Here is a 72,089-nt window from a genome sequence, read left to right as displayed (position 1 = left end):
CAGCTCAACAAACATGAATTGGCAATATGTTATACAGTAGGAATGATGGGGGTTTGAAACAATAAATACTTTCTACTCAGCTAGCTTTGCCAAGGGGTTCTAAAGGAGATGCAGAGGGAGGGCATAGCCCACACACTGTCAGTGTCTTCCTCTGTCATTACCATCTTCAAGAGAGGAGTCCCACTGAGTAGAAGACAGCAAAGAGCCACCAGGAGCAGCGGGGCCTGGATGTCAACCCACTGCATGGTTTGCAGGTGATGGGTTTACGAAGAAAGACATGCCTCACATAGGCATCAGATGGAAGAGAACTTGCTTACATAGAGAAGATACAGAACAAGATCAGCTTCCACAGTAAGCATCAGTCTCATGTGCCAGCAGGACTCATTCCATACCCAACACAAGGCAATGTTCCCTGTGCAACTCTTCTTATGCTACCAGTGAATTTATTTCCCAGCAATGGGTCTGACCTGGACATATGATGAATGTACTTTAAGAAGAACAAAGAAGTACACAGCAAACCTGGAACAGGGAAAGAGCCTCTCTAACATGTCAATAAGCCCAACACAGGGCATGAGATTCCTTATCTCCATAAAAGAAAGTGTTCTGGCACAAGGTACAAGGGTGCAAGGGTGGAGCATGCTGCCTACCTTGTCATCCTCCACACACCAAAGGATCATACTGAAAGTGTTACCAGGTAGTGTCTTTCTAAAAATGGCTTGTCAAATAGACGTACCAGGTTTTGTGGTATTTGCATCTCCTGGAGTTGGATTCCAAGTTCTTCTCATCTTGAACAAAGAATTGAACAAAATGAGCAAAAAGTGATGACAAAGTTTATTTTAAAAAGTAAAAGTGAAGAGTGAGGGAGAAACTGACTCTGCAAAGCTAGTTTAGGTCAAGTAAAAGAAGAAAAAGCAAAATAAAAGTATACCCTGGAGGACACAGAGCAGGTTATCATGAGGAAAGCCAGGATAGCAAGCTCTTCTTGGCATCTATGTCCTTTTATGTCATCTAAATCTCAAGGAAATCCTCAAGAACTACATATGGGTCCTGAGAGGCGGTGCTGGGATCCCACGCCTCAGGCTAACGTCAGGTCTAGGGCATCCTATGGAAAATTTGTTTGAGTTCTCTTGAGAAGTACACATGCAGGGCTTTGGGAACTGTTCTGTGCATGTTTCCGGGATCTTGTAATTGACAGGTCACACGTACTTTCCCAGCCAGCGTTGTCAAGCCCTAATCTCCTAGCTCAAAAGGAAGGGAGGGCCCTCAAGAGCCTAAGGACATCATATTCAGCACCTTTCTTTCTTTCTTTCTCTTTTCTTTCTTTTCTTTTCTTTCTTTCTTTCTTTTTCTTTCTTTCTTTCTTCTTTCTTCTTTCTCCTTCCTTCCTTCCCTTCCTCCCTCCCTCTTTCTTTCTTTCTTTTCTTTCTTTTCGTACCAGGGATTGAACTCTGAACTTTGCGCTTGCAAAGCAGGCGATGGAACCACTGAGCTAAATCCCTGGCTCAGCATCTATTTCTTTCCATCTTGTTATTTTCATTTTTTCTTTCTTTCTTTCTTTCTTTCTTTCTTTCTTTCTTTCTTTCTTTCTTTCTTTCTTTCTTTCTTTCTTTCTTTTCTTTCTTTTTGTACCAGGGATTGAACTCTGAATTTTGCGCTTGCAAGGGAGGCGATGGAACCACTGAGCTAAATCCCTGGCTCAGCACCTATTTCTTGCCATCTTGTTATTTTCATTTCACTAACATTTTGCATTGAGCTTGATTTGCTTAACCCAACAAACACAGGCTCAATAGGACCCCAAAGGGAAGGCACTGATCACAACCCTTATCCAGTTGAAACAGGAATAGAGTATAGCAAAAAGGAGCGCTCCCTCCTAAAAAATGATGTCAGTTGGCCAACTTATAATGCTGCTTATAATGCTGAAATCTCCACCCAGGGCAAAATACATTTTCTAGAAAACATGCAAACATGGTAAGCTCCACCCTTACTCCTCACTGCTAGAGTCTCCCTCCCCTGAATACCCCCAAACCCCATACAAGCCAACTCTTTGAGCTCTGCTTTTTGGGAACATATGGTTCTGAGACCAGGGAGTTTCTGATTTGTGCAACTCAATAAAATCCCTCTCTATTTGACTCAATCCCTGTCTGAGAGGTTGTATTGGCATGCATTCCAGATAAGGACCCATGGGCTAACAGTAGCTTGGAGGGAAAAGAAGCACATGAAAAATACCCACTGTTTTAATAATATGAAGAACAGAATGTGAAGATCAATGTAAACTTGTTAGCTGGTAATAATGTAAATAAAACATCATGATACACAAGAGGCATGGTATAACCACAGCTGGAAGGGAGATCATCTAGTGAGGGAATCTAATACATAAACACATCGGCATGTTAGGCAGAGTGAGATAAGTGCTGTAACTTGCCTTAAGGGAAAAAATGTGCAATTAAATATCAAAGAGTTGCCTTTTATTTTTTGTCTTATTTTATATTTTGGGGGGGTATTGGGGATTGAACTCAGAGTCTTTGCACTGAGCTACATCCCTAGCCCCTTTTAAATGTATTTTGAGACAAGGTTTCACTAAGTGGCTAAGTTTCCCAGGCCAATCTAGAACTTGCTATCCTTAGGCCGCAGTGTCCCAGACTGCTGAGATTATAGGCATGTGGTACCATACCTAATAGTAATTTTAATAAGTGTATCTTAGTCACTTTCTCATCACAGAAACACAATACTGAACACTTACAACTTAAAGGAGGTTTATTTTGGCTCATGGTTACAGTTCATGGTTGCTGGCTCCAAGGCAGAAAATGACATTGCAGAGGGCCATAGTGGAGGAAAAGCTGCTCACAGCATGGCAGCCAGGAAGAAGAAAGGGAAGGGAGGATCCAGGAGGAAGATATACCCTTCCAGGTCACACCCCCAGTGACCTGCCTCTTTCCATCAGATCCTACTTCCTAACAGAAAGTCAACTATGTTGCCCCCATGATTTAATCATATTCCAAAAGCTCTGCTTGTGAGTGCATGAAGCCTTTGGGAGAAATTCCTGATCTAAATCATAACAAAGTATAATACATGGAAAAAAGACAAAATATCTTTGAACTACAATTAAAATATATGTAATTCTGATGAGCTTCAAAGAATAACTAGGAATCCTCGTGTGTGTGTGTGTGTGTATGCTTTTTGTCATTTAGTGTAAATATCTGAAATCTCAAGTACTTTATCATTAGTATCAAATTTCTGAGGAACAATCTGAAAGAAAAGGGGAAAATGAGAAGAGAGCCAATATGTTTGTTGGTTTTTGTGCACACAGTTCTGCTCTCTGAGGTTTCCTTTTCATACATGATTTTAGTATTTTTCCCTTTGATTCTGTGAACTACCTCAGCATCCTTCCAACAAATTTTGGTTAGGGCTTAAGCTAATTTATGTTTCCCCCCCTTTCTTTTAAGCAAAAAATTCTTAATACCAGCATATCTTTGTAGATACACATTTTAATTCTGGTCTGGGAGTTAAACAAACAGTTTTGCTTCTCTTATTCTACTCCCCAGATAGAGAGTTTACGTTACCCAACAACTCTGACATTGTCTTTGGCTGAGGAGAAGTCGTCTTCATTTCTTACAAATCTAAATTCTAACCCTGAGGAAACCTACCCTACTTGTTCATTCAAGAAATTATGACATTCTATGATGGACCTTTGGAAGCCTAATTGTATACAAATGTTGTGGAGAAGAACTCCACACAGATGTTTAGGTCTCATGGCAGTTATGGTGGGACTCTTAGCCACTGGGGAGATCACTGTTTCTTGGGTGCCCAGGACAGCAGAGGACTCGCCCTGCATAGGAAGGCCCATGACATTGGCTCTGGTTCATGATTATTTTCTGATTGGATCAAAGGGAGTGGGGCTCAAGTTTCTTGATGGAGGGGGCAACAAGAAAATGGGAAAATAAAACAACTCTTTAGTGAAGCCTCATAAGTGAAAGCAAAGCTGCTGAGGAGGTAACCCTTTCCCAACACAGGTGATCTATATTGATGAAGTGAAGCCCCTGGTAATACCAAGCTCAATTCATCAGGCAGGGGTGGTAGGATTGTTAGAGAACCAAATAATCCTGGTTAAATACAATCTTTTCTCCCAACTGATTTCTGAACCAATCAAAACAAGACCAAGAATGAAAAACAGGGATGATCACCTTTATTTATGGTAATATTGATATTGGAGAATTCAAATTTCATCTGGAGGCAAGTGGAATTCCTAAAACTAAATTACAGAACTAGGAGACTTCTATGTTAAAATCTATTTGGGGGAAGTTGCTAGGGATCAAACACAGGGCCATTCACGTGCCAAGCAAGCACTCTGCCACTGAGTTGGACACACCCTCTCCCTAGTCTCCAAAACCTACTTTTATAATTCAGTTTTCCTTCCTTATCCTCTCTTGCTGTAGTCTGAGAAGGAAGGACTGTACCTTTTAAATTCTTTATTGTGAAAAATGTAAAATATATACAAGAGTAAGTAGAAGAGTATAATAAACACTCCACATAACCATCATCCAGCTTTAGCAATTACCAACATTTTGTCATTCTTTTTAAATTTACACTGCCAGACAGTTCTTACTCCAAATTAAATAATATGTTTTTTGCAGTTTCTTTAGAATATAATTTATATGTATTGAAATGCAAACATGTTTAAATCTTTGCAATTTTGACAGGATGCACCTATATGACCTACAGCCCCATCACAATCTGGGCCTCTCCTGTGTACTTCCTATGTCAATTCCTGACCTCCTCCAAATATGTCAAGTACTATGATTGTTCTTCTCTCTTCATATTAATTTATTTTGCCTGTTTTGGATTATTATACAATGGAATCATACGGTATGTACTCTTTCCTGATTGACTTGGCTCAAGAGAATATCTAAGGGAAGTCTTCATGATGTTGTATCAGTTCATTTCTTTTTATTGCCAAGTAGGATTTGATTGTGTGACTATAGCTCAATTTGTTTATCCATTCACTGTTCATAGACATTTATGTTTTATACTAATTGACTATTGTGAATTAAGATGCTAGTAACAAATCACTTTGAACATATATATTTCATGTCTCTAGGATAAACAGGAATATAATTGCTAAATTAAAGAGTAGGTATATATTTAACTATATATATGTGTATAGTAAGTGTTTATTTTAAATATATATATATATATATTTTTTTTTTCCAAATGGGAAGAGGAGGCTCTGGAGAGAGGAGGAGGGAAGGGAAGGGGATAAAAAATAAATTGATATTTGTTATGTACATGTACCAACTTCCCACAAGGAATGTAATCACTGTGTGTGGCAAATGTGTACTAATAATACATTAAAAATTTAAAAAACTAAATCAATGAAAAAAGAGGTTGATTTTATAGACAAAAAATGACAAAAGGAAGAAGAAACAAACATGAACATTGATCATTTCAAAGCTGCTTTCCTTGTAAGGCAAGAATAGGGAGATGAAAGAATAGAAAAATAACTGATTGGCTAAAAGCAAATTACTTTGGGTTACTTTTTTGTAAGAATTAAAGGATGTAAATACTAAAGCAGAAGGAATCTCACTATTCTGTTGATTGGAAAATTTGGTTTTCTCTCATCCTTTCCATTTCTTGGAAGGTCAAATAACAACTTAGTTTTGGTTCGGTTTTGGAATTTTATTTTGATATTTTTTCAGGTCTATTATGGCCCAGGGCAGAAGCTGAGTCCAAAACAATGGCCTTCTATGATTCTTATTTAACAGAGGATACCGATGAAAACATACATAGGGCACAGTTCTTAAAGATCTGGAGTTCAGGAGATCCTATCCACATGGACTTTCAGCATGCCAGCCTCCCTGCACATGAAAGTGTTCAGTAACTCAGAAGCTCTCTGAACCCTGTCCTTTTGGGTTCTCATAGAGGCTTCACTATGTAGGCATGACTGATTAAATCATTGACTGTTGGTGACCAGTTTAGTCTTCAGCTCCTCTCTCCTTCTTTGAAATGGAGCTGTGAGTGGACGGGTGGTGCAGAACTGAAAGTTCAACCCTTTAATCACAGGATTGCTTCCTCTGATAACCAGATCCCATTCTGAAGCTGTCCAAGAGTCCCCAGCTGGCATATTAGCATGTAAGAGGACACTTATCATTTGGAGATTCCAAAGGTTTTAGGAGTGATGTGACAGAAAACCAGGACAGACTAAATATATATATATAATATATATATAATATATATATATTTTATGTCACAAGATATTACCTCACATTTTCTATTGAAAGTATCATAGCGTTACTCATATTTAGATCTACTGACTACCTCAAATTAATTTTTATGTATGATACCAGGTATAGTCTGTTTATCATTTTTTCTATACAGATATTTAATTGTTCAGCACCATTTATTGAACAGATTTCCTTTCTCCCTGTGTTGAACAGCCTTTTTTCACCACTGAACATATTTGACATGTGTGTTTAAAGCCAATTGACTATATAAGTAAGGAATATCTATAAGTATTGGTCTCTTTGATGATCTGTTGCATTATTGGCCTGTTCCATTGATCTCTTTGTTTAGGGGGGGCATTACTGTAGTTTCATAGTAAATCTTAAAGTCCGGTAGAAGTTTTCCAGATTTATTTTTTTCTAAGATTACTTTGGCTATTCTAAGTCCTTTGCATTTCCATATATATTTCACAATGAACTTCTTACTCTCTATTTTTCTAATAGATTGCTAGGAATGCCACTGAGATTGCACTGGCTCCATAAATCAATATGAGAGCTGAGATCTTAATAGAATTGAGTCATCAGTTCCATGAAGATAGTATATCTCTCCATTTATTTAGATTTTTCTTAATTTCTCTAAGTAATGTTTTGCAGTTGTCCACAAAAATATTTTGTACATCTTATTTTATTTGTGATATTATTTTAAATGAATTAAATATTTTCCTTTTTTTCTATATTAACATGTAAAAATACAATTGATTTTTATATGTTGACATTGTATCCTAAAGCCTTGCTAAGCTTCTATTTTAGTTTTACACGTTTTTGCTTATTTGTTTCAATGCTTTAAATTTTTCTTTTCTTTTTTTTTGGTACCAGGGATCAAACTTGGGAGCTTGCACTTGTGAGGCAGGCAGTGGAACCACTGAGCTAAATCCCCGGCCCCCCCTTAAGATTTTTCTACATTTAAAAAATTATGTTGTCCACAAATAGAGAATGTTTACTTCTTTTTCATTCTTTATGCCTTCCATTCTTCTTGTCTTCTTTTGCACTGTTTAAGAGCTTTAGCACAATTCAGAGTAGAAGTGGTGAGAGCAGAAATTCTTGCCTTGTTCTCAATCTTTGTGGGAAAATATTTAGAGTTATTATCATACTGAGGACCTTTTCTTCTATTTCTAATTTTCTGAAAATTTTATCACAAATACTTGCTGAATTTTGCTGCTGATTTTTTTAATCCCCTGAAGTGATCATATTGTTTCTTAATTATTTTGTTTATATAATGAACTATTTTGATTTCAAATCTTAATCTAAATTTGTATCTAGAGAGTAAATCTGACTTTCTTACTCTTTTGTTTTATTCTGTTTTGAGACAGGTTTCACTATGTTGTGTAGTATGGTTTCAAGTTCTTGGGCTTAAGTGATGCTCTTACCTCAGCTTCCCAAGTGGCTGGGACAACATAGTGAGACCCTATATCAAAAAAAAATTTAAAAAAAAAGAAATGGGAATGTAGTTCAGTGCACAGGAACTGGGTTCAGTCCTTAGTAACACACATACACACACACACACACACACACACACACACACACACACACACACACGGAAGTCTGGCCTATAGTTTTCTATCCTTGTAATAAGGTCTACATTTTTATGAATAAGAAATATGGAAGTCACGCCCTACCGAGGTCTCCAGACGTGCAGAACACGCCGAATCAGCCCGCTGCAGGCAGGCAGGTCTGCGCACGCCCTACTGAGGTCCCGAGTTGCGCAGAACACGCCGAATCAGCCCATTGCAGGCAGGCAGGTAGGTCTGCGCAGCCCTACCGAGGTCCCAAGTCGCACAGAACACGCCAAATCATCCCGCACCCTGGCAACAATCCACTGAACACCCCCTCCCCCACTACACTGTACAGCCACCTGGTTCCACACTACAAAGACGCAGGGGACACTGGACCACCAGACCATGGTACTGAGTCCCGCTGCTCCCAACCTAGAGGTAGGGGCTTCTGAGCCACCATCCCACTGCTCCTGGTCCAGAGTAAGGGGCTTCCATGCCACCATCCCTCCCACTGCTCCCGGCCCAGAGAGAGGGGCTTCTGAGCTGCCATCCCACTGCTCCTGGACCAGAGAAAGGGGCTTCCCAGCCACCATCCCTCCCACTGCTCCCAGCCCACAGGAAAGGGCTTTTGGGTCACCATCCCTACCGCTGCTCCCGGCCCCTGTCCCACCTCTCCCAGCTCAGAGGAGGTAATCCGTGCAGGCGCCAACAGCGCCCCCCCCAGTCGAAATGAGAAAACACGTAAATAATTCTCAAAGCCAGACTTCCAGATCACCTTCAGCAACCCCAAAGGGAAATGAGATGGAACACTCTGATACTCAACCACATGGACCCACTGAACTGGCAACAAAACGGGATCTGGAGAAAATGAAATCAGAAATAATTACTCAGGTAACAGGAGAAATTGTGCCCCTAGTGCAAGACGTGATTAATAAATCTAGAGAGGAGCTCAGGAACATGATGGAATCCCAATATAGGAAACAAATGGAATCCATAAAACAGATGCAAATAGATTTCCAGGACATGAAGAACTCCATTGAAAGTCTACACAGCAGAATGAGCCAATGTGAGGACAGAATTTCAGATATAGAAGATAAGATTGCAATTAGTGACCAGGAAAAGAAAAATTGCTTCAAACTTTTAAGGGAACATGAGAAATCAATCCAGCAGCTGCTAGACGATGCAAAGAAGAATAACATAAGACTGATTGGAGTTGATGAAGAAACAGGAGAGAGTGGAGATAACATAAAAAAAATCTCTTCACAGAAATAATGGCAGGAAACTTCCCAAGCAGGGGAAAAGAGCTTGACATACAGATAAGTGAGGCATATAAGACTCCAGCTAGCCTTGATCAAAAAAAATCTACACATAGGCATATAATTGTTAAGATTCCAGAAACACAACAGAAGAACAAAGTTCTCCAAGCAGTCAGAGAAAAGAAACAAATCACATACAAAGGAAAGCCCATCAGAATCACAGCAGACTTCTCAACACAAACTATCAAGGCAAGAAGAGCTTGGAGTGACATATTCCAAGCCCTAAAAGAAAACAGCCTCCAACTCAGATTGATGTACCCTGCAAAACTGTCTTTCAAAATGGATGGAGAAATAAGATACTTTCATGACAAAGAGTACCTTAGGAACTTCGTGACTACCAAAACAGCACTCCAAAGAATTTTACACAATAGCCTAGGAACAGACATTGAGGATAATAACCCCAGGAAGCAAAGCAGAATGAACCCATCTGGCATGACAAGAAATTAAATGTAAAGGGGGAGAACCCAACAAAAAGAAAAAGTCATGGCAATGACAAGTCAATACGTTTCAGTTATAACCATCCATGTTAATGGTCTCAATTCACCAATCAAAAGAAATAGACTGGCAGAATGGGTCAAGAAGCAAAATCCAACAATATGCTGCATACAAGAAACACACTTAATTCAAAAGGAAACTCATAGACTGAAAGTTAAAGGGTGGAAAACAATACTCCATGTGACAGGAACTGAAAAAAAGCAGGAGTAGCTATCCTCTTGGCAGATCAAGTAGATTTCAAACCAACACTGATTAAGAGAGACGAAGAAGGACACTATATCCTTGTAAAGGGAACAATCCAAGAGGAATAGATGACAATCATAAATATCTATGCACCAAACACTAGCGCACCCAACTATATAAAACAAATACTAATGGACATGAAAAGTCATATATGCACTAATATAATTGTAGTGGGGGACCTCAACACCCCACTGTCACAAATAGATAGATCAACTAGACTAAAAATAAGTAATGAAATACTAGAACTCAATTGAACTCTTGAACAAATGAACTTAACAGATGTTTACAGAGTCTTCCACTCCACAAAATCAGAATACACATTCTTCTCAGCTGCACATGGGTCATTCTCAAAAATAGACCACATACTCACACATAGAACATGTTTAAGTAAGTGCAAAGGAATTGAAGTTATCCCCTGTATATTATCAGACCATAGTGCCATGAAATTGGAGATCCATAACAAAAGAAACTCAAAAAATTTCATAAACATGTGGAAATTGAACAACACATTTCTGAATAACCAATGGGTCACAGAGGAAATTAAAAAAGAAATCAGACAGTTCCTTCAATTAAATGACAATGACAATACAACATATCGGAATCTATGGGACACAATGAAAGCGGTCTTATGAGGGAAATTCATAGCAGTGAATACTCATATTAGGAAAACAGAATGAGGCCAATTAAAAAACCTGATACTGCACCTCAAGCTTCTAGAAAAAGAAGAGCAGGACAACCCCAAAGCTCATACAAGGGAGGAAATTATAGAGATCAGAGGAGCAATCAATGCAATGGAGGCTAACAGAACAATACCAAAAAAATCAATGAAGCCAAGAGTTGGTTCTTCAAAAGAATCAACAAAATTGACAAACCTTTAGCCAACCTTGTCAGAAAAAGGAAAGAAAAGGCCCAAATCCATGCAGTTAGGAATGAAAAGGGTGAAATTACAACAGACCCAGCAGAAATACAGAGGATCATCAAAACCTACTTCCAGAACCTATACACCAATAAGATGGACAACACAAAAGAAATAGACAGATTCCTAGATACATATTAATTACCAAAGTTGAATGAAGAAGACCTAAAAATTCTGAACAACCCAATATCAACCAATGAAATTGAAACCGTAATTAAAAACTTATCAACTAAGAAAAGCCCAGGCCCTGATGGCTTCACTGCTGAATTCTACAAGACATTTAGAGAGGAACTGCTGCCACTACTGTTTAAACTCTTCAATGAAATTGAAAGGGAAGCAATACTCCCAAATTCATTCCTGGAAGCAAGCATCACCTTGATCCCCAAAGCAGAGAAAGACTCAACTGAAAAGGAGAACTATAGGCCAATCTCACTAATGAACATAGATGCAAAAATCCTTAATAAGATACTTGCAAATAAAATGCAGAAGATCATCAAGAAGATCATACACCCTGATCAAGTGGGATTCATCCCAGGGATGCAGGGATGGTTCAACATACTCAAATCAATCAATGTAATACACTATATCAATAGAGCCAAGGACCAAAACCATACGATTATCTCCATAGACGCAGAAAAAGCATTTGACAAAATCCAACATGCATTTATGATAAAAACCCTACAAAAAATTGGAATAGATGGTCTCTACCTCAAACTGATAGAAGCCATCTATGAAAAACCAACAGCCAATATCATACTAAATGGTCAAAAACTGAAATCCCTCACACTCAAATCAGGAACAAGACAAGGATGTCCACTATCACCACTCTTGTTCAATATAGTTCTGGAAACATTAGCTATGGCAATTAGACAAGAGAAAGAAATAAAAGGAATAAAGATAGGTAATGAAGAAATCAAATTGTCATTATTTGCAGATGACATGATACTGTATATAGAAGACCCCAAGAACTCCACCAAAAGTCTTCTAGACTTAATAACCAAATTCAGTCAAGTAGCTGGTTACAAGGTCAACACACAAAAATCAATAGCTTTCCTCTACACAAATGACAGACTCACTGAGAGAGAAATAGGGCAAATAATTCCTTTCACAACAGCATCCAAGAAACTGAAATACCTAGGAATCAACCTAACAAAAGAAATCAAAGACCTCTTCTCTGAAAACTATGGCACTCTGAAAAGAGAGATTGAAGATGATATCAGAAAATGGACAGACATCCCCTGCTCCTGGGTAGGAAGGATTAATACAGTGAAAAGGGCCATACTTCCAAAACTGCTCTATAGATTTAATGCAATTCCAATTGAGATCCCAGCAGCATACTTCACGGACCTAGAGAAAACAATCCAAAAATTCATTTGGAACAAGAAGAGACCCAGAATAGCAAAAGCAATTCTAGGTAACAGAGACATGGCAGGGGGTATCACAATCCCCAACCTGCAACTATACTACAAAGCTACTGTGATAAAACAGCTTGGTACTGGCAAAGAAACAGACTTGAGGACCAGTGGAACAGATTAGAAGATGCAGAAACAATGCCAGACACACTCAGCCATCTCATCTTCGACAAAGGAGCCAAACACCCTCACTGGAGAAAAGATAACCTCTTTAATAAATGGTGCTGGAAAAATTGGGCTTCAACTTGCCAAAGATTAAAACTAGACCTGTATCTCTCACCATGCACTAAACTAAAGTCAAAATGGATTAAAGATCTAAATATTAAAATAGAAACTCTGAACCAGTTGGAACAGAGGTTAGGTAGAACCCTTGAAGACATCGGTGTAGGAAAAGATTTTATGAACAAAACCTCAGTTGCCCGTGAACTAGCACAAACAATCAACAAGTGGAATCTCTTCTTATTAAAAAGCTTCTGCACAGCAAGAGAAACCACCAGCAGTGTGAAGAGACAACCCACAATGTGGGAAAAAATCTTCACCTGCTCTTCCTCAGACAAAGGTCTACTATCTTGAATCTATAAAGAACTTAAAAAGATCAGACCTCCCAAATTTAAAGACCCAATCCAAAAATGGGCATCTGAAATGAACAGATATTTCTCAGACAAAGAAGTAGAAATAGCAAATAAATACATGAAAAAATGTTCACCATCACTGGTCATTCGAGAGATGCAAATGAAAACAATGCTGAGATTCCACTTCACTCCAGAAAGAATGGCTGCTATCATGAAATCAACCAATAACAAATGCTGTCGGGGCTGTGGGGAAAGAGGAACCCTGCTCCACTGCTGGTGGGAGTGTAGACTGGTGCAAGCACTGTGGAAATCAGTATGGAGATACCTCAAAGAGCTAGGAAATCCCATTTGAGCCCGCTATTCCACTGCTGGGGATCTTCCCCAAAGAATTAAAAGAATCATACCACAGTGATATATGTGGGCCAAGTTCATAGCAGCACAGTTTGTAATAGCTAAAACTTGGAAATAGCCCAAATGCCCATTAACTGGAGACTGGATAAAGAAAATGTGGGGTTTTTTTTTATAAAATGGAGTACTACTCAGCCATCAAAAATGAGAAATTAGAGACATTTATAGCTAAGTGGATATACATTGAGGCAATACTCTTAAGTAAAATAAATAGGACTCACATATATAAATATCAAATAGTTTCTCTGGTGTGAGAAACTGAAAGTGTAAATAAGGACTAAATGTATAATAGGTAATGCAAAATAGGAACAAAAGGGGCAAAGGGGAAGGAAGTGGGAGGGCTAGAGGAAAGGATAGAAGGGAATGGGATTAATATGAGAAAATGGAAAAATAGGAACAAAATCTTTGTAAATAGGGAGGACTGGAGGGGTTGAAGGGAGGGCTGGGCAAGAGTGAAAAATAAGAACCAAGAGAGATTATGTAAAGGTGCAAATTTCCAATGATGAATGTCATTATACTGTATACCTAAAATGTACCAATGATTAGAATGAATAATTGAAAATGTAAAATAGGAAGAAAAGGTCCAAAGGGGTAGGGGTACTGGGAGGGGCAGGGGAAAGGAAAGAAGGGAAAGGAAAAATGATGAGAAATTGAAAAAATGGAAATAAAGTCTCTGTAAATAGGGAAGGGTAGAGGGGGTGAAGGGCGGGCTAGGAATGGGAAAAAAACATAAGAACCAAGATGCATTTTGTAAAGGCACAATTCCCAATGAGAAATGCAATTGTGTTGTATACCTACAATGTACCAATAAAAGAATTTAATAAAAATGAAGTTCTAGGACTGCAGAAGACCTAAATCCTTCAAGGCTTCTATGGAGTTATGGCTCCAGAACTGACATGAATGATAAATCTGTACTGCATTTTCTTGGAAACCTGGAAAGACAGATGCTGGGATTAAGGATATATTAGGACCAGGGATTTAGCTCAGTGGTTCTGCTGCCTGCCTCACAAGCCCAAGGTCCCGAGTTCGATCCCCAGTACCAAAAGAGGTGGGGTATATGATTACTAAATCAGTTCACTGATTGGTTTGGCACCCACCCAAAGCCTGATAACCTAGATAGAAAATAAAAAGGGGCAGAAAGAAGCTGTTAAGGTCCCTTGCTTGCTTTGCTACTTTCTGCTTACCTTGTTTTGCCATGGACTATTTCTACTCTGTGATGGCCCTCTGCTCTGCCACCCTGCCTTGGAGCTAGCCAACTATGAACTGAAACCTCCATGAACTGTGAGCCAAATAAACCTTTCCTCGTTTAACTTTGGGTGTTGGGTATTTAGTTTCGGCAACAAGAAAAGTAGCTAAGGCAGAAGCTCACACTTATTGGTTGCTTTATCAGGAGAGTGACTAACTCTAGAAAACTGGTAAAATCCATTTTGTGGGTACCTAGAGCTAGGATCATAGTCTAGACCATTTTCATGTGACCCCATTAATATCTTCACCTTTGAAAGTCCTCCTATATGCAAAAGATATTTCTAGTTAGTGGGTGACATTAGTATTTTTTATTTTTCTCTAAAAATTTTCTGAAATTTTCCTCTGATATTTTAAAATTCAAAATTTTGCACAAGGACCCAAGTTCAATCCCTGGTACCAAAAAACAAAATTCAAAATTTTTATGCTGTTATCTTTTGCCAATCTTGCATTATTTTTGAAAGGTACTTCAAAACTGACCTTGAGAGAAAGAAAATGATCAGCAATGAACCCACTAGGGACAGATCCACGAGAAGAGAAATAATCAGAAAGTATAGCTAAGAAATTCTCCATAAGCAATGACAAAAATACACATAATATTTCAAAGCTAATAACCCAGGAGGGTAACTGGAAGAATATCTTCATGCAAACCTTAATGAGAATAAAGAAGTACCAGGAGTGTTGAATGGAAGGTGGCTACAAGCAAAAATGTAAGCTGAAGACATCAGCAAATAATTGGCTACACTACTGGGGTGGGGCTAGAAGGTCATTATAGTTGGGCATTTTGATAAACAGAATAATGATACTCTGTGTGACCCAAGGGAACTGCCTAGTAAAGAAAGATGGTTTCTACAACCAATCAATTAAAAGTTAGAAGTGAGTGTAATTATAGCTGTTGAGTTTATACTCAAATATGCAATCTGTAGCATGCATCCAAATCAGCTGGCGGGTCCCTTAAAACATACATTACTGAGCTCCACCCTCAGAGTTTCAGATTCAGTAGGTGTGGTATGAGGCCTGAACTTTGCATCTCTAACAAGTTCCTAAATGCTGCTGATCTCAGACCACTTGTTCAGAATTACAGATTATGAAAAATAACAAAAAAGGTTTTTAACACCTCAGTTCTTGACTTACCCTCTCACCCTATGCCAAGTGATGGCATTTTCATTTTCCATACATATATCAGAGGATTAAAAATTATATTACACAACCTGAAATAGAATGTTTTTTTCCAATTGTAACTTACAAGTGGTAAATTTCTCTTTATGATAGTAAAAGAAGAAGTAATTCAAAGTAGAAAACAAGGATGAGTGGTATTATATAAAAACGTAAAACTGTAGAATAACAAAATTCCACAAAACCAAGTAAAAGGTATAAGAGAATAAGAAAAAGTGCTTGTTAAAATATGGCTGCATACTTAAAATTTAATATCTAAAATATATTAAGTTCATTCAAAGCAGCTTCCCAGTGGGACCAGGACACACACAGACAGTTTCATATGCCAGGAATGCCGACATGAAGCCAGCATTGGAAACGCTAAATCTCAAAAGTTAATTAAAGAAATTCAAATGCAAACAATTATAAGGGACCATTTAACACACATCAGATAAACAAGTATAAGGATAAATGATAAAATTCAGCACTAGTGAGTCAGTTGGGAAATCATTGCTAGTGAAAGTATAAATTGGGTTTTTTTTGGAGTAAGAGGCACAGAAATGATCATGCCAGAAAATGCATCCTATATAACTAATTCATAAGAAGAAAAAAAACTATAATTAAGAAAAGGTTTACATCAGAATTATTTATAATGGCTTAAAATGAAATTATGAAAATAACAGTAGGGAAATAATAAAACCAATAATGCTATATAAACTAATATTTTTTCATTAGAAATAAGAATGCATGAAGATTCTACAAGCAAAGAGAAGTGTATGTTAGGAGAAATACTAGGGGGAAAAGCACTGAATTTGGATCCAGGCGACCTGAAATTGAGCGACCTTTCACTAAGAATTAACCTCTGAACTGTGTCCATTTTCTAACAAAGTAGTTTTCTTTTAACCCAGTACTTTTCAAATGTTGTGACCAATGCCAAAATCTAAAATCTTTTTGTATGGTTTTGTTTTTTCCCTTCTGCGGTAAGAGCACTGAACACACCTGGCCTCTCAGCAAAAGTTTAAGTACACAATGCAGTAGGGGTAATCATGAACCCTGTGTTGCACAGTAGATTACAGAACTTACATATCTTACAAAACTGAAGCTTTGTACACTCTGACCAACACCTCCCCATTCCCTTTTCTCCTGCCTCTGACAAAACTCATTTTGCTATCTGCTTCTATGAGTTTTACTATTTTAGATTTCACATATAAGTGAGAACTATCATATCTCAATAAATTGATTAAGATAGAAAAGGGATTTTGCATTCTGACCCACTATAAACAGGTGCACACACACCCACACATACTAACAGCAATAATACATGTTATTCTTATCGATTTTCTATTTCATTCCTTACCACTCCAGTTAAAAGTGCTTGTCACTAAATCTATTTCAAACCCACTAATATATCACAGCCAGCCAGCCATACAACAGTGAGCTAATTTATAAGAGAGTTCTAAGCTTAATGTTTCCCCTTCTCCAATCTCTCTCCAACCCCATACCTCATATATTCAGTTCAGCCACAAAGTTCTAATTAAAGGCCATGGCCAAAATGGAGCCATAGAAGGCAGTGATTGCAATAGGCCTGGAATGTTTATACCCTACCACATACAGAGAATATGTATTGGAAAGAGTAAAGTGATTGTTAATATAACTAGGTTAATTTGTTTCTTAGATAATAGCTTTCTTGATCTTCTCTTAGGCTATATCTTCCTTCTATCTTCTCTTTTATGCATCAAAATTCCAGAAATCGTATGAGACACTTAAAAAGACACCTGGACAAGCTCATCTATTTACTGGTTTGGCTGTGGTAGGACAGGCATGAAATGGCTGAATATGGCTAAAGACATAAAAGTGTCCCCTGTTGAGGCAAGTTGGCTTCCCACCTGCGTCTACTCTTGACAAAGTCAGTGGTGTCTATCCCAGCTCAGAAGCCCTGATTGGTGGAGCTGTGCATTTGCTTGTGTGTCTTCTATGACTTCAACTCTCTAACAAAGTGGGTCTCAAAGATCACTTGGTTATTTGTTAAAATTGCCTGTGCATGTCTTATCATTTAAGAGTCTGATTCAGTGATATGGTAGGGCCCAGGAGATTACATTTTTAACAATGTTCCAAGTACATTCTCCAAATTTGGAGAAAGCCTCCTATGGGTCTTGCATCCAAGGCAGAAGGGTGACTGGGATTTGGGTATTTCTTGTCTTGACCACTGCTGTATTCCATCTTTCATGTCCAACAAATCTTAGTTTTCTCTTCTCCAAAATAAAGGGGATAAACTAGATCTGCAGATTTCTTGTTCTCCTCTTGTATAATGTGCTACAAATGATTTTAAATGGAAGGACAAAGAAGCCTTCTACATATTGTTTCCAAGTCTTTTCAAGAAAAATGGCTAAAGGGACTTCCAATCCTAGTTCTTCTTCTTTATTTTTGGTACCGGAGATCGAACTTAGGAACTTGCGCTTGCGAGGCAGGTGGCAGCACCACTGAGTTAAATCTCCAGCCCCCTAGTTCTTTGATGTATCTCCATACTGAAAGAACTAGGATTGGAAGTCCCATTTAACCTAGCTATTCCCCTGCTAGGTATCTTCCCAAAAGAATTAAAAGAATCATACCACAGCGATATATGTGCACCCATGTTCACAGCAGCACAGTTTGTAAAAGCTAAAACTTGAAAACAGCCCAATTGCCCATTAACTGGAGACTGGACAAAGAAAATGTGGTTTTTTAAAAAATAAAATGGAGTATTACTCAGCCATAAAGAGTGAGAAATTAGAGACATTTATAGCTAAATGGATGCACACTGAGGCCATACTAAGTGAAATAAATAGGACACATGTGTAAATACTGAATAGTTTCTCCGGAGTGAGAAACTGAAAGTGTAAATAAGAACTAAAAGGTATAACAGATAAGGTGAAATAGGAAGAAAAGAGGCAAAGGGGAAGGGGAAGTGGGAGGGGTAGGGGAGAGGAAAGAAGGGAATGTTATTAATATGAGAAAATGAAAAAATGGTAAAGGTGCAAATTTCCATTAATGAATGTCATTATATTGTATACCTAAAATGTACCAATAAAATAAAATTTTGAAAAAATGAAAATGAAAAAATGGAAACAAAGATTGTAAATAAGGAGAGGTGGAGGGGTTGAAGGGAGGGAGGGGAATGGGGAAAAAATAAGAACTAAGATAGATTATGTAAAGGTACAAATTTCCAATGATGAATGTCATTATATTGTATACCTCAAATGTACCAATAAAATTAATTAAAAAAAGAAAACGACTAAAGACTAGAAGAAATAAAAAAATATACAGTTGCATTGTGGTAAAGTTGCAGACATAGTTTTTATTTTTTTCATAGTTTTTAAAATAAGCTATTGAAATATTCAGTAATTTTGTTTTGAAAAAATTGTGAACAAGGACAGGAACATGGAGGAAGATAAAAATTACATCAGGATAAATCTTTGAATTTGGATGCAGTGATTATGATGCCATTGGTTCTATTAGAGAGCAATTTAGTGGACTCATCAATATAAGAATGATTCTGGAGCTAATGAATAAGTAGATAAATAGTCAAGGGAAGGGAAAAAAAACAATGAATGTAGCCAAAGGAAAATGGCAGAAGTAAGACATGATTTCTTTTCAACTAGAAGAGCCCTTTGTAGATAAACTGAAGTCCAAAGAAATGCTGAAATTCAAAGCACATCTTAAAGAAATAGAACAAGAAATGTTTCTGATCTAAGAGGAAGGAAGAGAAGATGCTTATTCCTTCAAGTTGTGAATATCAATCAACTTCTGAGCAGTATGTCATGACATAGTCTATTCAAATTACATCTGAGAGGAGAAATCTCCCAACTACCAATTAAAATTCTGATGTCTGGAATGGGATGCTCCTTACTGAACTGACATTTATGCAAGGCATTTCCCAGGAGAGCACGTCACTCCTTAATGTCAATAAGGAAGCTAATACTAACTTACATTTGTGCTCTATTTTAACTTTTAAATACTTTCAAACATATAATTTCATTTCCTCTCTGCAACTCAGCAGGGTATTAGAAGAGCAGAAGCCTTGGTATTTATTTCTACCTTCTCCTCTCCCCTTTTCATCTCTAAGTCTTCACCTGGGTTTCTGCCCAAAGAGCCCATTCACAAAGATCAATAGCCAACTGGGAGAGTACTAACTTGTCAAAGTGAGGGCTCCTGTTTCCAATCCCATATCTAAATTTGGTTGTTGTTGTGTTTTGTTTGGTACTGAGGATCGAACTCGAGTCCTTGCACTTTCGGGGCAGGCAGCGGAAACACTGAGCTAAATCCCCAGCCCCCCATATCTAAATTTGGAAGCTATGCTTTCAGGGATAGCCATGGCATCAGAATTGAGCAAAGCCCAAAAGGAGCTCAGGTTTGGTTTGTCAGTTTCACCAAAAGAAGTGATGGGAGAGAGTATGTAGGTGTGTCAAGGCAGACCCTGCCTACCCACAGGAATGGGAAAGGAAGAAGAGCCAGAGGTTGAGCTCCCATGAGTGTTGTTCTTCAACATGTCCTACTCAACCTTCCCTTCTAGGGTGACTCTATCAGAAATGTGGCTGACTTGGCAAACTGTAATTCTTTCTTTGTATGGGAAAAACCAGTAAGGGGAAACAGGGGGACTGGAAGTCTGAGGGTGGAAGTACCCATCAGTATGAGCCAAGACTAAAAACATGAGATAAATAATAGAAACATTCCCTCTTTTATTTTTAACACAAATCAACAAGGAGGTTATTACTATCCCATTATTCCCATTTTACAGATGAAGGAAAAAAGAACAGAAAACCTGGTTATTGGTCTAGAGGTTTCTCTTTCATAGTTAGTGGTACAAATATTATGAAGATGGCCAGCATTGGAACTTCCAATTCCTATAATACCACCTATTACTGCTGCTGCTGCACAGGATTCCTAAAGCTTGCACAAACTAAGAATTCTGACTAGAGGACACCATCTGCTACTAGCTAGGGTTTTTGCAAACCTTGTCTCCTCACTGGGTAAACTGGGGCAAGAGGGCAGGCATGTGAGCCTGTTATGGTTCGAATTGAAATGTCCCTCAAAACTCATATGCTAAATGCTTGGTTGCCAACTAATGGGCTTGTTGGGAAATGTTTGGATCACGAGGGCGCTAACTTCATCAGGTGGGTTAATTCCCTGAAGAGATCAGACTTTGATGGCACTACTGGGAAGTGATGGAAATGGAGATGGGGTCTAGTTGAAGGTGAGCTACTTTGCTTCACCACATGATTCCTGCCATAATCTTCTGCCCCTCTGGGGGCCCAAAGACAACAGAACCAAGTGACCACAGACTGAAACCACTGAAACTATGAGTCAAACAAACCTTTACTTCTTTAAATTGTTTTGCTCTGCTCTTTGGTCACAGCAACAAAAAAGTTGACGAACAGAACTTTTTGTCCCCTCAACCCTAGCACTAACTAGACTGGAGACTGGTTTACTCCTCTTCCCGTTGTGATCCACCCACATCGTTCAGTCCTAGACCAGAGAAAGTAAAGCATAAACATTTCTCTCCTGACGAAGTATGCCATTTTGGAGTGCCTGCAGTCCAGTTCCTGATTTAGTGCCTTCTTCTATCTGGGTATCCACCTCTCGGCCACCCACCCACTCAGCCTGTGGGGGCAGGGACGCTGACTTCACATTCAGTTCCAAGGATGGGTGGTCAATGCATGCCATCCTCCTCATGTCTTATGATAGTCGTATGACCCAAGGAGGGTCAAAGAGAAACACGCAATTTTGGGGGGATTCTGGAGAAAACTACTTTACACTTTAGAAACTACCGGAGAGACATACTCTATTCCAGATGTGAACAAAGACATACTTAGAGCTGAAAGCTACTGGCAGCCATCTTGTGGCCACTTCTGGAAGTACATATTGTGGAAGGCAGGAGAAATGAAGAGACTGGGTCTTTGGTGTTAGCTCTGAGTTGCTGAGTCAAGTCTTGACTGAAGTCCGGTATCTCTAAGCTTTTCAGGAATGTAATAAAAATAAATTTCCTTTAATGTTTAAGCCAATTTCAGTGACATTTTCAGTCATTTAACGTGTCCCGTAGCACATGAGCATATTAACTTAGGAAGCCTATTCCACTCTTTCCCCTAATCCTGCAAGGGTTTTCCAAAGACAAAGTGATAAAATAGGGGAAGTCAGGTTTTTCTGCATCAGGCACATGGGAGGGAAGAGAGGACTAAGCTTAAGAAAACAAAAAAGACTTTGATGTCATTCCTGCAGCACATACAGCCAAAAGATAAAAGTAAAGTGATGTATGTCATGATAAAACACTTATTTTATTATTATTATTATTAAAATAGACTTTTTTGTTTAGAGAAGTTTTAAGTTCATAGTAATCTTAATTTTATTTTATTTTACTTTTGAGACAGGCTCACACTATGAAATTCAGGCTAGTCTTGAACTCATTATGTAGCCCAGGCTGGCCTCAAACTCACAGTGATCATCCTGCGTCAGCCTCCCACGTGTTGAGATTAAAGGCACGCTCCACCATGCCCAGCTGTAATCTTAATTTTAAAGAACATATATTTCTCTTACACCTACTCCACACTTCAGGCTTCCCTGATTATCAGCATCATGCAGCAGAATAAACTAATGGGCCCACACTGACAAACCGTCACCACTCAAACTCTGTAATTTATGTTAGGGTTCTTGGTGTGGTACATTTTATGAATTTGTACAAAGCTTCTCCTAGGAAATCAGCAGCGTGCAATCTTCCCCTCCTGTTCTCCTTTTATGCTATTCTGGCAACAATCCTCACGTGGCTCTTCCATGCCCAGAACCTCACTGACTCGGTTCAGCTGGGCGTTCCCGCCCTAGATGACCATTAATTAATCCACCACAGAGTGTTACATTTTGTCAAATGCTTATTTGCTGTCTATTAATATGTTCATGTGATTTCTATTCTTTAGGTTGTTAACATGATAGATTACATTTATTAATTTTCAAGTGTTACCAGCCTTGCATACCTGGGATAAGTCCTACGTGGTTATGGTACATTTTCATTTTTATGCATTATTTGGTTCTATTTGTTAAATTGAGGATTTGCATCTATGTTCCATGAGAAATATTTGTTTGCAGTTTTCTGTTCTCATGTCTTTTTCTCGTTTTGGTCTTAAGGTGATGATGGCTTCAAAGAATGAGGTAGAAGTATTTCCTCTGCTTCTAACTTATAAAAGAGATTGTGGAAAAGTACTAAGAGTTTTTCCTTAAATATTTGGTAGAATTCACCACTGAACACATGTGGCCCTGGTGTGTTCTGTTTTGAAAAGTAAATTTTCAATTTCTTTAATAGATATGAGCCTATTCTGAGTGTTTATTGGAAGAGTTTTGATAGATTGTGTCTGTAAAAGACTTGTCAACCATTTTCTTTAGGTGATCAAATTTGTGAGCCCTGAAATGTTCATAGTATTCCTTTATTAACCTTTTCTTTTTTTGGTACCAGGGATCGAACTTGGGTCCTTGCGCTTGTGAGGCAGGTGGCAGAACCACTGAGCTGAATCCTCGGCCCCTTACTATCTTTGTGCTATTCATAGGTTCTGCAATAACGTCCCTTCTTTGACTTATGATGTTACTGACTTGTGTCCTCCCTTTTCTCTTAGTTACTCTCACCAGAGGCTTCACAATTTTGTTGATCTTTTCAAAGAACCAGCTTTTGGTTTTATTGACTTTCTCTACAGCTTTCCTGTTTTCCTTTGTATTGATTTCTGCTCTAATTTTTATTTATGCATTTTCTTCTGCTTGCTTTCAATGTGATTTGCCCTTCTGTTTCTGGTTTCCTAAGGTGAATGCCTAGAGGTGATAGTTTTCAGATCTTTCTTATTTTCTAATATATGCATTCAGTGGTATGTTTCCTTCTTAGTACTGCTCTGCTACATCCCACAATTTTTAATATGTTGTTTTCATTTTTATTTAGTTCAGTTTATATTTTTAGATTTCATGAGATTTCTTCTTTGAAGTTTGTATTATTTAAAAGTTTAATTTACAGATATTTTGGGATTTTCCAGATATTTCTTTTATTGATTTCTAATTTAAATTCATTGTGGTCTAATAGCATACATAGTATGATTTATATTTTCCATATATATTTTTCATATTTGAACTGATTTTTGAGTTCAGTTAACTTCTTACTGATTTTCTGCAGAATCTGTCCATTTTTGATAGAAGGATGTTGAAATCTCTAACTATAATGATGGATTCATCTGTTTCTCTTTTGAGTTCTCTCAGTTTTTATCTTATATAATTTGGTGTTTTATAGTTAGGTGCACACACATTAAGTATTGTTATATCTTCCCTGGAGACGTGACCCTTTTACCATTATGCAATGTCCTTCATTGATCGTAATAACTTTCCTTGGTCTGAAGTCTGCTCTGTCTGAACTTAATACAGCTTCTTCCACTTTCTTTTTATTAGTTTTAGCATAGTATATCTTTCTCCATTCATCTACTTTTAATCTGTATGTGACTATATTTAAAGTGGGTTCTTTTTTCACTTTTCATTAGTGCTGTCCATGTTTGTATTATATAATGATTACATTCATTGTGGAGAGTTGATACATGTACATAAAAGATCTCAATTATTTTTTATCCCCTTTCTTTTGCCTCTCTTCCCACTCCATCTCCAGATCATCTTCTAATTTAAAAAGATCTCTCTACATCCTATTATTATATTTTATTTTTCTCTTCAGTTATACTTTTTGTTTCTCATAAAGAGAAACTATGTGAAGTTTAAGCTTGTTTGTCTGATTTATTTCACTTAATATTATGGTCTCAGGATGCATCCATTTCCCTACAAATGACTCAAGCTTATTCTTCTTTATTGCCGACTGGTGCTCCTTTGTGTGTAATACCACATTTTCTTTTTTTTCCCATTTAGTTTATTGGTGCATTTTAGGTATACAATACAGTTACATGCGTTATTGGGATCTTGTACCTTTACATGATGCATCTTGGTTCTTATTTTTTCCCCATTCCCCTGCCCTCCCTTCACCCCCTCCACCCTTCCCTATTTACAAAGACTTTGTTTCCATGTTTTTCCTTTTCTCATAATACCACATTTTCTTTACCCATTCATCTGTTGATGGGCTATAGGCTATTTATAAGACTTAGCTATTATGAATTGTGCTGCTGTAAACATGGGTATACATGTGCCACTGTAATGTGATATTAAAGTGGATTTCTTGCAGACAGCACATCATTGGATCATGTTTCTTGATCCACTCCCATAGTCTCTTTTAATTGGTACATTTAGACCACTGACATTTAGAGTGAATATCAGTACGGTTACAATAACATCTATGGTATTTGTCATTGTTTTCTATTTACTTCCTTTGTTCTTTGTTCCAATTTTTTTCTCAACTCTTGTTCTGCCTTTCGTGGTTTTAATTGAACATTTTATGATTCCACTTTTTCTTCTTTTTTAGGGTAGCAGTTATATTTTTCTAAAACTTTTTTGTGGTTACTTAGAGTTTGAAATATACATTTACAACTAATCCAAGTCCACATTCAAATAATACTGTGCTACTAAATGGACACTGCAAGTAGCTTATATCAACAAAATAATTCTAATTCTTCCCCCTTCCCTGTACCGCTGATGTCATTCATTTCAATTACATAAGCATCCATAATCAAATATGTTGCTGCTATTATTATTTTGAGTGGTTATCTATTAGATCAACTAAGAATTTTTTAAACTTTTCATCACTTTTTGGCCTTTTGGCTAAGATCAAGTGTAGAATTTTTTAAACTTTTCATTTCACCTTCCTATTTTTTCTTTGATATTTTCCTTTCTTTATGTAGATCTGAGTTTCTGGCCTATAGTTTTTCTCTTCTAAAGAACTTCTTTTAACATTTCTTGAAGGCAGAGTTACTGGTAACAAATTCTCTCAAATTTTGTATATCTGAGAATGTCCTTATTTTTCCTTTATTATTAAAGGATAATTTTGCTATGTACAGAATTTTTGTAAGTTGATGGGTTTTGTTCTTTTAATACTTTAATCTGTCACTTCACTCTCTTCTTATTTCCATGGTTTCTAAGGAGCAGCAAGATGTAATTCTTACCTCTGCTCTTCTACAGGCAAGGTGATTTTTTCTCCTGGCTTCTTTCAAGATATTTTACTCTTCTTTGATTTTCTGTATTTGAACAGGATCTACCAAGGTGTAGTAGTGGTTTGTTTTATTTTGGCATTTATTCTGCTTGGTATTCTCTGAGCTTTCTGGATTTGTGGTTTGATATCTGCCATTAATTTTGGTAAATTCTCAGTCATTATTGTTTCAGATATTTCCCCTGTTTGTTTTCTTCTTCTGGCGTTCCCATCACATGCATGTTATATCTTTCATGGTTGTCTCACAGTGCCTGGATATTCTTTTATTCCCCCTTCCCATCCACACCCACACAGTTTTTTCAACTTTTGCAATTTCTATTGAGGTATCTCCAGCTCAGAGATTCTTTCCTTAGCTGGGTCCAATCTATTAGTAAGCTCATCAAAGGGATTCTTCATTTCTGTTACAATTTTTTTTAAGCGCTAACATTTCTTTCTTTCTTAGAATTGCCATCTCTCTGCTTACATTACCGATCTGTTCTTTTGCGCTGTCTGCTCTATTCATTAGTGGTCTTAGCATCTTAGTCATACTTCTGTTAGATTCCCAGTCTGATCATTCCAACATCCCTGCCATATCTGAGTCCAGTTCTAATGCTTGCTCTGTCTCTTCAAACTGTTTTCTGACTCTTAGTATGCCTTGTAATTTTTTCTTGGTTGCCAAACAGGATGTGCTAGGTGAAAGCAACTGCTGTAAACAGGCCTTTAGTGATGTGGTGGTGACACGTTGTGGGAGACAAAGCCTGCCATCTGTTGTTCTGTGATAGTGCTCGGTCTTTAATGACCCAGTACCTCTGGAGTGTGAACATCACAGGCGTTCCTTGGTTCTCCACCCCCACTTGCCAAAGTGGAACAGGATGGCTATGCTGTGCTGGAATCGGCTATGTCCCATCCCCGATCAGTTAGGTCAGCTCTGGTAGAAGCCCAGCAGATCAGGCTCTGGTTAAAAAGTTTCTCAGACTTTGATAAGAAAGAGAGAATGTTGTGGTATATTTCAAAATGACTCCTTTCTCCCTTCCACATGGCTCCAGCATGAAAGAATTTTTTTTTGCTTAAATTCTTTTATTGGTACATTTTAGATATACAATACGTTTACATTTATCATTGGGTGCTTGTACCTGTACATGATGTATCTTGGTTCTTATTTTTTCCCCATTACCTGTGCACCCTTCACCCCTCCACCCTTCCCTATATACATAGACTTTGTTTCTTTTCTTTTCTCATAATTTTTCCTTTCCCTTCTTTCCTTTCCCCTTCCCCTCCCTTCACCCCTACCTCTTTGGACCTTTTTTCCTATTTCAAATTATCAATTATTCATTTTAATCATTTTAACCCTTATTTACACTTTCAGTTTCTCACACTAAAACTATTCAGTATTTACCCATGTGTGTCCTATTTATTTCACTTAAGAGTATGGCCACAATATGCATCCATTTAGCTATAAATGACTCTAGTTTCTCATTCTTTATGGCTGAGTAGTACTCCATTTTATTAAAAAACCCCACATCTTCTTTATCCAGTTTCCAGTTGATGGGCACTTGGGCTGTTTCCAAGCTTTAGCTATTACAAACTGTGCCACTATAAACATGGATGCACATGTATCACTGTGGTATGATTCTTTTAATTCTTTGGGGAAAATACTCAGCAGGGGAATAGCTGGGTCAAATGGGACCTCCAGCCCTAGTTCTTTGAGGTATCTCCACACTGATTTCCATAGTGGTCGCACCAGTCTGCACTCCCACCAACAATGGAGAAGGGTTCCTTTCTCTCCACACACCCGCCAGCATTTGTTATTGGTTGATTTCATGATAGCAGCCACTCTTTCTGGGGTGAGGTGGAATCTCAGTGTTGTTTTCATCTGCACCTCTTGAATGACCAGTGATGTTGAACATTTTTTCATATGTTTATTTGCTGCTTTTACTTCTTTGTCTGAGAAATATCTGTTCATTCCAGATGCCCATTTTTGAATTGGGTCTTTGAATTTGGGGGGTCTGATTTTTTTCAATTCTTTACATATTCTAGATAATAGTCCTTTGTCTGAGTTACAGCTGCTAAAATTTTTTCCCACATTGTAAGTTGTCTCTTAGCTCTGTTGGTGGTTTCTCTTGGAGTGCAGAAGCTTTTCAATAAGATGAAATCCCAGTTGGTGATTCTAGCATGAAAGAATTTTTCTCCAATATCCCCTGTCAGAACTAAGTCAAGCTCTGGGGGGAGGGGATGTCACAAAATGGGGGCCTTCTATGACTAGGCCTCCTGGAAATTTTTAATTATCAGAGTTATCTGTATTGAGTCTCCAGAAATCCATCATTTTGTTTGTTTGTTTGTTTCTTTCTTTCTTTCTTTCTTTCTTTCTTTCTTTCTTTCTTTCCTCCTTCCTTCCTTCCTTCCTTTCCACTAGTACTGGAGATTGAACCCAAGACCTTCACACTGAGCTATATCCCCAGCCCTTTTTAATATTTATTACTTTGAGAGAGGCCCTCACTATGTCACTAAATTGCCCAAGCCAAGCTTAAGCTTGTGATGCCCCTGCCTCAGCCTCTCAGAGTGCTGAGCTTACCGGCATGCACCATGGGACCTATCTCATTATTCTGTTCAAGGTTTCCTACTCTACCTACCCTTGGTTCCTGCAGTTTCTACTCCAGTAAGTTATGATTCTCTGTATTTGCTTGTTTGTTCAATTTTGGGGAGAAGTTAGCCCTGTGACCTCACTTATGGATCTAAGAAAATTTGTTGATTTTTCAGGTTTTACTTTTTCTTAGGATAGAATAATGACTTCCAAACTTCTTGCATGCTGGACCAAATATTATTACTTCTTTTACACCTGTCACTAAATAATGTTCCATCTCCTACTGTGAGGGTTCCCCTGTGTGTCTTGACAAATTCCATTTTAACCTAGTCACACTGCTCACGGGGAGGCAAAGCCTTCCATTACCCTCCTACTTTAGAAAACACTCGACTCTACCGATGCTATGGTTTTTTCTAGGACAAGGACAGTTTGCAGAAGAACAGAGCTCTGCCACACAGTACTTTGTATCATCTGAGAAACTGCTCATTTTCTGAATCTTTTAAAACGAAGCTAATGAGAGTATTTTTACACCAAGAATGTCCAAACTGTACACATAAAACCAAGGGGTATGGGAAACAGCCCAAGTGCCCATCAACTGGAAACTGGATAAAGAAGATGTGGTTTTTTAATAAAATGGAGTACTACTCAGCCATAAAGAATGAGAAACTAGAGTCACTTATAGCTAAATGGATATATATGGATGCCATACTCTTAAGTGAAATAAATAAGACACACACGTGTAAATACCGAATAGTTTCTCTAGTGTGAGAAACTGAAAGTGTGAATAAGGGTTAAAATGATTAAAATGAATAATTGATAATTTGAAATAGGAAAAAAGGTCCAAAGAGGTAGGGGTGAAGGGAGGGGAAGGGGAAAGGAAAGAAGGGAAAGGAAAAATTATGAGAAAAAAAAAAAAAAAAGAAACAAAGTCTGTGTACATAGGGAAGGGTGGAGGGGGTGAAAGGCGAACAGGTAATGGGGAAAAAATAAGAACCAAGATACATCATGTACAGGTACAAGCACCCAATGATAAATGTAAACATATTGTATACCTAAAATGTACCAATAAAAGAACATAAGAATAAACAAAACAAAACAAAATCAAGGGATATGACTCTTAAACTTGTATTGAAATGGAAGTAGCCACCGTAAGCTTTCCAGCTTTGGGGAAGAGGCAGTAGGAGTAGCAAAACATCTCAATGATGCTTTACAAAGAAGGTCTGAGGCCTCTCCCCTTTTAATCCGAGATTTTTCTTACTCTAATGAAATCCAGATGCTTCCAATAAAAAGAATGGCTGGTATTCAAGCCGTTTGCTAATTCTGCCTAGAGGTACAGGGAAAGGGAAAAAATTTTGTGCCTCACATCATTAATTTTAAATATCCTATTTTGTTTTATTTTCAGAATGAAATGGTATGGAACAGTGTAATGAGCAATAGAAATATGGAACCAAGAAGCAATTATATCTTCAAAAGAGCAAAATGAGAGCAAATAAAAGGCCTTGCACAAGCTAGCATACAAACAGGAAGATCAGAACCTCATTTATAGAGTCCAAATACATGCCTTTTGGTTATGTCTGTAAATTATCTTCCACAAAAATCATGTTATACTACTAGAGAATCATTTCTGGGCTACAATAAAAATTGGATTTCTCAAGAGGCCTTAAAACATATCAAATTTAATTTCTCCAATATTGAATACTTAGCCATCATGCTAGGTGCTGAGACAGCAAGATAAATAAAGAATAATGTCTACCTTCAAAGTGCTTACAGTCTAGTTAAGATAACAGAGCTATACACAAGTATCTCTAATGTGATGTGTTCTGGGTAACATAGATGATGGCATATTTATTCTTCTTGAAAAGCTAAGGAGGAAAAGAAGCCATGTAGCCCAAGAAAAGCTGGGACCAGCTGGAGGATCTGGAGGCCAGATCTTCAATTATTCTGTGAGAAAAGTACCCAAGAGCTCCTTTGGAGTAGATGGGATCCAAAATCCAGCTTCTGTCTGAATTCTGGGGCTACACCAAAGGTCCTCACAAGTGAACTGGTGCTAATTTAAATCCTCTTGTACAAAAATTGGAACTAGATCTATGCAGTGTTGTAAGTACATCATCCAAAACTGGCCTTATAACATGGAGAGAAATACCAAAGCCTTATATGAAGACTGGGTTCAGAGCTGTGCATCTCTGAGGATCAGGTTCAGGCAGTCCTGAAACCATCCCAGCAAGGAGAAGAAAGCAGGGGAGGTTTTATTATGCATGATGAGTTGTCATACAAGAATTATAAAGCACATGGCAATATCCATAATAATGAAAGCTGGTTGACAGGCCCAACAAATAGGACAAATTACATTTCAGAAAATAGAAATTATGAAGTACTTGCTAACATTACATCATTATTGTTTAGAATACTGACAGGTAAATGAAGAAAATTTTGTTTGGTTTGTTTTTGTGGTACTGGGAATTAAACCCAAGACTTTCAAACTGAGCTACATGTCCAGCTTATTTCTTTTTAATTTTGAGTCCGGGTCTTGCTAAGTCACCCAGGGTGGGCTTCAACTGTGATTCTCCTTCCTCAGCCTTCCAGAGTGTTGGGATTACAGGCATGTACGAACATGCCTGGCTGGAAATCACATTCTTAAATTGACGATAGGTTATTAAATTGGAAAAGGCATATATAAAAATGAACCAAGAGGGCAAGGGATTTAGCTCAGTGGTTTCGTTGCCTATTGTGCAAGCGCAATGTCCCAAGTTCGATCCTCGGTACCAAAAAAAAAACCAAGGGCCAGGGATTTAGCTCAGTAGCACCATGCCTGCCTCAAAAACACAAGGTCCTGAGTTCGATCCCTCGTACAAAAAAAAAAAAAAAAACCAAAAAGAATTGAAAGCAAAAAATTGAGCTGGGCATTGTGGCTCATGTCTATAATCCCAGCTACTCAGGAAGCAAAGGCAGGAGGAACCCAAGTACAAGTCCAGCATGGACAACTTAGTGAGATCTTGATTCAAAAATTTAAAAATAAAATTAAAATGCCTGGAGGTGTAGCTCAGCTCTAGAGCACTTACCTAGCATGCATAAGACCCTGGGTTCAATCCCTAGCACTAAAAAACAATTAAGTAAAAAACTTAGTAGATGTGATTAAATAGTAGCCCACACAAAGTAAAAGAGAATCTGAATATTGGACAATTGAACTAAATAAATATGGTGGAGGCTGGTTAAATACTCACCTATTACAATTCCTCTCTTTGGCATATGAGAAAATTATATTTCCTGGGTGCCTTGCCAGGAATGGGGCCATATGACTGGACTACGAATGAGAATAATGTGTATAACTTGTACGCCTGAGCAACCATCTCAGGTGGGCATGTCCTTCCTTGGAGAACATCACACCACGTGTAGATGGCAGGAAGTTCTATCTTTCAGTCATAGTTTGGAGAAGATTTGACAAGTGATCCCCAACCCATGGCAAACTCTAACAAGGGTTAACGATAAACTTTCATTTTCATTTTTTAGCTCATTTGTTGTGCAACATAGCATGGCTTATCTGGGATATATAGTAAATCACCCTGAATGCAATGAAACAAGATAAATACATAGAAAAATGAAACAGAGGATTAATCAAGAAATTTCAAAATACATATAATTGGTGTTTAAGATGGAGAAAATAAAGTGAAGGGAAGGAAATATAACAAGAAAATAGACTGAAAGTTTTCAAGAATTCAAAGAAGGCACAAATCCTTACACTAAAAAAAATTATGCAATGTATTGACTTATTTGCAGTAGTAAATTTCACTAAATGATTACCAAAAATAAATAAACAGAAAAAGAAAAATACACAAATAAATTGACCAAAGCTTAGATATACACTGCAATGTTCTGTAAACTCTTCATTCATTCTTTAATTTATTCATACCGGCAATATTTTTAAGATACCTTGATATGTCACATTCCTTCTTAGGAACTGGCAGTTTATTTACCACTGAATGGGAAATCAGATAAGTTGTTGGCAGAGCAGAGTACAGAGAAAGGAGGGATTGGATTGAAGGTGGCCTTACATGAAATGCCATAATACATTCAAAAAGATGTTAATAATGCCGGACATGATAGTAGATGCCTCTAATCCCAGCATTCTGAGATGTTGAGGCAAGGAGGATCACAAGTCAAGCCCAGCTGGGCAAGTGAGCAACCTAGCAAGAACATGTCTCCAAAAAATCAATGAAGCAATAAAGGGCTGCGAATGCAGCTCAATGAAAAGACCCTAGGTTCAATCTCTAGTACAAAAAGATTTGCTAAGAAGTAAATAAAGGTAGAATGAAAGAAACATGAACAGGAAACTAGGTAGAATACCAGAACAGTAGTTAGATACCATATTTTGAACTAACATATTTGAAAAATGGCTTGAAACGTTAGAAGCAATGCACTCACTGGAAGGTTGTAAGAATGGGAAAAGGTTTTCCTAAAAACAGATCCCTGCTCCACTCACCTACCTGCAATATCAGCTCAGCTTTAAGGACCCATAGATTCTGACTTGACAGAAGCTTTTGTGCCCTTCTCCCCAACAGACACACAAGAAAGGACGTGTTCTAGCCAGGTAGTACCGGGCTGTAATCTATTTGTTTACTTATGACACATTGCCTTCCTTTGGAGCTTTCTTTTCATCTTGTCACTACCAGGCTTTTATTGTGATGAGTGGGAACATTGGTAAAATGCAAAAGTGAAGAAGAAAAATCGGGCAGAAAAGGGCAGAATCTGGGGCAATGGAGGCAAGAATGTACAAAGGCAGATATAAGGGAGAGCAATAGGGTGGCAGGGCTGTGCAGGGTGAGAAACAGCCAAGTGTCTGAGGCAGAAACGTTTTGAGGAAAGAAGGAAGAACAGAGAAACATCTGTTGTCATGATGAATGGAACTGCAGAAAGAAAATAAGAGAACTTTTAGAAAGTCTTTCTCTAGCTCCTCGTGCAGTTGAGCAACTTGTCAGAGTCCTGACTTGAGATATCACAATGAAGACCGTGTTATGTGGCAATGCATATGTAGTCAGATTTCTTTTTCATTTTAAGGTAACACTGATGAAAGTGGGTCATAAAAGGGGCTGGTTTTATTTGGGTTCCACATTCATGCACTGTTTCCTAATAGTAGAAATCGCAAGGAAATCCCAGTACCCTTAGTTGTAAGAGGAACCTGCTGCTGTGGAGAAACAGAGAGGGAGAAATCAGTGGAAGCTTGGGAGCAGTAACCATCTAAAGAAGGAGGAGCAAGGACAGTAGGGGCTAATGGAGACATATTTCATCCCCTTTGTCATTTTGACCAAATCCATTCTCGTCTAAATGATCACAAGGCCTTGGCAAAATTAGATGAGACCTGACTGATATACATTATGGTCAAGAAAAAATTTGTTAAAGGTGAAACTGTTACCCACAGTGCTGGGGCTGTACTAAGACAGTCACTATCCTTGAAGCATTCTTACAGTGTGGGAGGAAGTGGAGGAACAGTCCTCAGAGAAGCGAAGAGACCTCAGAAATCCTGGGGGTGGGGAGGAGGTTGGAGCTTCCCAAAGATGCAGCCATCCAGCAATGGCAGGCAGGTGGGTCATCAGGGAAAAACCGTGTGGAACAGGGTCTTTATTCTTCCTACATGGGAGGATTGAGGCAAATGCCAAGCACTCCCCCTGGCAGAAAGAGAACTTGTGTATACGCAGCAGTGGTCCTTTCTCTGGAGATCCTGGCCATTCTGTGGCTGGAAAGGTCTGACAACTCACTCTGAAGTATGATCTCCCTTGAAATGTTCCCAAGTCTCCTTCCAGCCACAGACCTAAGCTGGCCCTCATGGTCTCTTGTGACCACTCAAAGGATTCAAATGGGGATTGTAAACAGCCCAGAATGTGAATGGTGACAGTATATTTTGAGAACTGACTTAGTTATATTCAGAGTCAGAGTATCTAGGCAACAAGCAGAGCTTCGATTCTCAGTTCTTCAGAAAGGGCAGGAGTTCTCTAAGGGCAGAAGAGTTGTGGAAATCCCTGTACCCAAGGTCATGTGCCTTTTTATCCTCATTCATTCCTAGAGCACACAGCAATTTCCTCTAGGTTCAGTAGCCTGTACACACTATCACCAGATTATGATAGATAACTCAATTGCAACAGCTTTGGCCTGGCCCAAGACCCCAGTCTGATTCCAGAAAGTATAGGGATTGGTCATTGAGATATCTTTTCTACAGAGTTTCTCTCATACCACATGTGATCTTCTAGCTCTTGGGTAGTTGAGACACAGCCTCATTTTTTCTAAAATAATGGATGCTGGTTGTGACTCAAAAAATCCTCGCACAGAAAGGTCTCAAGATTTTCTGGCTTGTGTCAGGCTTGTCACTTTATTACTGTTGTGTGTCCACAGACCCTGGTCTGCCTATTCCACCACCTTCAGACAAACAGTTCCTATTTGGATGATTCACTTGCCACAGTTTAATACAAATCTTCTTGTTTCACCCATAAGCAGAAAACCCTTCAACACAATAGGTTTGACCATGTATTTTTCTCACATCAATGTGAGACTTCCATCTTCGAAGACCACATATAGGAGCTGCTCCCATTGACTTTATCTTCCTAGAAGACACCCTTTCCAATTGCGCTGGCTGTCACTTTCTGAGGTCAATTTGATGGGTGTTCAAAAGTCTTATAGTTCCTTTCTAGATATTCCTCTAAAAGTGCTAAAATTCACAGGCAGGATAGCAGAATAATTAAGCATGTGTGTCATGGCTTGTGTCTTGGTGTTTCCTCAAACCTCATGTAGGCATAGGTGGGGCTTTTTCAGAGGTGGGTGAATCTAGAGTGTGTGATTGATTCAAACAATGCTAGGATTAAGGGTGCTAGGATTAAGGGTGGGTGATTACTAAATAAGACCACTGATTGGTTTGGCACTACCCTAATTCTGGTAGCCTGGATATAGTATAAGGGACCAAAAGAGGCTTGTCTTGTCCTTTGCTTGCTTGCTTTGCTACTTTCTGGCTGTCTTGAACTGTTTCTCCTCTGTGATGTCTGTCTGCTGTGTCACCCTGCCACGGAGCCAGCTGATTAATGAATGAAACCTCTTCAAACTGTGAGCTAAATAAACCTTACCTCCCTTAACTTGTGAGTGTTGGGTATTTTGTCTCAAGCTGCTTTCATTGACTCTATCTTCCTAGAAGGCACCCCTTCCAAATGTGCTGGCTGTCACTTTCAGAGGTCAATTAGTTGCATGTTCAAAGTCATATATTTCCCCCCTAGACATTTCTCTAAAAGGGCTAAAATTCACAGGCAGGATAGAACAGTGATTAAGCATGTAGGTTTCTGATTTGGCTTTTGCTTTCTAACTATGTTACTATAGCCAAGTCTTACTATTACTGTTAAGCTTTAGTTCTCCCATCTGTAATGTGGAAATAATAAAAGTATATAATTCACAGAATTCTTTTGGACACTGAATGAGAACATGCATGTGGAAACTTGCCTAGCACGATCTACATGCTATTTGTTGTTGGTATTATTTCTTATTGTAGGCTAAATCCTCAAAAAGTTCACAGGGTAGTCACTAGACTCCAGTAGAAGAAAAGACAATGTAAATTACTAATTTCAATTCAAAATAGTAAATGCTACATTAAAATACAGTTATGTTCATTATTTGTGGATTCTGTCTTTGTGAATTTGTGTACTCACTAAAATTTGTCACCCCTAAATCAACATTTGTATCCCTGTTGTGGTTGTTTATGACCATCTGCTAAGCAGTGAAAAATTTGAGTTTTTAACACACACGTTCATAGCTGGGGTCAGACAAGGCAACACTTCACCTTACTGTTTCAGCTCTCAAAATGTAAACAAGTACCCTTTTCATGGTGTGTTCAGTGCCATGCTTTTCACATTTTTGTGCTTTTGGTTGTTCTTTTCACTGTTTAAAATGCCCCATGACAGCTCAAAAAAGCCTTCTTCTGCTCTTAAAAAAGCACAAGAAGGCTGTGATCTGTCTTACAGGGAAAATACCAATGTGTGTTAGATAAGGTTTTTTTTCAGCCAGAAGTCACAATGCTGTTGACAAGAATTCAAATTTATTAAATTGGGCCAGGGATTCGGCTCAGCGGGTCCACTGCCTGCCTTGCAAGCACAAGGTCTCCAGTTTGATCCCCAGTACCAAAGAAAAATGAATGAATCAAAAATATGTAGTAAATAATATGTCTTTAAACAGAAACACACATGAAACAGACATGTAGTTTTTTTTGTTTAAGAGTAGGAAAAATTTATTGGGAAAAAGAAAGCTTCTGCCTAAGAGAGACAGAAGGGGGACCGGAAAGTGGGTTGCCCCAACATGTAGTTTTATGCAATGAAAATGTTGTGACTGGAGATTTGCAGGAAATTAATCCAATATTTTCTCTAAGAGCAGTGGTTCTGCATTTGCTACTGCAGTATTTTGGTGGCTATAGATATAACTACTACAAGCAGCACGAATTAACCTTGTTTATGGCTGGGGATTTAGCTCAGTGTTTCCACTGCCTGCCTCCCAAGCACAAGGTCCTGAGCTCGAACCCTGGTACCAAAATAAAAAAGAATTAACCTCATTTTCCTCTTGAGAAAGCAGCCAGAGAAAGATGGGCTTGATCCCATGCTGTCTTGGTTACTTTCTTTGCTGTTGAGACAAAATACCCAACACTCAAAGTTAAAGAAGGAAAGGTTTTTCAGCTCAGTTTGTGGAGGTTTCAGTCTGTAGTTGACTGGCTCCAAGGTTGAATAGCAGGGTTGGATAGCAGAAGGGCATTTCTGAGGAGAAACAGTCCATAGTAAAGCAGTCAGGAAGCAGTGAAGCAGCAAGCAGCAGCAGCAAGCCTTCCTTCCCTTTCTCCCTTTATATTCCATCTAGGGTATAAGCCTATTGCTTGGTGCCACCCATATCCAGGGTGGGGCTTCCATTATCCACACCCAGGACTATGCTAAACTCATTTAGCTACCACACACCCTTAATCCCAGCAGCATAGATCCAGCCACACCCTAGATCCAGCCATTTCCAAAAAGCCTCACCTATAAGCACCTGAGGCTTTGGCAGGGCATCTAGATACAAGCCATAACACATGTACCATGGGGAATCAGCAGAGGTTCTTAGGTAGGAGTATGGTGGAATCCAACATGACCAGGAAGCAAAAGGATTTAGTAAAACTAAACATTTTCTTTCAGTTATCTGCTAGAATAAGGAATCCAAAGAAGCTATGGGTTCCGTCTGTGGAAACACTGAAGAGCGTAGAAATTTCTGTTTTTCAAGGCTCTGTTTTGTTTCTTCCTTACTTAATACCTTCAAGGACCTTTCAGTGTGCTCAGAATTAAATGCAAATGCCCTCAGCCTTTCTGACTCAGCCTCTGTCTGTCTCTTCAGTTCATCTCTAGCCTGTCCTCTTTCAGACCCTGCAGATCCAGCCACAAAGAACTTCCTCAGTTCTTAAAGTTGAACAAACTCACTCTTTTGTCCTCAGGTCTCTTTTACACTTTGTTTGGAATATGGTTTTCTTTATTCCTAACCCTCTACATGTATGCCTTTCTAACTATTCATCCTCAAGGTCTCAGGTTAAAGTCACTCTCTCCAGGAAATCATAACCATGTACTTTCCTATATGGAACTTTCTATACTGAATAATTTTTGCTTGGCTAACTTTCTACTCTTGCCACCCTAGGCTGTCAGACTGGATAGCCTGGATCACCCTCTTTCGTCTCTCACAGTTCCAGGGCTCGGAGGCCCAACAACAAGTTGCCAACAGATCCCGTGTCTTTGGGGCCTCTTCTTTGTAGATGGATGTCTTCTCATTATTTACTCACATGGCAGAAAGCAGAGTACAAGACTGTGCGCCTGTGCCTATTTTTTTTTTTTTTGATACCAGGGATCGAACTCGGGACCTTGTGCTCGAGAGGCAGGCAGCGGAACCACTGAGCTAAATCCCTGGCCCTGTGTCTATTTTTTATAAAGGCACTAATCCCACTCATGAATGTTTCACTTCATGACCCAATTTCCTCCTAAAGACCCCTCCTCCTAATACCATCTTATTGGAGGTTAGTTTTCAACATGTCAGTTTGGGGATAAACAAACGTTCAGCCCACATCACTCACCAGCTCTGGGAGGGCAAGGACCATGTACATCTGATTTACTGTATATGCCCAATGCCCAGTGCCTGGCACTTACTAGGGGCTTGTGAGCCCTGAAAAGTTGAAAGAACAAGTCCACTCCATGGGACTTGGTCATTCAGCTCACCTTGCCTGTGAATTGGTGCTTTTCATAACATTAAAGGTAGGGTGTTCCATCTCCACTATGGGGACCACACTATTCCCTGTGAGGCAGATTTTCTTCTGGCTTATACTCTTCTAATGATTATCAAGTTACTAAGGGTGCTGACTTCCCTCCAGCCAGTAGGACCCTCTGTGAACTGTGAAAGAGTTGATTCTTCTCAAATGCACTGAGTGCACTTAAATGTCTATAATTACAGTTGCGTTTTTCTAGAAGGACACTAATTATCTTTAATTCATGGATTATGTTCACTGCCTGGGAGCAAGAAACTAAAAAGTAGGTTGCATTGTGGGGAGGTGTTCTGCTTTTTTGTCTCACAGTGGGTCTCTTTGGCTTTCTTTCTGCTTACCCTTCAGTGTTCCCCACCCATTCTGCTCCATTGTGGAAGGTCATTCACCCTGATCTCTAGGGGACAAAAGGAGTATGGAAAACATTATACTATTTCACTGAGTTTCAGAGAGTGTCAGTGTCTTGATTCAGTGTTTCATCTTATAGGTTCACGAACTTAATTTGTCAATGCCTCCATACCTGATGAAAGCAACTCTTTATTTTATGTAAGGTATATGAATTTCCAGAATTTGGAACATTGGTGGTTGTGTTCCAGGGTGTGCCTATTTTCGTATCCCAGGAAGTAAAAAATATTAGGTACTCTTAAATTATGTTTTATTCTCCCTGTACCTTGATAAAGCAGAGATTATTGGATTGGATTATTGTTGCCACTTTTCAAAGAGATTACTTTAGAGAGGATTTGCCCAAATGTCATGATTCATTCGGTCTTGATGTCCTCATTCATAAATTCAGGAAGCTGAACTAAGAGTTAAGTTTGATTATGATTCTAATAATCAGAAATGGAAATGATGTATCACATAAGAATTTTTATTGACAGTGGCAGTAATTTAAGTCAGTAAAACCTTAACCTGGTAATAGATGGTGCTCACATTCGAACCAAGTCCATTAAAGGCTCCATTTTAATTCCAACAATTCTCCCTGTCAGGCTGTCTTTAGATAGGGTTCCCCAGAACCAGAGCTCAAGAAGGAGAGCTCTTTAGGGAAACTGAGCAGGGAGGGAAGAAGAGGCTGAGCAAGGGTGTGGTCTTGTGTAGACTCAAACATTGGCCTGATCTATGAAGAAGGAGCCACAGGAGCATAAATCGAAAAAAGACAAACCTATTGCATTCCAAGATCAGTCAGGCGTGGGCTGTGGGCTGCTTCTTGCAGGGGAGGGGAGTGGTAACTTCTTGGATGAAGTGGCTCCTATCTGCTAAGAGCAATTTTCCTGAGAAGAGGCAGCTGTGAGCCAGAGCAGCTGGGGGTTGTTGTGCTGAGCCAGGGAAGGGGTCTGAGTGGGTGACCACGAGATCTACTAAGGTCCCAAGCCCTGTGTACTATTCCTCTTGCCTCCGGGCTTTTTTGTGGATGCTCTTCTGTTTGGAATTTGTTTCCCCTTTTTTTCTCAGACAAATCTTACTTCATCTGAGATGACACTTCCTCAAGGAAGCCTTTGCCAACCCTTCAAGACTAGCCTAGACTCGCCTATATTTTCCCAAAGGACACCACCTTACATACTAAAGCTAGACACCTGCTTACTTGTGCCCACCTTAAATTTGTGTCTAGGAGCTCAGGGAGCCTGTCTTGTGTCTCTGTCTAGCCAGCTCTTAGAACCATTCCCACCACTTAATAAATGTTTTTTTGTCTACAGGAATTCATATTGCACTTCTAAAGGACTTAGACTTGAAAAAAGCCAAGTTAAAATCACCAATTGAACTAAGCCAATAGGAACAAGAGAGAGTGATACATACACGAAGCTCCCGTGATCGTGAGCTGTGGGAATTTCAAGGAAAAGTTGTGCTGATGCTGAGCGAGTTTATGAACACAGTGAACCTTGTAACGAAGACGTCCCTTCTTTTTTTGAGTATTAGGAAGCTCAGAGCCTAAGCTCCTCAGTAGGTAAATAACATGAATTCTGTTCTATTTTATTTTATTTTAATTGCTTGAGACAGAGCCTTGCTGTCCAGGCTGGCCTTGAATTCACCATGTACCAAAGCCTGGACTTAAACTCTCAAGTTTCCTGTTTCACTCTTCCAGAGTGCTGAGACTATTAGGCTTGTGCCACCATACTCAGCTACTTCTTTAATTTTTAAATACAGACTTCAAAGATCCTTTCAAGTAAAATGCCTCGAAGCCATGAGAGAAGTAAAGTCCTTGGGGGTGTGGTTTGAAGAAGGAAGTAAAAATGAGGTAGACTAGAAGAAATACAGATAGAAAGGAAGATGGATGCCGTGGTGCACACCTGTAATCCCAGCACTCAAGAGGCTGAGGCAGGAGGATCCTGTTAGTTGGAGACCAGCCTGGGCTATATAATGAGTTCAAGGCCAGCTTATAATACAAAGCAAGACCTTGTCTCAAAAACAACAACAACAACAACAACAAAGATAGAAAGGAGGAAGAAGTACTTTTAGGATTGTACTTTTGGGATGAACTGCAGCTTTAGGACACAAAAATTATTCAAGCTTTTTTCCCTTTCAGGAAAAATTCCTAAATGTCTTAAAGACAGCAAGCTGGTAAACTGGGCTCAGGGCCTGTGCTTTTCCCCTATAAAGTGGACTCCTTCCTACCACAAGCACCCTTCTGCAGACTCCAGGATGTTCCCTATTAAGTGGACAACATATCTTAGTTTCAAATCCATGTGAAGAGTTTGCATTCTCACATGGTCCATTAAATAGGTAAACCAACAGACACTAGAATAGACACCCTAGATAATCCATTTTAGGGACACTCCCAAGGCCACATAAATCCCCAGCTCCTGCCCGTGAGGTCCTGCTCCCCTTTTGAGGGCTCAAACTATTTCTTTGAGTGTGTATTTTCATAATTCTGCCTAATAAACCCCTTATGCTTCTTACTGATACATCTTGAAAATTCTTTTTCTGTGACAGAAGCCAGTGAACCTGCAACCTGCCCATAGGTAAGATGAGTCATTATTCCCCATCTCCACTTTGGGGAGCAGGCTTGGACCCTGTCTGGTGAAAAAAATGATATGAGGGGAGGGCAGGCAGCAGAGCAACTCTGTGAAGGCATTTGGAGAAACGACCTCACTGAGAAATGAATGCCCCATAAGATGAAAAGCAAGGGTATACATCACTCAAAAAACTGTACCTCCACTTCTAAGGAAAGAATTAGTGTTTGGTTGTGCACAGAATAGTTAAATCATGTAAAGTGGAATTATGACCTTGTTGTCTTTATTTGGAAATTAAATGTGGTTTAGGGAGATATATTTGAGTGCCAAGCTGACAAGGGGTGGACTTGTGATAGTTAATCTTGGTTGTCAACTTGACTAGATTGACAGATGCCTAGAAATCAGTAAAAACACACTTCTGGGTGTGTTTGTAAGGATTTTTTCAGAGTTGACTGCCATGTGGGTCAAAAAACTGAGTGGAGAGGACCTCTAAATGTGGGCAGCACCATCCACTAGGCTGGGGAGCTGGACAGTATGAAAAATTGGAAGAAGGAGTAAGCTGCATGTGTATGCTCAGCTCTTCTTTTTTTTTTTTTGGTACCAGGGATCAAACTCTGGTCCTTGCGCTTGCGAGGCAAGCGGCAGAACCACTGAGCTAAATCCCTGGCCCTGCTCAGCTCTTCTTGAGTGATGGTTTCTGTTGTTGTTGTTATTGTTGTAGTTTTGTTTTTGTTGCTGCCATCACCTGTGGCTATCAGACTCCATATTCTTTAGCCTTTGACTATAGACTTGCACCGCTGACACTCTAGGGGGGCTTCAAGGCCTTCAGCATTGGACAAGGGCTGCACTGTTGGTCCCTCTTATTCTGAGGCTTCCAATTTCTTTGAATGAACAGCTATTTCAATCCTGGCTGTCCAGCCTGTAGACAGCCATTGTGGGACAGTTCAGCCTCTGACCATGTAAGCTGATCTAATAAATACTCATACATATGTTCTACTGGTTCTGCTCCTTTGGAAAACTCTTGCTTATACAGATGCCATTTTTAGGTTGTTCTGGTTCTACAAAGTGAATCACTCCCATTATCTTGAATCTTGGCTGACATTATATTAGCTACATTACAGTCATTGGAATTTCAGAAAGTGAAGGGATCAGGATGCATCTGGTCAGTGCTCATGGGTTGCAGAGAAGAACCAGCACATGCTTGAGGTGAAATGTTTCCCAAACTAGAACCCAAGAGCAAGCAGTAGCTCCAATCTAGAGGTCAGCAAGAGAATTATAAGTCATTTCCCTCATATTCTCTGAAATATGAGAGAAATTGTGGGTTGTGTAAATAACAGGAGTTTGAATCACTTGAATCTTTTTTGTTGTTGTTAAATTCTTTTATTGGTACATTGTAGGTATACAACACAATTACTTTTCTCATTGGGAATTGTACCTTTATATAATGCATCTTGGTTCTTATTGTTTCCCCATTCCTAGCCCTCCCTTCACGCCCTCCACCCTTCCCTATTTACAAAGACTTTATTTCCATTTTTTCCATTTCTCATCATTTTTCCTTTCCCTTCTTTCCTTTCCTCTGCCCCTCCCACTACCCCTACCGCTTTGGACCTTTTCTTCCTATTTTGCATTATCGGTTATTCATTCTAATCATTAGTACATTTTAGGTACACAATATAATGACATTCATCATTGGAAATTTGCACCTTTACATAGTCTCTCTTGGTTCTTATCTTTCACCCTTGCCCAGCCCTCACTTCAACCCCTCCATTCTTCCCTATTTACAAAGATTTTGTTCCTATTTTCTCACATTAATCCCATTCCCTTCTATCCTTTCCCCTAGCCCTCCCACTTCCTTCCCCTTTGCCCCTTTTCTTCCTATTTCACCTATATACCTTTTAGTCCTTATTTACACTTTCAGTTTCTCATACCAGAGAAACAATTCGGTATTCACACATGTGTGTCCTATTTATTTCACTTAAGAGTATCGTCTCAATGTGCATCCCTTTAGCTATAAATGTCTCTAATTTCTCATTTTTTATGGCTGAGTAGTACTCCATTTTATTAAAAAAAAAAACCACATTTTCTTTATCCAGTCTCCAGTTGATGGGCATTTGGGCTGTTTCCAAGTTTTAGCTATCACAAACTGTGCTGCTATGAACATGGGCGCACATATATCACTGTGGTATGATGCTTTTAATTCTTTGGGGAAGATCCCCAGCAGTGGAATAGCAGGGTCAAATGGGACTTCCAGTCCTAGTTCTTTGAGGTATCTCCATACTGATTTCCACAGTGCTTGCACCAGTCTACACTCCCACCAGCAGTGAAGCAGGATTCCTCTTTCCCCACAGCCCCTCCAGCATTTGTTATTGGTTGATTTCATGATAGCAGCCATTCTTTCTGGAGTGAGGTGGAGTCTCAGCATTGTTTTCATTTGCATCTCTCGAATGACCAGTGAATCACTCGAATCTTAAAGGGTAGGATTAACTCAGGTGGTCCTTGTATTAGAATTCTATTTTGACAAATATGGTTCGCTAATTGATAAATCTTAGACACTTGAACCTCGTGGATACATAATTCAGCCTTTCATTTCACAGTAGAGACAGAGGTACAGAAATGTGAAGTTGCTTACTTCTGATCTCAGTCTTTATTTCTTCACCAATAAGATAGAAGATTTTAACTTTTAATTTTGTAAATCTTAACACAATTATAAATTCTACTAGAACAAAGGTTACCTTAAAAAACTAAGATTTCCATAGAATTTAGGAAACTTTAGAGGGTGGTAAGAAACTGACCATTGAGTGGTAAGGGACAGTAGCTCACAGCTTGTCTTCCTTCTATAAAAGTCTCCCTGCTCCTGTAGCACATGGAACCCATGTCCTGTCCCTGCTCTTTGGGACAGAACAGTACAGTACAGTCACTTGCATACAAACAGACTAACTACTGACTGCAGCTCTTTAACTTCCTTTCTGTTTAAATGCCCAGAGCTTTTCTCTAAAAAGAAAGAGAAGAACCTACCAGTAAAGAAATTATGTCCTGGTTTTCAACACCGAAGTCAGAATAAAAGCAATATTAGCACGAAGAAATCCAACCCCAGCTCTTCCCCTGAATCCATCAGACGCTATTGAAGTAAAAACTGAAGTTTTGAACTTAGTGGTTTGGTCAGCAACCATAGGCACAGAGAGAGAGAGACACACACACACACACACACACACACACACACATATATAGTAAAAAAACAGGGCTTGAAAAAAGCGCAAAAACTTCTTTTTCCCTCTTGAATGAACAGGAAATAGAAGGTGATGGAGAGTTAACTGCATAATCTAATATTAGACATTTCTCATGCTAATCTGGCCAAGAGCTTCTGCATGGTTTATTAAAATTTGCATTTTGTGTATAGACCCAAAATGGAGAATTTTTTTTTTATTAAATTCTTTTATTGGTACATTGTAGGTATACAACACAATTACATTTCTCATTGGGAATTGTACCTTTACATAATGCATCTTGGTTCTTATTTTTTCCCCATTCCTAGCCCTCCCTTCACGCCCTCCACCCTTCCCTATTTACAAAGATTTTGTTCCTATTTTTCCATTTCCTCATATTAATCCCATTCCCTTCTATCCTTTCCCCTAGCCCTCCCACTTCCTTCCCCTTTGCCCTTTTTCTTCCTATTTCACATTACCTATTATACATTTAGTATGGTGAGTTTTTTTTTTAAGTGTTCTTACTGCTATTTACTGCTACCTTTAGCTATCAATCAGTTCTGAGAGTTCATGCAGAAGTTCATCTTCATCTTTCTCACCATCTGGGTCTATCTCAGCTTCTAAGTTGTCTCCTAAAATCTCCCATATTATTTTCTCAAAATCATCCTCTGGGGGGAGTGCAGGTTCTTGTGTCCAGGCAGAGCTGGCTTGGCAAGTTTCTGTAGCCATTTGGGATGAGGAAGGGCCAGATACTTCTAAGGATGACAGGTCTGGAGAAGACCGGCTTGGAGGCAGCACAAAACTGTCTCTAGGTTTTTCTGTCTCAGGCACAGTGCCTGATTTGGTGTCCTCAGAGAGGAGCGGAGCAACAGCCACAGCTGCTTTTTTGGCTGGGCTTGCCTGCAGGGCACTGGTGGAGCTCAGCAGCTTCACAGATGTAGTATCAGCATCCATCTCCACGGCCTTGCGCTTTTGGGCCAATTGGGGAGATGAAACAACTTTAACCCCAGATGGCTTCATATTTACTGTGGGTTTAGCTTTCCTCTTTTTTGCCGAAGACTGTGCTGCACAATTCACATTCACATTCAATATTGAGTTTCCAGTCTCTGAGGTTTCTACCTTCATCTTCTGGCATGACTTGGTTGGAAACTGACTGGTAAGGAGTCGTGTGACACCTGCCACAGTGGTGAGTGCAGGTTTCTCCACCACATGGGTTTTGCGAGAGGCTGCATCTCCCTGAAGGGGTTTTAAGGCTGATTTTTTTCCTTCTGGGAGACTTCCCTCTCCCGCTGTTTCTGCATATGATTTTCTCTCACGGTCTCACATCTCTGGACTGGAAGTGTGGTATCAACTCCTATGGTCTCATCTGAACTCTCATTAGCCTTTGTTCAAGTAACTCTGCTCTGAGAAGCAATTGCACCTCCTTCCTGAAGCTTCTCTTCTTTCATACCTGGTCTTTTGAGGACCTGGAGCAGCACCCATTTTCCTGGGGTGGCCTCGGGTTGGGGCTGGGAGCTGGTGCTCCTCTCAGTGTTCTGCTTCATTCTCAGTGCCTTTTCCAGCTTGATTTCCTCCAGTGTCTTAATGTGCACCTCCTGCAGAGATTTTCTCATACCTGCAGACCCCTCTGATTTGTCCTTTGCTAACAGTGACAGGTGCCAAAATGACTGTTTTTTTAATGTCACTATCAGTCTTTATTTTATTTTTTATTTTGGGGGGACCGGGGATTGATCTCGGGACCTTGGGCTTGCAAGGCAGGTGGTGCACCCACTGAGCTAAATCTCCAGCCCTACCAGTCTTTATTTTGATGCAAGTAAGGTCCTTTTCACTTTTTTGTCTCTCTGTTTTCTGCTGCTGATTTTTTTTTTTCAGCCAGGATTTCCGTGAAGGTTTTGATTTGGATGGTGGAGGAGCGTCTGATTTTTGATGTAGAATCATCAGCTTTTGAAGGACAGGGTCTCTTGAGTTTAGTTTGCAACTCTCCACGTTTTTGACTGGCTCTTTCAAGAAGAATTTCTTCTAATGTCTTCACATGGATCTCACTGACTTTATTCCCTCTCACTGTTGCTTTATCATTGCTTGGCCTAGTTGGTATGCCTAATCGCTCCTTCAGAGACTTGGAAATCTGCGCTTTCTTTGGTGCTTTGTTAATATTTGTTTCTGGAGCTTCGATTTTCTTTCCTAGCCGCTCTGCCAGGCTCCGTTTTAACGGGGGATCACAGTCACCATCAGCTGAAAGTTTTCGTTTCCCCAGTCTGTCAGAAAGACTCAGTCTAACCAAAGGTTCTTCTTTGCTTGACAAAACTACCGTCTTCACCACAGTCTGGACACACTCTTTTTCAGGACCTGGAGTGAGCTGAGGTTGGAGTAGAAGACTGGAAACTCCTGAAGAAACTTCCTGTTGTGAATCGACCTTTGGTTTCTGTGGAGAAGCCACCTGTAATGCAGTCTGGACTTCAGGAGTTGACAGTAAAGAAGATGTTTTGATTTCTTTACGCTCCTTAGAAGACTGGTCGTCATCATCATCTTCTTCATCATAATCATCTTCATCTTCATCATCGTCATCATCATCATCATCATCATCATCATCATCATCATCATCATCATCATCTGCAGCATTGATTGTAACCTGTGGATGTTTGGGGCAAGGAAAATGTTGGTAACTTCCTCCTTTCACACCCGGAACACTCCGCAGCGGAGGGGAGGGGCCAGACTGGACAGAGAGTTTGCTCAGTTGAGCTGCTAGCTGGTCGACTATTCCTTCTTCCGGTGACTGGAGCGCAGAGGGCACCATAGTTTTGCTTGGAGGCAGGAACAGGCCACCGACATAGGGACCTCTGTCGTGGTGGAAAGCACAGTTTAGTTTTTGACATCCCCCTGGCTGATTTTCCCAGTAACGCGAAATTTCACTGCTTTTTTTATCAATCCTCATGTGCCGATACCTCCACAGGGGCTGAAAACAGCGTCCTTCTTGCCATAATGGGCAAACAGTTTCATTTCCCAGCGTGGCTTCACAGTGACGGAATGGACACATGTCACCTTTGGTACAGGTGGAGTAGAAAAAAAAATAGCAGTCTTCTCCTCGATTAGACATGCTGAATAAATTCTCAGATCAAAGGTGAGATGGCTTCCCGAAATAAGCCACTGCTTCCTCGAGGGGAGGACCAGCTCCAAGTCCTCCTAAAATGGGCTTGATCTCCTGATCTTTCAAATGACAAGCACAGAAATCGTTTTTAAAGCGTAATTATTAGCGGTTGCTCTCAACAGGAACATCTGGGTCTTTGCTGAGTTCCGATCTATTCCACTCTTAATACTAGTTAGTCAATTTTCTAGGAATTATTTGAGCAGGAAATATCCCCCAATCAATCTGCTTCTCCAGCGTTGAAGAACTGTTGGTTTCCAGGGACACTCAGTCTCCAGGTTTCCCAAGCATCATAAATGGGGGAGGGGAGGACGCCGTTCTGGAAGGAGTCATGGGGTGGGGGTGGGGCAGATGGGAAAAGTGAGGGGAGCCAGAAGCCAGCTCACCCTGCGAGGCCTGGAGTCAACAACACAATATCTTAATCTACAACCATAACCACGGCAATCTCCACTTAAACTGAAATTACTACCATAATGAGAAAAAAAAACACAACCAAAACAAACAACAAAAATATTCGACCAGCCTTTCAAATGAACCTTCTATGACAATGCATAGTGACACCTCTCTGACCAAACATACACTTCAGTTGAGCACAATACCACCCAGTATCTAAAACTCTGACAAAAGTTACACCTAGCATTACTGCAGACCTTCAACAATAACCACCTCTGTGGAACATAACTCCAGAACCCACATTATAACTTTTTCTCTATCATAATGGGTAGATGCTGGAATCCATTTAACTATGGCTACTGAACTTATGACTACAACAGAAACAAACACTCCCACTGACTCTGAAAACACTTTCTACTGAACTGCTATAATTATACCCACCTCATTCATTTGAAATTACAACAAATGGCATCAGGCCCACCTTATCCACTGAAACTAAAAGCACAATAATTTGTAGTAGGCATATTCTGGCTAGAGATAGCAGAACCACTTCTGGAGAAACTACAAGCAAAACAACTCCAACTCCGTCTTCTGCTGAGCCCTTAACCACAGCACCAGCTGTCACCAAACTGAACCTCAACCCCCAATTCTTCTGAGACAACAACCAAGGCAGCTATTCCCACTCACATTACATCTACAGCTACCACTCTCTGGAAAGGCACAAAACGAGGACCAAAGCTTCAGATGCATGTATAATCACTTGTTATTTGTTCAGAAGGTGCTATCAAAAGAAACAATAGCATTCAGAACTAGTATCATTTCAAATAAGTCTACAAATGCCATGATTCTGGCCCCTTCAAACGAATGTGGACCAGCACTTTAGCTGAGTTCTCCTGCTGCTACCACAGCCACAACCACTGCCGCCTGTCTGAGCCTATCGAGAATTTTTTTTTGTAATAAATTCTTTTATTGGTACATTGTAGGTATACAACACAATTACATTTCTCATTGGGAATTGTACCTTTACATAATGCATCTTGGTTCTTATTTTTTCCCCATTCCTAGCCCTCCCTTCACACCCTCCACCCTTCCCTATTTACAAAGACTTTATTTCCAAAATGGAGAATTTTTAATGTATCTATCTATAAAAATAATTATACATGTTTTTTGTTAGAGGAAAATGTACTGAGTTCCCTTTCCTCTTTCCCTAGCAGCCTAGTAGAGTGTACAAAAGAAATTAGTGTTGAGAGGCTCCTTGTTTTGGAAAGTTTATCTTTAATTCCTTCTTGCGCAAATGGACAGAGGCTTTCAGCAAGGGCCACGCGCGCCCTCTGCTGGTGATTGGAAGGCCGAGAATCGCATTTGCACTCTTGAGCAGACTGTGGCCAGAAAGCGGGAAAAAAGGGAGAAGAGAGGACCAGAAAGTAAAAAATCACTATTTCTATTGGTAAATATGAAGCAGAAAGCTCCAGTGATGCCATTCACAATGGTGTTTGTCTTTGCTATAACAGTCCTTAAACACATTATCAACGGTGATGATGATGGTGATGATGATGATGCTGACGGTGATACTGATGAGGGTGAAAACGATGAGCTGAGCTGTACTATATGGACGGAAGGTGCCTCCATAAGAAAGGCCTGGTTTGTCTTGTTTGGGTAGCCTCTGTCAGAAACCGCAAAAGGTTCCTGAATGGCTGATCCAAGAATCAAAAGATCTAGTGCTTTTCCTGGCTCCTCAAAGGGACTAAGGCCATGAGGCCAGAATCTGTGAAATTTACAATGTAACATCCTCAACATTCAAGCTCAATGTCTGGCATATAACGGGAATCCAATAAATAAATTCTGTTTAAATGAATGTGTAACCATGAAGCTGACTCTGGATCGAAGGGTGCGTATGGTGCTGACTCAGACATCAAGCATGTGCAAGACAGATTTTGAAGGTCAAACTTAGCTCATTAAGAAAATTTAGTGAACAAACATAGTAAATATGTGACTTGTGGCTGTCCAAGAAGGGGTTAATAATATTGAAATTCTGTAATATATTCTATTGCATAACAGGATACAAAATGCCTTCACATGTATTTCATTTGATCTCAACCCAGTCCTGAGAGACAATTATTACCCTTGTTTTCCAGAGGGGTCCTGAGCCTGAGAAAAGTGGAATGATGCTCTCGTGGCAATTGAATTTTCTGTCCCTCCATCTGGAGCTTTTCCCTCCCTCCAACCCTCTATAAGATTCATTGGTTACCTCTCATTCAGAGTTGGTGGAAGTTAAAATTAGAGGGGGCAGTCACAGCTTTGAAAGCTCAGCCTAGTAAGTCATATCATGGACATCTCCTTTTATTACTCTTGACAGCTAGATGATGGGAATTGCCAAGGCTGGGCTGCATGACACCAAATGGGTTACCAACCTTTTTAATAGCTTTCTTTTCCCCAGGATATTACATGAGGACTGCAGCTCCCTGCATCATCAGCATTTGCTCAGGGTGAGACTGTCCGACATGTCCCCAGAAAGGGGACCTGAAAAAAGTCAAGCTGGGTCAGCGGTCAAGGAGATTTACAAGTTAGGACCAGAGTGACCCCATAGTTCGTGTTTGCTCATAACTTGGTTGGTCTGTTTGATTTCAGGAAAAACAAATGAAAAATCAGAAACCAAATGTTTGCTTAGGTCCTGGCTTCCTTTGAAGGACAAACCTGCGAGGAGTCAGTTGTCAGGAGAAGTCATTTCATACCTTGTGCACATTGTCCTGCAGGTTCCCCTCTTCTTTCTGGTTACTAAACACACCCTTATTCAGCCAGCAAGACCCAGAGCAAAAGCCACTCATCTTGGCACCCTTCTTCCTGGCACCCATTGCTTAATCATCTCAGAGCCCTTCTCTCTGTTTTAACTGTTTGCAGGTCAGATTCTCCCAATGACTCAGAATTCTTTAGGAACAGGGGCTCTGTCTTTTGTATCTGTGTGAAAGAACACATTGACTTTCACAGCGATGTCCCAGGAGCCCAGTGGGTAGGCTAGCAGTTTTGAAACTTTTTTTGATCAAAACCCACAGCAATAAATACATGTTATATCACAATCCAGTAACAAATAGGCATATGTAATAGATAAATATTTTTGTAAAACTGAAACAAAAGTTCACAAAGTAATACTACAAGAAGTGCTATTATCTAGGATTTGTTTTCCATTTTGTTCTGCATTATTTTTTAAAGTGTTTATCGTGATGCACCAAAATGCTTTTAGAATACACCAGTGAATGGCAACTTGCAGTTTGAAAAATATTGGTGTAGTGGACACTTTATCTATCACTCTCATACCCACAGCTCTCATTTGTTTTCTAAATTTCTGTTTGTATCCATTGAATGGCTTCCAACTGGGGGAAGAAAGAGTTTTGAATGGAGGATGCAGCAGGAAAGAAAGTATGTCAGTTAGCTTTCCATTGCTGTGATAAAACACCTGAACATAATAATTTAAAGGAGGAAAGGTTTACTTTGGCTTATGGTTTCAGTTAGCTCGCTCTGTGGCTTTTAGGATTGTGATGAGGCAGAAACATGGCAGATGGGCATGGAGGAAAGCTGCTCACTTCATGGCAGCCTGGAGAAAGGGGACAGAGAGGGAGGTGAAGAGGGAGAGAAAGAAAGGAAGGAATAAGAGGAAGAAGGAAAAGGAAGAGAAGGAAGAGGAGGATGAGGACAGGCAGGGATAAGATAGTCTCAAGGGCACACTCTGGTCCCACCCCCTAAGTCTCCATCATCTCCAATGATTCCATCAAACTGTGAATCCCTCGATCCACTGATGAAGCTAGAGGCCTCATAGTCCAATCACCTTCTGAAAGTGCCACCTCCAAACACATGAGCATCTGGGGCACATGTTAGATCCAAAACAGAACAGAGAGACAGAGTGTGAGTGGAATATAAAGGAAGCAATATTCTGCCTATGCCCTCTCCAGCCTGCTGGATTTGGTTTGACCTCCTATGAATAGATTAGGGTGCTAGAAACTAAGACTGTTCATGAGAAATTTTATCAAAATTTGAGCACAAACAAGGGTGCTTCAGGGTCTAGATTTGAGATCTTCAATCTACAACTCTTGTTTCAAATCTATCTGTCTGCCTGTTTTTGTAAATAAAGTTTATTGGAGCACATAGACACATCATTTATATATTGCCTATGGCTATCTCTGTTACAATTGCAGAGTTGAGTAGTTGCAATCAAGACTGTATGACCCAGAAAGCCAAACATGTTTACTATGCCAGCCTCTAGTACAGATAGAAAGTGTCTCCTCTACCCTGGCAGGAAACCAGCATAGCTCTGAGGCATTGGGGCAGAACCATGGGCAGGGGAAGTGTCTTTCTTAAAGTACAGTAGATCATTTTGCCCCCTCCCCAGGATTATCACATGAGGGACCACAGCCTGCTCAGGAGTGGCTAATCAAGTGGATTCTGGGTGGGGAGTGCTGCGTGGCTGCACCACCTTTGGGAGTTCCTAGGAGCACTTTGTGTCTCTGTGACTGTGAAGATGAGGGCTCTTCAGCCAGCTCATACTGGGGTTTCATTTGCATTTTCAGACCCTGGTGTAGGAAAGATACAAGGAGGGTGCTAAACCCATGTTATTTAATATTGAATATTTCTTAAATCATAAAGGAATTGGCAGCATGTGGTACAGAAACTGACTTTCCTCACAGCTCCTCTTGAAAGCAATACCAGTCAGGAGGCTGGATGTCTGCAGCCCAGAGAAGCAACTTTCCCTCCTACTTGGAGACTGAGGCATCTTTTCTGTGCTGTTTGGCAACATATGAAAGATGATGATTATAATGACGATGGTAATAATGATTACATAGTTAATACTTATTGAATGCTTATCAAGCAGCTATCATTATTCTGGATGCTTGGTATGTAGCAATTCATTTTAATTCTCTTAACAGGAAGTTCTATTTAAACTCATCTTGCAGATGAAGAAACTGAGGCACAGCAAGGCTATGTAACTTGCCCAAGGAGAAACAGTTAGTGAATGGGTGAATCAGAACTTGAAAATGAGATGATCTTTATAAAAAAACAAAAAAAAAAGGATCTTGGAATGAACAGAAATGCTAACCAGCTGTTTTCTGGCCCCTGAGGCCAGAAAGGTGCTGACAGCAGGGCTATCCAGGAGGCCCAGCAGCAGGAAGCACCCTCGCTAAGAAACTAATAGTGCAGACACTTATCATAGACAAGTGTGGGCTTGAGCTACCATAAGTGGATGTCTGGAGAATCCTTTTATAAACACGGGCAGGGAGGACTGGACGTCCCAATTATTCGTCTTTGGGTCCCCTGGTACACATGTGTGGAGCACAGGGTAGGTGATCCACAAGTTTTACCTATACCACCAACTATTCCAACCTTGTCCTAGAAGAAGCACCGGTCCCAGACACTTAGCATCTACTCAGCTCAAAGACCACAGTGGCTGGAACCAAGATCTGAAGTGCACTTGTCAAGACATGGCTTTATTTGAGATCACATGTCATTCAGATCTGCCCGGCTTCTGTCCCACCAAGAAGAAAAGCCCAGGTTTCTCCACCAGCTGCACAAGCACAAGGACCCGTGTTCGATCCCCGGTACCAAAAAGAAGAAGAAGAAGGAGAAGGAGAAGGAGAAGGAGAAGGAGAAGGAGAAGGAGAAAAGCCCTTCGTTGTCAGAAGTGGTGGAGGAATAACTTTTGAGAGATCACCTCAAACTGCTCGATGGTATAGCCAGCCTCTTTCGTAGCAGCCTCTACTGCCTCTGGGGCCAGGGAGAAGATGGAGAACCCTCTGCTCGAAAACTGTGTTGTAGCTGCTCTTCAGTGCATCCCCGAGCACCAGGAAGCCCCCTGGCTTGAGCAGACTGCGGAGACTCCTGAGGGCAGCATGGCAGGCAAGGAGGTCCAGGGAGGCCGCCTGAAGACACAGCGTACTGAGCAGGCAGTCAGCAGGGGATAGGGGGACCCCACTCAGAGCCTGGCTCTGAGTCACATCATGCTTCATCACCTGTGTGACTACCTGCCTTAACTTCCCCTCCTTCCCCAGCCCCTTGACTCTGAAAACCACCATCCAACCAGAATCCCTGGCTACCCCCATCAGGGAAACCCCATGGCAGTGTGATCAGGAATGTATATCCTCAGGGTGATTCACACTGGGAAAGAAGAAATGAGGGGCTGCTCTGGAACCTAAATGTGACTACATTACCCTGAGCTGAGTTAAATCTTTTGATAAAGTGAACAGTAAATGGAAATGATAATAATAGTAATAATACCTGGCTGCTTGCTTCTACAATTAAATTATTTTTCCTCCACATCTTGATTCACTTATTAATTATTATTATTATTATTACCCTTGTCTCCTCTGCCAAACTGCAAAGTAGTGGCTATTTTAACCCGCACAAACAAGTAATAATAGGCTTTAAATGCTGAAAGTTTATCTTTGTAGTAATTGTTGAATAGCATGGGGTAAGAGGAGTGGAGTCATGCACAGGCATTTTAAAAACTATACTACGACTGTGGCCAGGGCCCCATTGGAAAGGAGAAAATTACTAAGTCCTTATTATCAGGCTCAAAAAGTCACTGCAGATACAGAGTATTTTCTGAGAGACATCCTTTCCTTGGTAGCCTTGCCAGGAATCCCATCCTTATCTGTCAAATCAATAGAGTTTTTTTTGGTTTTGGTACTGGGGATCGAACTCAGGACCTTGCGCTTTCAAGGCAGGCAGCAGAACCACTGAGCTAAATCCCCAGCCCTTCAATGGGGTTTCCTGAGAGAAAATCAATAATCAGTTAAGATAAAGAAAGGGCAGGGGATGGGACAGAGTGTCATGCTGCTATAGTTTGGATCTGGAAGGGCCCCAAGGTCTGTGTGTTAAAGTCTGGCCCCCAGCTTGGTGCTATTTAGGAGGAGAACTGCTGGAAGGTCTTTGGGTCTTTGGGGACCCACCCTCAAAGGGGTTTATGGGATTCTGGTCCTTTCCTCTTTCTCTCTTTTGCCTCCCGGCCTTGAAGTGAGTGGTTTTCTTTCCCCACATGCTCCCATGATGTTTTGCCTCACCACAGACCTAAAAGTAACCACAAACCATGAAACCACCAACTAAAATAAAACTTCCTCTTTATAAGTTGATTAACTCATATATAGGTTATAGCAATGGAAAGCTGATTAACATGCATGGATCCTTTTAGAATTTGTTAGGGGAGGAATGAAGGAATAAACTAATAAATTATCAAAATTCAATAAGCAAGCCCTGTGTGGTAGCACACACCTGTAATCCCAGCACTCTAGGAGGCTGAGGCAGGAGGGTCGCAAGTTTGAGCCCACCCTGGGCAACTTAGGGAGACTCTGTCTCAAAAGAAAAATTAAATAAACACCTAGAGTGCACAAGAGAAACTAGAGAGAGGGAAAAGGAGAAAGGAACACCAGAAAATTAGAAAGGTGAGAGGAGAAAAAACAATGAGTGGGTAAATAACTCAATGTCCAGAACTCCAATAGTAAGAGAGATCATTGGATGGAGCCCTTTAAGGAAACTGGTCAACACTGTACCAGGGAACATATACAGTCTTACACTCAGGGAACACACTGTTCATTGTCTGATATACTCCAGGAAAAGACAGCCACTAGGGCAAGAAGGTTTGGTGGAAACAGCAGAGAATGCCCCACATTTGGGCAAGTGAGGGAAAGACTCACTGTAGGACTATTTCTGGTCATGAGAAAAAGTCAATAGTTTAAATAAAGTGTGTAGATTTAGCTTTGGGTAGAAGGATTTGAGATACTGGGAAATATTTGTGAGCATTCAATTTAAATACCTTCCATTTAATAAGCTTAGCAGTAAGCATATGAAAAGACACTTAATATCACTGGCTATCAGAGAAATGCAAATCAAAACCATGTGGTGCCACTTCATATCCAGTAGAAAGAATGTAATTTAAAAAAAACAGACAATAACAAGTGTTGACAAGAAACTGAAACCTACATACTCTGCTGTCGAGCACGGAAAGTTTTAGTCTGGCTACTCTGTAAAATAGTCTGGCAGTTCCCTCAAAAGTTAAACATAGAGTCACTACATGACCTGGAATTTTGGTGCTAGGTATATACTTGAGAAATGAAAACATATATCCACACAAAAATTTACACGTAAGTGGCCAAAAGGTGGGAACCATGTAAATGTCTATCAACTTATAATATATATATCAACTTATAATATATATAAATTTATTATATAGAGAGAGGGAATATTATTTATCAACAAAATGAAGTTCTGCTATGTGCTACAACATGGATGAACCTTGAAGACGTTATACTGAGATAAGCCAGAACCAAAAGCCTACTTATTGCATGATTCGATTCATATGAAATACCCAGAAAAAGGAAATTTATCATGACTGAAAGCAGAATAGTGGTTGCCAGAAGATGAAGGATTGGTGTGAGGGGTGACTCTTGATGGTTTCCAGGGATTTGGGTTGTGAAAATGGTTGAAAATTAATTGTGGCGAGGGTTACACAACTAAGAACCACTGAAGTGCACACTTTAAATAGGTCTATTAATTGTATGGTATGAGCTATCTCTTCAATAAGTTACTGTATTTTTTAAAAAGAAAGAAAGGAAAGGCACTTAGAAAAGTGTAGCTTTTGGGGAATTCCTACCAGCCACTTAACTAGTCTACCTAGAGAATAAAAGTTCCCCTTGACTGGGTTTACCTACTTCCTAATCAAGGATAGTAATAGTGATGGGTGACCACTTTGTCCTCATTTGTCTTGAACTCTTCTGATTTTAGCCTGAAAACCCCCAGCCCTGTGTACCCAATGCAGTCCCGGGCAAACCAAGACACTTATCCTCAAGGCAGCAGAAGTAGCGACAAAGCTGCCTCCCAGTTTTGATATAACATAGATAGATGATTTGATAGAACATTTTAAGAATAAAAAATAGTAATTCAACCCTATGGAAATCTCTGAGAAACACAGATTTGAAAGGGAAATTAATCTAGAACAGATGTTTAACCTCTCTGTAGGTTTGGGTAATGTAAGTGTGTAGAAAAAGCTAAAGAAGTGCGACATGGTATTCTTTTGGACGCGTTCAGAAGCAATCCTCTGTGTCAGGAACACTGCAGGAATGTGTATTTAAGTAATTACGTCAGGAGCAAAATGGACCTCTGCGCCCTATTGTGTATTCAGCTATTTTAAAGACACAAATTACCACAGAACTAGTACTTGCCAGTCAGATGAGGGTGGAAATTGTTCCCAAACTGTGAGACACACCGTGAAGTCTGGAAAACTCACAGAGAATGTGCCAATTTGAGAGGAGAATTTGTTAGAAACACCCACTGCTGTAGATACCTGCTTGTCCTTGGGCACACAGCAAACATTGGTGAACTCAGTTGCCAAGGCAGCTGTGTAAAGATTACACCTCAGGGCTCCTCAGCGCCTGCGAGTGCACCTGCAGGGAAATGGACTCGCCTGGAGACCTGGGCAATTACCGCTCAGCCTCATGTTTAGCTCAAGGGGCAGTAATAAACACACACTAGAGAGGTGTGTGCTGCTTTACAGAAAGCTAACAGCAGTGTGGCCATTTCTCTCCTTCTACAGACCTACTCTTTCAAATGAACCCAAATGCAAAAAAGGCAGCTCTTTCCTCTGTAAATATGTGCTCTATAAAAGCCTGAGGGAAGTGGGAGGGAGAGGAGTGAAAAGGTAAGGAGAAGGACTCCTGGGAAGACCACTTTGTGAGACCATCTTCCCAGACCCCAGGTAATTATCCTGAGATTCAGAGGTTTCTCCCATCTGTCTTGCAAGGGAGGCAGTGAGTCAGAATCCACCCAAACAAGCTTTCTTCCATTACACTCATCTGCCCCAAGCCCCATCCCCAGAGGTTCATGCAGGCCCTCCTGAGAGGGAACTATCAAAACATGATGAGGACATAAAGCCTAGATAAACCTGGATGTCAGTGTAAGAATTGTCAGAGAGGCCGGGGATTTAGCTCAGTGGTTCCACCGCCTGCTTCGAAAGTGAAAGGACCCGAGTTCGATCCCTGGTACGAAAAGAATTGTCAGAGCAAGAAGAATCACTGATAACCCTGTGGTGCAGTCCACACTGGAATCAAGTGGAAGACATTCTGGGAGGAAGAGTGGAAGGCAAAATCCATGCATTCATTTATTTTACAAATATGTTTTGAACCTGTGCTATGAGACAGGAAGTGTGCTGGGCACTGAGGACTCAAGGATGAATGAATGAGACACAGATACTATCCTCATGGAGTTTACACAAAAGCAGAGGGAGAAGGAACTAATCTATGAAAAGCCATAAAAGTGGAAATTAAAACTGATGTATGCAAGGAAGGGAAGGAACATGACACTCAGGGAGAAAAGTCAGAATCTTGGCTTGCCTTGGAGTTCTTAAGAGAAAAGCTCATTTTCCTCTGTTCATGACATAAGCTGGAGTAGTTATATGTTAGGAAAGTAGTTATGAGGAAGACACCTCCCCAAATGAGTCAGATAAGCAGAGATATGGAGGATATGTGTGTAGGTGTTAACTAGGCCAAAGAAACTGTAGAGGGAAGGAACATATTCGAGAAAGAGGACATCAAAACTGCAAAGGGCACATGGTGGAAGGAAATGTGGAGAAGAGCATGCTGATGTGGGTAGACTGGGAGGCAAATGGGTCAGGAGGTGCCAGATGAGGCAGCACTTTGTGGACTGTTAGGAATTTTTTATCCTAAAAGCCATGGGAAGGTGTTAAAGAAGGGAATCACATGATCAGATTCACATTCTTAGATAACTGTTGGGGCTGCAGAGAAGAGAATTGAGTGAAAGGACAAGAATGGAGACGGGAGGCCAGTTAGAGGGAGAGGATGATAGCTCGGACTACAGTAATGATAAATACCAGAGAGAATAAACTGGGTCAAGAGGAATGAAGGGAATAAAATGGACAGAGCTTGGTGATAGAATAGTCATGGAACATGATAGCAAGGAAGGTGACAAGATTGACTTCCAGGCTTCTGGCTTGTCCAATTAATTGTACAATGATGCCATTCAAGGAGCCAAGAATACCAGAAATTGAGCAGATCTGGAGTGATCATAGCTCTATTTTGGACACATGGAGTTTGAAGTACTTTGAGTTATATCAGTAGAAATGTTTATAATTGGAAGAAACTGGCTATTTGACATTTTCTTAGCCTGCCTTGTTAATTTTCCCTGAGAGAAAATGCTAGGAGAGCATCTATTTAAGAGAGTAGCATCCTTATAAAAGGCGGAAACTTCTAGACATCACCAAAATAATCATCAAACCACCAATATCCTGATGTTTAGAAAGACATCAATACTTTTTTTTTTGTTTGCAAGTCATGAAAATCCAGAGTTGCCTTGTCACTGAGGCAGTCTACTAGTTTGTGGAACAAACTTGGTACTACCGTGCATGTTTTTGGACAATATGCTGACATGTTTTAAAATAGCTAAGGATATCTGTGCAGAGAGCATTTGGTTCTGAGAACTTCCACCTCTGCAGGTGCTCCAGCTTTCTCCTGCAAGGTACACTAAAGTGAAGTGGAGAAATGGAAGAATACATTCCAAATTCATCTTAGTGGTTGCCTCTGGAAATGGATGGAGAGGGATCAGGTTGGAATGGGGGACAGAGTTTAACTTGTCTAATGTTTCATGGCTCCCACTGGAAAAAAACTGAACCAACCTTTATGTTTAAAATGTTAACAATTTGTCAATTTTAAGTAAAGATCCAGATGTGAGCCACAACTGTGAGGGAATAAATTCAGAGAACTGTATTTTTTTATTCTCAGAGCTCTTCCATATTTCTCTAATTACCCAACATAAATAATTTTTAAAAGGAAAAAAAAGTGAAGCGGAGGACTCACCTCTGCAGCTGGAGGCCTCCACCCTCTCCAAGCCCCACCTGGATGTCCTGAAGGTTGAGAACAGCTTGGAGAGCACACCTGTAACTTATTCTCACACCCACCTGCATGGCTGGGCACACCTGTGGGAAGCTCCGCTCTAAACACCTGAGCTTCTCCCATGCTAACATGCAGACCACCTTGGCAAATCCTGTGGAAGTGCAGCCTCCAATTCTGCAGGCAGCAAGTGGGGCCTGAGGGTCTGCTTTTATAACCAGCTCGTACATGATATCAAAGCTGCTGGTCTGGGAACTGCAAGCCTAAGCAATGTGTTTCAAGTTCCAGGAGCCAGGGGCTAATTAATGCTGTTTCTTGGATTTCTCAAGGGAAAAATTCATTTTCCTGTCTTTCATGATACAAACTGGAACAGTGATAGCTTAGCTTTTTACTTTCTTACTCACTAAACGGGTAGTATGAGGCAAGACTTTGGTACTGATGTCTTACAACTTTCAGATGGTTGTGAAAATGAGTGATTCCTGAATGTATGCATCACATTCTGTAAGTAGAGGAAGAGAAGACAGTTCATATTGTCCTTGGCAGCTGTCAGCACAAGAAATAGCTTCAGATAAAGAAGAAATAATCTTGAGGGAAATAGGTTGTAGGTTGATAGAGGTACTTGAAGATGCAAGAAAGACATACGTTGAATGGAATCACTGTCACTCTCAAAATAGTTGAAGCCACAGGATCTGGCATGAGGATAAGAAGGAGAATGCAGAAAGTTACTGCTAAAAATACAGTTCCTGATTCTAACAGAGCAATTGGGAAGGGAGGGTGTCTCTGGAGCCAATTGTTACAAGCTGATGATTCTGACATGAGATAAGTAATGCTTTTAGTGTCCTACTCAATTTTAAGGGTTCACTTTTGAAAGAGATGGAAAGGGAAAATTGAGAACAAAGTTTCAAAAGACTTCTTGACAAATGATTTAGATTTTGGAAAGGTATACTGTTAAATAATGACTGAGAATTTTTTTAACGAACTTTCCCTGAAATTCTATAAATCCTGGTAAATTCCTTATTTATTTAATATTTTTTGTATTACTCAAATCCTCATAGCTACAATTTTTCTAGTTCATATCAATTACATTCTTTAGAACCATATATTCAATAAAAGAGGAGTATGAAATTAATTTTAGGGAATATGCCTTCACTTTGAAGGTTAAATGTATGAACTTCTAGGTAAGGGGTTTACAGGTTAAAATAACATGAAAATAGTGTCTCTTGGTTTTTTACTAAGTGTGAGAAAAAATAAGCAATACTTAAGCAATATTAAACAATGTTACAATATTGTCCATGTATAAGTATGACAAACATACATTCTCATTTAGGCATGAGCTTAGAAAATACGTCACTTTTGCAGTCTTCTTAAAAACATTATTTGGAGATCTGTTCAGGAACTAAGAGATGAATCAGAATCAAAACTCCATAACTAGAAAAATCACATGAAATATGTTCAAATAACTATAAAAATTATTAAAGTCAAAAGTAAATGCCCCAATAAAATATAAAAATAATACTTTTAATTAAAATGTTTGAATATAAACATGTCAGGTATTAATAATAAACCTTGAGAAGAGAGATATCAGAGGGACTTCAGGTATCAAGATTTGTTAAATTCCTCATTTTGAGAAAAAAAAATTACTGATTCTTATCTGACATTGATAAGCTAATTTGTCTTCAGCATGTCTGCATTATAAGAAATACTACAAGGTTTTTAGGTGAAGTGAATGATGCCAGACAGAAGCTTCCATCTGCAGAAAGAAATGATGAACACCAACAGTACCGAGAGGTCACATGTGGATATATACTGTGTGTATATGATCTTAGTTTGGGGTTCTATATTGGAATACTACAGATTGGGTGGCTAACAAGGAGGCCAGAAGTCCAGATCAAGGTGCCAGAATGCTCAGGTTTTGAAAAGGATACTCTTCTGGACTGCAGGTGGCTGATTTCTCCTTGCATCTTCACATGGCAGAAAGAGAGCGAGCAAGTTCTGTGAAGGTCTCTCTTTTTTTTTTTTTTTGGTACCAGGGATTGAACTTGGGACCTTGCGCTTGCAAGGCAGGTGCCAGAACCACTGAGCTAAATCCCCGGCCCTGTGAAGTTCTCTTTTATAAGAGCACTAATCTCACCCATGAGGCTTCCACTCTCACGACCTAATTATCACCCCAAAACCCCTTCCCAACACCATCACATTAGGGGGTAAGATTTCAATATGGGAATTTCAGAGGTATGCAAACATTCTTGATAATTCATTTTTTAGTGCTAAATAATAGTTCATCACTTAGATGTACCACAGTTAATCTCTTCATTCACCTACTGAAGGATATCTCAGTTGCCTCTGATTTTTTGCAATTATGAATAAAACTGTTATAAGTGTCTACTTGTAGACAATATGTATCCATGGGTGGTGGACATAGTTTTTTACTCCTTTGAATAAATATGAAGAAGTGCAATTGCTGGATCATACAGTGAAGATATGTTGAATCTTCTTAAGGATAGCCAAACTGTTTTTCAGAGTGGCAGTCCCATTTTGCATTCCCACCAGCAATGAGACTTTCTGTTATTCCACATCCTTACCAGGATTTGGTGGCATCAGTGTTCTGGATTTTGGTGATTCTAACGGGTATGTAGTGGTACTGATTTTGTTTTGTTTTGCTTTGCTTTGGTTTGCTAGGGGTTTTTTGTTGTTGTTGTTGTTGTTGTTTTTGTTTTTTTGGTAACTCAGTCTCAGAGTTGATATTCCATCATTCTGCTGCATCCTATTAGATTTGTTAGCATTGAATCACTAAATCTAATTTACACTGTAGGGGAGGAGATAACACAAGAGTGTAAATATTGATTCAAGGACCACTGAGGTCCAGTTTTGAAGCTGCCTACACCACCAGGCAAATGTAAATCAGGAAGGTTAATGTGGCAATACTAACATCAGATGAAGTAGATGTTAAGACAAAGTGTATTACTAGAAATAAAAGGAGACATTTCATTATAATAAAGCGGTCAATTCACCAAGAAGACATAACAATCTAAAAATATATGCAGCTAATAGCAGAGCTTCAAAATGCATGAGGCCAATGTTGACAGAACTCTAGGGAAAAAAGGAATATATCCACATTCATAGTCTGAGATGTTAACTTTTCTCTCTGTATAGATAGAGCAAGAAAACAAAAAAAACTCAGTAAAGATGTGGAAAGTTTGAAAACTACTATCATTCTACCTGACCTAATTGTTATTTATAAAAACTACACCTACAACTGGACAATGCAGAAAGCAACACAATTCTAGGTACTTTGTGATCAAAGAAGAAATCAGAAAATATTCTCTATCAGATAATAAAATACAATGTATTCAAAAATCATGGGATGCAGCTAACACAAGTGCTGAAGGGAATTTGCAACTTTAAATGGCTACATTAAAAAATATGAAATCAATGGTTTAACATTGCTTCTTAAGAGGCTAGCAGCAAAAAACAATAAAAATTTTATAAAGTTAGAAAAATAATTTAAAAGAAACCAGGAAAAGGATTAAAGTTAAAATAAGTGGAAGAAAATTAAAAGCAGAAACCAATAAAATAGGAAATGGACAGACCACACCACAGAGATAATCAACAAAGTTAAAAGTTAAAACTAACAGATTAGTTTCTTTTTTAAAGACATTATCAGGATCAAGAGTCAAAAAGGAAATTACTACAAGTCTAACAGACATGAAAGGCTAAGAAAAAGATAATGTAAACAAACAAAACAAAACACAGTTATGCCAGTGAAGTTGATAGCCAACATGAAAAGCACAAACTCCTCAAAAAATGCTACTTATTAATACAGATAAGTTCAGGCAAGGTGATGCACCCTGTAATTCCAGCCACTTGGAGACTGAGACAGGAGGATTGCAAGTTTGAGGCCAGCCTGGGCAACTTAGCAATACCCTGTCTCAAAACAGAAACTAAAATAAAAGGGTAGGAATCTAGTTCAGTTTAGGCACTCCTGACTGCAGTCCCCAGTACAATCAAGCAAGCAAGCAAGCAAGCAGTCAGTAGAGAAAAGACCTTCTTGCCATACACAGAAAAACCTTCACATCCAGATGGCTTCATGGTGAATTTTAGTAATCATTTAAGAAGAAGGTAAGACTATTGCCACATATAGAATGAAAAAAAATTTTGAGACAGGTTCTCACTATGTAGTTTGGGCTGGTCTCAGACTCACTATGTAGCCCAGACTGGCCTCAAACTCCTAGCAGTTCTCCTGCCTCAGCCTCCCAAGTGCTGGGATTAAAGCCATGTGCCACCATGCCCAACTCAGAACAAATTTCTTCACAGGATTTTTGCAAATCACATCCAAAAACACATAAAAAAATAACACTTGATAACCCAAGGGGTTTATACCAGTTTGGTTTAACATTCAAAATCATCTGATGTAATTTACATTTTCCAAAAAGAGAAGTAAAATCATATGACCATCTCAATAAAAGCAAAAAAATTGGACAAAATTGAACATTTGATTTAAAACTTCCAACAAGGCAAGAATGCAGAGGAGCTTAGTCTGATAGTGATCATCTATGAAAAACCTGGAATTTATGTGTTTAATAATGAATCATTGAAAAACATTCACCCTAAGATATGGTTTAAGTACAAATGTCTGCTCTCATCATTTTTATTCAGCATTGTATTGGAAATCTTAGCCAATGTAAATAAAGTTTAAAATATACAAGATATAAAGTTGGAATTGAATTTAAAAATATATTTTTATTTGTAGAAAATAGTGTACATAGAAAACTCTATGGAATTACAAAAAAAAAAAACCCGTAAAACTACTAAATGAATTAATGAAGTTAGCAAGGTCATAGGACCCAAGGCAAATACACAAAAATCAATTGTATTTCTAATATACTAACAGTGAAATAAAAATAAAATTAATAAAATTAAAATGAAATTTTAAAAAATCATAGCATTAAAAACAAGGAAAATTTAACAAAATATATACAAAATATAGGAACTACAAAACATTTCTGAGGGAAATGAAAGAAGTTATACACAAATGAAGAGATTAACCATGTTTATTGACTGGATATTCATTATGTCCATTCTGTTAAATTAATCTGTAAATTCAAAGAAATCCCAATCGTAGTCTCAGTAGGCCTTTTCTAGTTGGCTAGGTTGCTCTAAAATTTACAACAAGATATAGTGATACTAGAAGTGCTAAAAGAATCTTGGAAAAGAACAAAGTTGGAAGATTTGTAGTGCCAGATTTCAAGACTTACAATGCCTGGAAATAAGGACAAGACCAGTGTAAACTCAGTGAAAGTTATGCAACTCTGAATAATAGCAAAAATATTCATTGGGACAGGAAAAAAGATCTATTTTATTCATCCTGATATTTTATAAAGAATTGTACCAGCAGTAAGTCACCTTGATAACTTCTGACAATCCACGTTTGCTACCAATAGGACAGTGTATCAACAACACATAAGAAAATGAGTATAAACTTTAGAACACTCCTAATAATCTTGAGAGAGAAACCTCTCTCAAGAAGTAAGCAGACTATTAAAAGAAAATGGGAAAATTTTTTCCTGAATTGTGGGTTGCCTCTTCACTCTGTTGGTGGTTTCTCTTGCTGTGCAGAAGCTTTTTAGTAAAAAGAGATCCCACTTGTTGATTATTTGTGCTAGTTCACAGGCAACTGAGGTTTTGTTCATAAAATCTTTTCCTACACCTATGTCTTCAAGAGTTCTTCCTAAATGGGGAAAAAAATTAAGAACTAAGATACATCATGTAAAGGTACAAGCACCCAGTGATAAATGTAAACGTATTGTATACCTAAAATGTACCAATAAAATAATTAAAAAAGAGTTCTTCCTAACCTCTCTTCCAGCCAGTTTAGTGTTTCTGTTTTAATATTTAGATCTTCAATACATTTCAATTTTAGTTTAGTGCATAGTGAGATATAGGTCTAGTTTTAATCTTTGGCAAGTTGAAACCCAATTTTTCCAGCAGCATTTATTAAAGAGGCTATCTTTCCTCCAGTGAGGGTGTTTGGCTCCTTTGTCAAAGATGAGGTGGCTGAGTGTGTCTGGAGTTGTTTCTGCATCTTCTAATCTGTTCCACTGGTCCTCAGATCTGTTTCTTTGCCAGTACCATGCTGTTTTTATCACAGTAGCTTTGTAGTATAGTTTCAAGTTGGGGATTGTGATACCCCCTACCTTGTCTTTATTACCTAGTATTCCTTTTGCTATTCTAGGTCTCTTCTTGTTCCAAATGAATTTTTGGATTGTTTTCTCAAGGTCCATGAAGTATGCTGCTGAAATTCCAATTGGGATTGCATTGAATCTATATAGCAGTTTTGGAAGTATGGCCATTTTCACTATGTTGATTCTTCCTACCCAGGAGCAATGGATGTCTTTCCATTTTTGATATCGTCTTCAATCTCTTATTTCAGAGTGCTATAGTTTTCAGAGTATAGGTCTTTGATTTCTTTTGTTAGGTTGATTCCTAGGTATTTCAATTTTTTGGATGCTATTGTGAAAGGAATTGATTGCCCCATTTCTCTCTCAGTGAGTCTGTCCCTCGGACAAAGGTCTACTATCTAGAATATATAAAGAACTTTTAAAAATCAGACCTCCCAAATTTAAAGACCCAATCTAAAAATGGGCATTTGAAATGAACAGACATTTCTCAGACAAAAAGTAGAAATAGCAAATAAACATATGAAAAAATGTTCAACATCACTGGTCATTCAAGACATGCAAATGAAAACAACACTGAGATTCCACCTCACCCCAGAAGGAATGGCTGCCATAATGAAATCAACAAATAACAAATGCTGGCAGGGCTGTGGGGAAAGAGGAACCCTGCTCCACTGCTGGTGGGAGTGCAGACTGGTGCAACCACTGTGGAAATCAGTATGGAGATACCTCAAAGAACTAGGACTGGAAGTCCCATTTGACCCCGCTATTCCCCTTCTAGGGATCTTCCCCAAAGAATTAAAAGAATCATCCCACAGTGATATATGTGCACCCATGTTCATAGCAGCACAGTTTGTAATAGCTAAAACTTGGAAACAGCCCAAATGCCCATCAACTGGAAACTGGATAAAGAAAATGTGGGGTTTTTTTTAGAGTGGAGTACTACTCAGCCATAAAGAATGAGAAATTAGAGACATTTATTGCTAAATGGATGCACATTGAGGCGATACTCTTAAGTGAAATAAATAGGACACACGTGTAAATACACAATAGTTTGTCTAGTGTAAGAAACTCAAAGTGTAAATAAGGACTAAAAGGTATAATAAATAATGTGAAACAGGAAGAAAAGGGGAAGGTGAAGTGGGAGGGTTAGGAATGGAATTAATATGAGAAAATGAAAAACTGGAAGCAAAGTCTTTGTAGATAGGGACAGGTGGAGGGGTTGAAGGGAGGGCAGGGGAATGGGGAAAAAATAAGAACCAAGATGGATTATGTAAAGGTGCAAATTTCCAATGATGAATGTCATTATAATGTATACCTAAAATGTACCAATATAATTAATTAATTAAAAAAAAAGAAAATGGGAGACCAACGAAACAGAGGCAGACTTTCGAATCAGTTTCAGATGGGAAATTGGCTCCTGGGTATAAACAAAACTGACCAAGAGATGGGAACCGATTATTGGTACAATTATACAGAAATGAATTGACCACTACTCCAAAAGAGAATCTAAGCAGAAATATTCCTCAAGTATGATAAATCTCCATGATTTTATGTTGATCCCTGGGATTTGAGACTATTACCTAGTTTTTCCATGCTCTCCAAGTTCTAAAACATAGGTTCATCTTTGGCACTTCCTTGTTCTCACTTCCCAAAACTGATTACAATTATTATTTATTCCAACTCAAAAACTGATCTTAAAACAATCTCTTTCCATCACCATAGTTCAAGACACCAAGCCTCTCTCCCACACCTGGATTTAAATGATCTCCTTTCTATTATCTCTTGTTTCCCTCTAAATCCCTTCAATCTATTGTCCACACAGCAGCTAGAGAGACATAAATGTAAATTGGGTCTCATCATTCTCCTGGTTGTATCTGGAATACCGTTCATCTCATTACACTTGAGGCTCACATTTTTTTTTTTTTTTGAGACAGGGTCTTGCTGTGTAGTTCAGGCTGGCCTTAAACTCACTATGTACCCCAGCCTCAAACTCGTGGTGATCCTCCTGCCTCAGTCTCCCAAGTGCTGGGATTACAGGTGTGTACCACCACACCCAGCCCATAAAGTCCCTAAATGACCTGGCATTTGCCTCCCTTCCCTGATGTGAATTCTAGGGGAGAAGGGTCTTCTTCTACCTGTTCAGTGTTCTGACTTAGGAGCTAATACTTTGTTGATGTGTTGAGCACACCATAGTTGCTCAACAAAGGTTTGTTTTTTAATTAATTAGTCAGTAATTAATTAATGCTAGTTTCTTTAACTATGCGCCAAAAAGTGTTAACATTTGTTTCTTGAGGGATAGTTTTGCCAGGAAATCAGAATCCCTTTCTGATTCACTATACCCAAAATAGACATGGAATTGCATCAAATTAAAAGCTCTCCACAGCAAATGAAACAATCATCAGAGTGAAGATACAAGCTATAGGATGGGCAGAAATATTTGCATTAATATCCAGAATATATAAGGAACTGAAAAAAATTAATAGCAAAAAACAAATAATCCAATTTTTTATTATCTTTTTTTATTCCCATACTGGGAATCAAACTTAGGACCTTGCACTTGCCAGGCAGGCACGGTGCTGCTGAGCTACATCCCCAGCCTGCAATCTTTAAAATGGGCAAGAGACCTAAATAGACATTTGTTAAAAGAATAGCCAACAAGTATATGAAAAAAAGTCAACATCATTAATCATTAGGGAAATCAAAATCAAACAATGAGATATCACCTCACTCCAGTCAGGATAACTCTTAGCAGAAAGTCAAAAGACAAAGAATGCTGGCAGGAATGTGGGGGCAGGATTCTTACACATTGTGGATGAGAATATAAACTAGTACAACCACCATGGAAAATATTGCAGAGGTTCCTCAAAAAATTTAAAATAGAGCTATTGTATGGTCCCGCAATTCCACACCTGGGTATATAATCCCACTCCTGAGTAGGATGACTATAGATAAAAATTATATATTACATATTTCTCGAGCTAACAAAAGGATTTTGAATGCTTTTATCATAAAAAATGATAAATATTTAAGGATATAGAAACATTGAACCTGATTTGAACATTATACAATCTATCCAAAATCACATGGTACCCATTAATATTGTTCAACCTAGGATCCAACCAGGCTTGTCTGCTACTTCTTATGTGTTCATTTGTGCTTTCTCTTTTTTTGTGTTCCTGTGGTTTTTAATTTTTTAAAAATATTTTTCTTGTCTTCCCCTTCTTTATGGTTTAGCTTTAGCTTTCACATGACTTTCTCTTTTCTTCTATATGCTTCATTTCCACTTTTTCCTATAATTTTCTCTCTTAATTTAGATGCTACAAGACATTGTGTATTATACACCCTACCTTCCTTTTTCTAGTGTTTTCATTAAATACATACAGTATATTTAAATTTTTTTTACTGATACATAAAAACATAAAGATTGTACATATTAATGAGCTACAGCTCATCTCTTTCTTGCTCTCATTAGCTCATTCTCCATTTAGGTCTTTCTTTGGTCTCTATGTTTCTGTTTCCATTGCTTTTTCAACTTTGATCCTAAGGACAATTCTTGGCTCAGAAAAACCAACTGTCACTTAAGTGTCCTCAGAAAACCAAGTAGTAGACACGATCGCTCTACCTGTTCCCTTCAAGATCACATACATAGGTCACCATTGGGGATTGGTCAAAGGTCCCTGGCTCCTTCTTCAGCCACTTCTCCAGCTCTTGCATTGTTGATTTCCCTTGGTGTGCTTGGGTGACTCCTCCTGTCTGCAGTTCTGTGCTTGACCTTTGCCCCTTGGCAGAACACCACGTAAGGCTCATGCCTCACCCCCTTCTAGGTTACCTTTTCCATGACTCCCCTCAATTCCTAAAATATCCAGAACATTTGTGGCCTATTTCTCTGTTAAAGTTTAGTCACACATCTGTCTCTAAAGAATAGGCTGACCTGATGGGTGAAGATTGATAGCCCAAATTTTAAAACCAGGACAAACCTTTCTGTAAAGTCTAGGCCATCCAGCAGTCCAAACAAACAGAGAGGAGCTGGTAGATGTTGGGGCCAGAGCCAATGTCAACCTGGTCTCCCTCCGCCCCACCTGACAGGAATAAAGAAGGGAATATGAAACAACATATAGCAGCAGACAGAACTGAATTTACATTGTCTTCCCTCAGACTGTGCCAGAGATACCCAAAGACAGACCGCCACACTCTTCACAGCTCAAAATCCATTTTAAAAACATCTTTTCATTTTCCATTCCCCATCCAGGATGGAGGCATGTTTAGCTGACCTATTTTAAAGTCCAGAAGAAGAAAAAAGATCTACATCTAGGGTACAGATCCCTGATCCAGAAACACTACTATACAGATAACGTAAAAACTATTAAGGAATATTTTTGTGAGGAAATTATTTTCTTTGTTCAAAAATGTAGTTCATATAATGTCCCCCCAAAACCTCCACCCAGTTCTTAACATGTTGGGAGGTCTTTACCTAGTGCATATTCCAATAAATATTAGACTCTCAGGCTCTTAAGTGGCCCATTGAGGGTTAAATGGTTCCCTGAGTCACCTTAACAAATCAATGCAGACTCAGGACAGCACTCAGGCCCTCAGATTTCCCTTCTGCGTGAGCAAATGAGATAATGGATATCAAAGCACTTTGTGAATTATAAAATAGCTAAACCAGCATTAATCTTTATCCTAGCTAAGTAAACAGGTTAAACAAACAGGTGAAGCCCAAAAGGCTGTCAAATAATGACAGCCAGACACAAACCTGGCCAGACTTTGAAATCTATGACTCCCGCTGACAGGAAACACAACCAACAAACTTACCAGGGAAGAATATCTTGAAAAGATTTGTCAGCAGGTGCCTAAGAATTTGGTTTTCTACAGAGTGTCTGGACCCAAAATTGTAATATTTTTCTAGAAAGCCCCGAGGGTTAAAATGTCTTAAGTAAGTGTCCCTGGAGGGGAAGCCAGATTCCATTGTCTCCCACTTGTGTGCCACCAGCCCACTGCTCACTTCCCTCTCTGGCAGAAGCCAAGGAGTTGCCTTGCCAAAGTGTTTCCCTGAGCCTTGGGCTATCAATCTTCACTCCATCAGTTCAGCCTACTCCTTAGAGACAGATGTTTGGCTAAACTCTAACAGAGAAATAGGCCACAAATGTTCTGGATATTTTAGGAATTGAGGGGAGTCTTGGAAAAGGTAACCTAGAAGGAGGTGAGGCATGAGCTTTACGTGGTGTTTTGCCAAGGGGCAAAGGTAAACCACAGAACTGCAGACAGGAGGAGTCATCCAAGCACACCAAGGTAATTATTTAACTCAGAAGAACCCCAAAGTTCAGAGAAGTGGCTCATTTCTGAACAACACCATCATTTCTCTCACTCTTGCAGTTTCCCCCAGAAAAGCGAGGCAAAATAATGGTTTCGCTTTAAGCATGCTGGAGAAAGAAAAAAAAGTAGAGGAAATGTGTTCAGGGCTAAGGAATGTTGGCTAAAGAAGGAATCTCAGATGCAGTCTGGAAAGAGTAAATTTAAAAACCTGTACAAGGCTTTGTGTGAAGCCTAGGCCATCCAGCACTCCTGTAACTCTCTCCTTGTGTTCCAACACTCCCCACCCCAGTCCTACACATCTGCAGCTTTAGCCTCTGCTAGCACTGCTCAACATCCCCACACTCCTTACTGCTTTCACGCAGTTCTAATCCTGAGAGTTCTTCCAAAGTAAACTCTATGCCTCTGCTTCCTTACATTTCCATTTCTAAACCCTTTTTTTTTTTTGGACTGGGGATCAAACTCAAGCAAGGCAGGCACGGTGCCGCTGAGCTAAATCCCTGGCCCTTCTGAACCCATATTGCTCTTAGAATTCATTCC

The 72,089-nt window shown here is 39.4% G+C and overlaps 2 protein-coding genes across 2 annotated transcripts; both read right to left on the bottom strand.

Moving 5' to 3' along the window:
* Positions 1-44,824: 44,824 nt before the first annotated feature.
* On the bottom strand, positions 44,825-48,055 carry LOC101726446 (zinc finger CCCH domain-containing protein 11A). Its single transcript, XM_021237721.2, is given in 4 exon segments — positions 44,825-45,909; positions 45,912-46,278; positions 46,280-46,515; positions 46,517-48,055. Coding segments are annotated over 4 exon segments (2,547 nt in total). The 5' UTR covers positions 47,744-48,055; the 3' UTR covers positions 44,825-45,192.
* Positions 48,056-68,694: 20,639 nt separating this feature from the next.
* Positions 68,695-71,528, bottom strand: Nnmt (nicotinamide N-methyltransferase). Its single transcript, XM_004856621.2, has 3 exons — positions 71,052-71,528; positions 70,244-70,318; positions 68,695-69,982 (listed from the first exon to the last, which is right to left on the bottom strand). The coding sequence occupies exons 1-3, from the start codon at positions 71,203-71,205 to the stop codon at positions 69,858-69,860; spliced, it is 354 nt and encodes a 117-aa protein (XP_004856678.2). The 5' UTR covers positions 71,206-71,528; the 3' UTR covers positions 68,695-69,857.
* Between the last annotated feature and the right edge of the window lie 561 nt (positions 71,529-72,089).

This window comes from Heterocephalus glaber, unplaced genomic scaffold, assembly GCF_053883595.1.
Source record: "Heterocephalus glaber isolate CG9 unplaced genomic scaffold, H.glaber_assembly_v1.0 deba00001429, whole genome shotgun sequence".
Taxonomy (NCBI): domain Eukaryota; kingdom Metazoa; phylum Chordata; class Mammalia; order Rodentia; family Bathyergidae; genus Heterocephalus; species Heterocephalus glaber.
The sequence above is the reverse complement of the archived record's forward strand: the minus strand, read 5'-3'. Positions and strand labels throughout refer to the sequence as shown.

Coding starts and splice junctions, on each gene's coding strand:
- Nnmt (XM_004856621.2), bottom strand. CDS start 71,205: ATGGAATCTGGCTTCCCCTCCAGGGACACTTACTTAAGACATTTTAAC. Junction 70,319..71,051: donor TTTCAAGATATTCTTCCCTG/GTAAGTTTGTTG, acceptor TATTCCTGTCAG/GTGGGGCGGAGGGAGACCAG. Junction 69,983..70,243: donor CCTCTCTGTTTGTTTGGACT/GCTGGATGGCCT, acceptor AGACAGGAGGAG/TCACCCAAGCACACCAAGGG.